Here is a 67,146-nt window from a genome sequence, read left to right on the forward strand (position 1 = left end):
TGTAGCATATAAATTCAGAAGAAATATCATTTAACTGTGCTTAAAGAGGATATTTAGAAATAACTGACGCAGCTAACATGAGAAGGCAAAAAAAAAAAAAAACCAAAAAAGAAAAAACTAACGGACTTTTTTTTTTTTTTTTTTTTTTTTAACAAAACAGTGAGACGTCACTTGGGGTAACCATAACGTTGTCAAGGCTGTGGCGTCACGCCTCTAAGCGGATACGGCAGAAGTTTTGGGGTCAGACACAACTTGCCCATTCCAAGTTTGAATGGGCAGCGCAAAACTCGGGCAAGTTTTCCAGTAGTGCCGCCGATCCCAGCCAGGCCCAGAAGACACAACGAGAACCGTGAGTCGTTACGAAAGCCTAAAACACTGAGCTCGCGTCCTGCCAGGCAGCAGACGCACAAACCTACGCCTCCGAGCGCTCCCTCGAGGTCCCGCCTACTCTTCTCTCCCGAGCCCGCTAGAGGTCTGGAGGAGGAGGGGCCAAGGGTAAGGAGGAGGGGCCAAGGGTAAGGAGGACAGTATGAGCATGCGCACTCGGTACCCAGTCAGTGAGCCAATAAGGAATCTCGCGAGGGTTGAAAGTCCGTGGCGTAGGTAGTCGTCCTGGATGCTGGCGAGATAGATGATATCTGCTAGAGGAAGAGGAGGAGGAGGCGGCGAAGCGTTTTCCCAGCCTCAGTCTCTCTTTCGTTTTCCTTTTCCCTTCCCCCAACCCTCCGCCCTTCTCTAAATCAGCCCGCCTTCCTTGACCTCAGTGACCCGTCTGGCCCCGCCCATCCTCGTCGACGTGATTCCCGCCGTGAGGTAAGCGCCGGTGGAACCTAGAGCCCCGCGGAAGAGTAGAACGTCTGGGAGTGTGCAGCTCCTGGGCCCGGCTCAGGCCCGTCGCGGAGGCGCGGCGCGGGGGACCGCTCGGGTGGGAGTCTCGCTCCTCCACCAGTTTATTGCGACTTAGCCACCCAGGCCTAGGCCTCCCCGTCCATCCCCGCCGGACTCGGCCTCTGGCAGCAGCCGGTGACGCAGACGGAACATCATGTCGTCCGCGGCCGAGCCTCCGCCACCCCCGCCTCCCGAGAGCGCGCCTTCCAAGCCCGCAGCCTCGACCGCCAGCGGCGGGAGCAACAGCAGCAACAAAGGCGGCCCCGAGGGCGTCGCTGCGCAGGCGGTTGCGTCTGCGGCCAGCGCGGGTCCCGCAGACGCCGAGATGGAGGTGAGGGCAGCTTGCGGCGTGGGGAGCGGGCGCAGCGGGGAGGAGGAGCTGGCTCCCTCGCCGGATCGTGGCGATCGGACGCAGAGCCAGGCTTCTCTCTCTGCACCAGACTCAGCTTCACACCCCGTGGATACGAAATGATGCTCTCACCCTTGCTCCCTTGTTCTTAACCTATTCGAGCCAAGCAAAATGGATTTCCGGCTCCTCACGTTGAAATTATTTGTCTCTTTCGTGAATCTTGACAAATCTTTGAACGCTCTCAATGAACAGATGTTCTTGGTTACCGTGGCCCAGGGGGACCCATCGTTTTTTTCCCACTAGACTCCCATAATTCCCTCTCCTACCTCTGAATGTGGTTTTTAGTTTCCACCAAACTTCGGGGAAGGGCAAGGAGATGACCCCTTAGGAGCGGGATGCACGGGCAGGGTGAAGGAGGCATTTAAAAGCAGCGCGTCCGAGGACTTGGGCCTTTTTTTCTTCTTCCCGGTCCTTGCGGGGGCGGTATCTGTTCTGGGCAGAAACAATGGCGAGAGCTGGATGGCCGAGTGCGCAGTGGGGATAAGCGGGGCGCAGCTGCTTCTGTGAAGGGAGAGGAAGCCCCTCCCAGGCACTGTTCCACTGGAAGGGAAGCAACCAAGGCAGCAGCAGCTGTCTCGGATCCCCCATCGAATTTAGGGGGGATGAGTAAGTGTAGGAATGAATTAGAGAACCAGGCGCAGTTGATTGGCTCTCAGTCCGGCACTTTTCCTCTTTTTGGCCTCTGGCCTTTAAAAAAAAAAAATTAGTACCACTCGGCTGCCGAGACTTCTGGGTTTGGGTTGGCCAGGGGATGCTGACGGTACTGAGGGGACTGGAAAGAGGGGGAAGCTGCCAGGCGGGTAAATTGGATATGCTTCCAGGCTTTGCAATATCTGGGGAAAAAGTAATTGCTCCTTCCAATTGTTATTCTTGGCCTTCGACCTGTATTAAAATATTTTGTAAGTCGGAGCCCAAAGATTTCTGGGATTTTCCTGTCCTTAGAATGAAAGTAATACTGCTCCGAAGATGAGTCTTGACGCACAATCGTTGTACAGTGAGGAAATGGGAGCGTAGTTTACCATTGAGGCATTTGGCACAATAGGTTTATTTGGGTAGCTGGGGTTAAGTAACATTAATGTTAGTAATCTTTTAAAGAACTTTTAGTGTGAGGGTAGGTTTAGTGACACAGCAACTCCTGATGGTTCCTGTAGTTTTGAGTGATTAAGATAAGATTTCTTTCAAATTAAAATATATTCAGTGTTGCCTTTTTTCCCGTTAAGGAAATAGTTCTTTTGGGTTACCAGGGCTCTTTAACTTGAATTCCCGTTCCAAGGCTTAAGGGGTTTGACACAAAGCAATTGTGTGTAAATGTGCAGTTCTCGACAAAAATCTGTTCATAGTTAGCCTCTTAAAGGGGGGTCTGCCATCTAAACTTTGGAAAAATAAATTTTCACCAGAGGTCTTGTTAATATCTGAACAGAGTAATTTTAAGCCGAAAGCAAGTCAACTTTTTTGACTTGAAGTTGTTATTTTAAATGAAAATTGATTTTAAGTTTAAATATGAGTATAGATATTATCACTGCCGTATTAAATTAGTGATATTTTCATTTGCCAGATGAGGAAATTGAGTTCTGCTAGGTAGAACCTGTGATAAAACTCAGGCCTGCCTTTAAAAGTGAGCCTTTTCCCACCCATCTTGCTCTGCTGTGTTCTTAACCAAAAACACGTATTTGGCAGTTCAATTTATTGAATAACATAGTTATTTTTACCTTCCTAGTATAGAAATATTAGGAATTTTATTTTTTATCCATCTTATCACTGACTCATTTTGTTGTTGTTGTTGTTGTTGACATAGTGTGATTTTTTTGTCTTAAAACGTACCGTCAGTTTCCTGTTTAACAAAATTCAGAATCACTGCAATTCATGATCAAAACTAAGTTTGAGCACACATGCCTAATATATGTCACAACTTAATCTGTTTTGCACTTGGAAAATGAATATTTTATAAATGACTTTTTCTTGTTTGGAAGTATGATCTAAGGTGTTTTTCTAAAATCACAGAATAAACTCAGCATTCTTGAATTTTGTGTGTGTGTGTGTGTGTGTGTGTGTGTGTGTGTGGCAAAGCTGATTTTCCCAGAAATAGCCTCCCTATGTATTCAGTTACTTTTTTTCTTTTTGCATGATACCAACAGGTCAATGGAGCAACTTGTTTTTTAGTTATCCTTTTGGCAATGTGTAACTCTTCTGTGTTCATCCTCATTTCTATTGACTAGATTGATATGCCAATAATAATGATGTCAAAATGCCTGGAAGTCAGTTTTTTTGGTTTTTTTTTTTTAAACTATGGAAGAAATAATGACTACCGTTGGAAAGCACATTTTATTTTTGTAGGTTGCATTTCATGACATTTTGGAATTTTGTAAATGACTGGGTAGGTGACTTTGTCACTTACGTGTGGAGACCAGAGATTTATGATGAGCATAGGGTCACACAAGTGCCAAGGGTCTTAACAATGAAGTTAGACTTGACTTAAGGTCATTTTACCTTTTATTCCAGTACCATACCGGTCTCCTCCCCACAACCTCTTGGTCACAGATAGTTTTATTATAATATGTATTGCTAAGCATAGTTTTGTGCATCATTAGTGAAGATTATACTTCTGCCAATTTTTTTTAATGGATGAATAGAACTTTGCAGTGTAGAAGTTGTTGATTTTGTTGTTTGTCACATATGAATGTCAGGATAAATACATTTGCAAGAGTAACATTTATTACTAGTTTAGGACTCAGACTGTAGTTAGAGTATTCAGTGTAGGCTGGGAGAAAAAGTTTTTGTAATATTCCAGATGGAAATCAGGGTAACTAATCCTGATTTCTTTGTATACATTTGTGTAGTAGCACAGTAGATACTGTAGTTTTGTGACAAAAAGGGAACTTTTCCCCATATTTTATACTGTTTAATTTGGTTTCATGGTTATTACAGAAAAGAGAAACAGATTGGCTTGTATTAAATGTAGTTTTCTTTTAGGGTGATGAAGATAATCTTGTGTTCTAATCTTGACAACAATCATACAGTTTATATGGGTTAAATAGGTTGTTATCCCCATAGTATCTAATATCATTTTATCAGTTTTTCTGTTAGTTTAGATGACAACCATTTAAGTTTCTAGGAAGTTTGAGGTGAGAATATATTATTAGAGATGTGGTTTGGGCAGAAATTGGTCTATAATGGTATGTTTACTATTTTTGAAGACCAATTCTATTTAATGTTTTCTTTCTACCAGGAAGTATTTGATGATGCGTCACCTGGAAAGCAAAAAGAAATCCAAGAACCAGATCCTACCTATGAAGAAAAAATGGTATGTTTCTAGGCTTATGAATAGAGTCTGTAAAGAAAACTTTTTATTAGGTGATTAAATGTACTAAACGTCTATCTTAGTCCATTTTGTGTTACAACAGTAACACAGACTGAGTAATTTATAAAGAAAGGAAATTTATTTCTTAGAGTTCTGGAAGTTGGGAAGTCCAAGGTCAAGGCCAGCATTTGCTGAGGGCCTTCTTGCAGTGTCATTGTATGGAGGAAGGCCAAGAGAAGAGAGCAAGACAGGACTGAACTTTCTTTTATAACAAGCCCACTGGTGATAACCTCCTCCTGAGATAATGACAGTAATCTTTTCCTAATCACCTCTTATTAGGCCTTACCTCCCAACACTGTTGCACTGGAGATTAAATTACAACATGGGAGATTTGGAGGGGGACACAGTCAAACCATAGCAACATCTGTTCAATTTTATAATTAGGGCACAGATATCCATTTGAAATATGTGTAATGTGGAATACTATAACTTCCATATCTTATGTGTCTATGTAAACCAAATGGAAGTATTGTATGAATTAACATAATATGATGTTATTATCTGGTTATGTTAGCAACACCTTTGAAAATTTAACCTTGAAAGTGAGGTGACCACAATAGTTACTCAATGTATGTTTATTCTGCACCTGGCTAGCATTATACTCTGCTAGTTACCAAAAAAAGAAATATGCTCCTTGCTCACAGCATTTTTATATTATAGATGCAATCTTTACAAAAAGAACATGACGTTGTACGACGTTGTACTGGAATCATTCAAGTCCCAGTTCACATTCCGTATCGTCTAAGAAACTTCTCAAAACTATGACTTGACTTAAACAGTACCTACACAGAGCTTTAAAAATTTAAATTCAGTTTTAATAATAGTAGTAGTGGCTAACAGTGAATGTATGCCGTATCTGGCCCTGTTCTGAATGCTTTATATGAATTAAACTCATTTAATTGTATTGAAATCTTAAAAAGTTAAAATAACAATGTATTAAATAAGAATACCACTACATAGTGTGCTCCTGTAGGGTAAGAACAGTGTCTTAATCTTTCTTTCTGTCTTCAGTACCCAGAACAATATCTGGCACATAGCAGATTTTACATATTTTTTAAAACATACTTTTTTCTTGTCCTTTGACTTTCTCTTCCGAATCAGTAAATATTTTTGAATCTCTTAAATAACTTCAAAATCTTAAAATTATGATGTATATTCTGTGGGCATATAATACTATGTAAATTATAAATGATTTATCTTTAGGTTTGATTTGTTACATAGTTTACATATGTATATATGTAACTGTCACCTTTTTTGCTATCAAACTTAGAGAAAAAATAGATTTGCCTCTGTTTTTTAAAGTGAATACGGTTTTGAATACAGTCTACATATTTTAATACTGCTTTAACTCTTTATAGTTTAGATTCTGACACTATGCCAGTGAATCTAATTGCCAATTCTGAGGCTTAGTTTTAGTTTCTTGATTTGTGCTTGATATTGTTGACCATTCCTCAAAAATCTTGACTTGCCTTGAAAGACGTTTTTTTCCCTTGATAATATCCTCTTTGCTTTTTTATTCCTTTGTCTTTCCTTATTAAAATTTGAACATTTCTTCCTAGACAGTTTGATTCTTACTGGTTTTTACCTGGTATCTTTAAACTGAATATTTTCAAATACTTAACCTCTAGCCCAGAAGCCTGTAATCAATATTTTCATTTACTTTAAAATCCTATTCGTACCTCTTACTTGAGAATATCCAAAACTGTATTCGTAATTTTTCCTTAACATACCTTAGCGTTACCTCAATGAATGAAAGCTCCTCTTCTGGTGTACTCAAGATGTCCATGACATTACTGCATACTTAAAAGTTTACTTACAAGTTTATTCTCTTTTCCATATCACCCTCGTTCATTGTTTTTCTATTATTGCATGGATTATTTTGTGCTGCTTTATTTGTCCCCTTTCTTATGATCTGGCCCCTTCCGAGTTTCTTAACATTTTTGCAAAGTATTATTTAGGACACAAATTTGACTGTGAAATGGAGGTTTTTCAGTGGTTTTCTACAATGCTTTTCATTTTCTTAGTGGCCTTTATTGGAACTTTTCTCATTTCTTTCAGGTTTTTCAGTCTCCCAGCATCATTTCGTTTTTTGACATCGTGATCTTCACCTGAACAGTTTTTTTCTAAGCAAACTCCCTTGTCATCTGCTAGTTCCTAACCATAGATAAGTTCACTATCCACTCTTCATTCTTGAACCCAGAATGCTGAGGAGTACTACAGAAAACTAAATACTAGTGCTGATCAGTGTCAGAATAAGTTTATGGTTTTTATTTTCTTTGACTTTGAGTATTTATTGCCTGTCAATCTCATTTAGCCATTCTAAAATGTGCCCACTCTGATCAATCTTCCTTCTCCATTTCTCCCATGCCCTCATTTTCAGTCTTCCTCCACAAAGAATTGCAGGCCTGTCTTTATTTTCTTTCTCTTTTCAAACGTATGTATAGCCTCTACTGTCCTACCTCATTTCTTCCTCTCTCAGAGAAAGAAGCTAATCCAAAGCTATTCACTTTAATTTCCATTTGATTTCGTAATTGATTTCTTCCAGGTTGCTAATCATACTCTCTTGTTTCTGCTTTTTAGGTTCTGTTAGTTTTTCTCCCTCAAGACATTTCAGTTTTAACCTTTTAATTCTCTCAAGCAGTTTGTCTTGATTCCAGACATAATCACAATAATTATTTTTTCAGTCCAAACATCTTCTAGATGCGTGCTCTTGGCTTATCTTTCATTATCTATAAATTAAGAAACGTAATTATGTAAAATTTGCATTCACATATGTATCTTGTTCAGTACTGTAAAAACAGTCCGTAATCTTGGGAAACATAAATAGTGGAGGCTTGTCATCTGTAGGACATTACTGGGGTTCTAGCATGTTCAGAGTCTTGTTATTGTGCAGATTCATTTGCTGCTATGACTGCCATTTGTGACCCAATGAAACACTAACCATGTGCCTTCCTAATAGCAAGTTGGGCTTCAGTTGTTACATTGGTGTGACCTTAAAAAATGATTGTGTTCCTTTTAAAAATACATAGTTGTTACAACATTATGGCATTTGGATACTTCTTGTGTTTTTAGGCAAATGTCTTTTTGTAATTTACTCCCAAACTGACATTTTAGACATTTATAGACGGAGATGTTGAGTAGTTAGTTTCCCTGTTTATTGAGCTTTTCTTGTCTTGCTTCTCCTTTGTTTCATCAAACTATTATTGTTTCTGTATAAAGGCTGCCTAATGACTCTCAATTTCATTATTTTTATGAAAATTTGTCTTCAAGACTCTTAAGGGTTTTTTTTTTTGCCCAAGTAAATGTCTTCCATTTTCTCGGTTTTATAATAGGGAACATTCAAAGGGGCAGATGGCAGATACGAAAGGAAGGAATCGTATCAAGCCCAATATCGTTTTAAAATTTGTCACATTTTTTCCAGCTTCTGAATAAATTCACTTGTGTTGCACAATGCCTCTTAACATTTAAAAAAGTGTTCCAATCAACTATATTGAAGTATAATTGACATAAAATAATTTTAAGTTTGCAATTCAATGAGTTTTAGCAAATATTTATTTAAATACCGTCACAATCATGATGCAGAGTAGTTCCATCATCCCCAAAAAGTTTGCTCCTGTTCCTTTGTAATCAGTTCTTGCTCCCACCTTCTTGCCACTTCTGATCTGCTTTCTATCACTAGTTAGCATTTCATTTAAGTGGAATCATACAGCATGTAGTCTTTTGTGTTTGGCTTCTTTCACTTTGCATAGTGCTTTTGAAACTTATCCATGTTGTTGCATGTATCTGTAGTTTCTTTTTTTTTTTTTTTTTTTTTTGCTGAGTTCATTGTATGGAGGCATGCTGAAACTTTTTGATTTCTGAAGTTTTAATTGATACTCTGATAAAATGTATCTTAAATTTTTTTTCAGCAAACTGACCGGGCAAATAGATTCGAGTATTTATTAAAGCAGACAGAACTGTTTGCACATTTCATTCAACCGGCTGCTCAGAAGACTCCAACTTCACCTTTGAAGATGAAACCAGGACGCCCACGAATAAAAAAAGATGAGAAGCAGAACTTACTATCAGTTGGCGAGTGAGTAATAGTTCAAACTTCATAGTTCAACCGAACTTATTTTTGATAGTCTTCAGTAGAAGCATAAAATCACTATGGTAAATAACTTAAAAATTATTTTAGTGCCATTATTTATTTGGCCCTGCTTGGCTTGGCATGATTTAGCCATAAGTGCATAAGTATATAAGAATATGCATATTGGTTAGAGCACAGTGGCTCTTGCCTGTAATCCCAGCATTTTGGGACGCCAAGGTGGGAGGATTGCTTGAGTTCGGGAGTGTGAGAGCAGCCTGGGCAACGTAGGGAGATCCCATCTCTACAAAAAAAAGAACAATAAAACTGAATAATGCCTTTTTTTTTTGTAGCATTACATAGTTTATGCATTGTAACAATCATATTGAGTATGGAATTTAGATGTCATGTCATACCTCAGAGAGGAACCAAATGCAGAGGTTTAAGTGGCTTGTTTAATATCACATTGAAAAATGATCCAGACTTGAATTTGAATCTGACTTGGGTGTGTTCTAGGCTCCTTCATCACATGCAGATGTTGACGGTCTTTTATCTAAAGTGTGGTGTATGGGATATTGTGATGACTTACATCACAGCAGCTTGTTTAAACTTTTTGTTACATACTTAGTTGTTTTTATATAAATTGAAGTGTCAGGTTGTATGCCATCCTTTGGTGGTGGTTGAAAATAATTCTTAGATGTTGAATTTGGAAATTCTCTAGAATTTTTGTCCTGATTGGATAAATAAGATGTTTAATTAGTAATAATAGATTTAGGGCAGTCTTGGCTCTTTGAAATGGCTTTGTGTAAAATTCCCAAAGTGAAAACTGTGATTAGTAATTAAAATACAAAAGATTGTCTAAAATATCAACAAGGTTAAATTCACTACACAGTTTGTTGAAAGGAAAGTATGATCTTCATCTTGAAGGGGTTATCGTTGTAAGCATAATACCTTTTATTTGGGGTATTCCACTCATTCAGTATATCTTATTTCTCATCCATTGTGACCAAAACACTATTTTAATACTTATTAAAATATTTCAGACTTCAGAAGTTTGCAGATACTTAAATATCATTAGTGTCATGGTGTGAAACTGGAAACTACTGTAATGAATATTGTTATGGGATAGTCAATATGATGTCTCGAAAAGAAACACTTCTGTTATTTTCTGTTTTATTATTATCCTAATTTATCTTTTTTTATAAGATAAAAAAGATTCTATTGGAAATACATAATACATTGTTCAACTTGATGTATTAAATAGTGTTATTGGGGAAAAAGAGTCCTTGTTAACAGATTTCTTTACTCTTCAAACCATTTTAAATGGGAAGCTAATTTACCTAAAGTAATGAGGGTGACAGTATTGTCTTTGAGTATCAGGAATACATTTTTAAAAATCTTTTTGTTGTTTGTTTATATTGAGACAGAGTCTTACTCTATGACCCAGGCTGGAGTGCAGTGGTGTGATCTCGGTTCACTACAACTTGTGCCTCTGGGGTTGAAGTGATTCTTGTACCTCAGCTGGGATAACAGGCTCACGCCACCAAGCCCAGCTCATTTTTGTATTTTTAGTAGAGATGGGGTTTCACCATGTTGGCCAGGCTAGTCTCGAACTTCTGACCTCAAGTGATCCACCCACCTCGGCCTCCTAAAGTGTTGGGATTACAGGCATGAGCCACTGTGCCTGGCCAGGAATACGTTGTTTTTTTTTTTTTTTTTAGGCATTCACAATTATATTCAGTTTTTAACAATAAATGACAACTCAGCTTTTAAGTTTTACAACTGTAATAAGCATTTTGAGAGTAACTATAAAGGATATTTTATAAAAATGTTAAAATTATCTCCCAGTTTATGGAGAATAAATTGGGGATGGAAGTAGATCTTTGTACTCAGTTTCATAGGCTCAGAATGCAGAGAAGTACAAGGAATAACAGACTAGGATGTACTGATTATGGTTAGAAGCATATATAACAAACAAGAAGGCCCTTGAATTCTGAGGAATGCTTCTATCTTAGAAGGCCAGTTATCCTTTTACCAAGCATGTAGTTTTGGTAGAAATGAAGTTACAAATTAGATTCAGGGGTCTCAGTAGGGGCATAACCTGCCTTTTTCTAAATAAGATGAAAATATTTGTTGAAAGTGTCAGAATTGGGGAGTAAGTATTAATAGTTTTATTGAACCCAGCCCTTTAGAGATTAATTGGCAGTATTAAAACTTGAGAAAATCAGTTTTTAAGGGGGTATATCTGATTCTCTTAGGATGTAGAATTTAGATGTGTATTTAAAAATATTTTTGATTAATCCCTGGTCACTGCTTAAATTTCTGAGTCCTCATGCTGCCCCTTTTGCTCAAAGTTGCAGTTTTAAACGTGGTTTCTGGAACTTTTTTTTCTTTGGCGGAAAGATTTTTAAAAAGGTACACTTTAAAATTCAAATATTGAGATTTTCTGACTACATAGTTCTTGAAATTTGATTATCACATTTGAGTTTATTGGGTTCTGGTTAATCTATAGTACTGCTGTATTTTAATAACATGTATATTTAAAATAATTATCTGAAATGTTGGAGATTTAAATTTACTCATATTTTCTTCTGTCCACTGGTTGATGCCTATTAGAAATTTAATTTTGTGGAATCTTGGTCAGCCACTTGATTATGATGTTGAAATACTAGCTGATAATTAAAGCCAAAACTCAAATCAGGTAATTTTGTTTTCATCTTAACAGTTACCGACACCGTAGAACAGAGCAAGAGGAGGATGAAGAACTACTAACAGAAAGCTCCAAAGCAACCAATGTTTGCACTCGATTTGAAGACTCTCCATCATGTATGTTAAACACAGTTGTTTTTTAAAAAATTGCCCTTCGAGACATCCTTTGGTTAATGTTTTGGATTTGGGTAGGCTACTATCTGTGAAGCAAATTTTTAGTAATCTTAGATGTTTATTGGTTGTGAAATAAACTTCAGATTTTGATGGAGATGAGAGCATATTATAGGACAGTAGTGCTATATTTCAAAGTTACATAAAATGTCATTGTGTTATTGCCCTGAAGTATATGTAAAACTAGGGATCATTTTGCTTTATATTTGTCCCAGATAAGAAAACTAATTTATTTTTAAAAAGGTACTTCATTAACACATCTGCTTAGTTATTTTCTGATGTTTTTATATTAATTTGTTTTAATATTTTGTGAAATGTATTTGTTTGTTGGTTAGCTTTTTATCCTCAAGTGTTTTTCAAAAGGAAATGGGGGGTACGCTGTGTACATATTAAAAAAGAAAAATCAGGTGACTGTTATGTATATTTGGTAATTATTCTGGGGAGCAAAATAAGTAGTATACCCTGAAAGAGAGCACATTGGAATGCATAAGATATATTGGAAAAGTAACTTAGGAATTTCCTATTTCCTTTTTTTATTAGAAAGAAAATAAAATCCACAGATAACCTGTATCTGGTCTTTATGAAAGCTGAAAATACTTGGTTAGGAACACTTGGGTTGTCATTAAAAGGACAAGAGACCAAAGAGTCTCTTGGACCAGTATATGCGTAACGTAAGAACTGAGTTGTTGGAGTGGGTACTCTGATTCCTGTAGTCATGTTTCCCATACTTGGTTATCTTCCATGTCCAGCGTATCCACTTCAGACCATGGCAGCTACCTCTAGTAGTTTGGAACTTGCAGAGTTCCTATTCTTCAAGAATCCCTTAGTAATGAAAATGAAGTCAGTAGATATGTGTAGGCCCAGATGAAGAGATTGCCTTGTATTTCTTGTCTTAAAATGCATATTGTGCTTTTCTTTTGTTCTTAGATGTAAAATGGGGTAAACTGAGAGATTATCAGGTCCGAGGATTAAACTGGCTCATTTCTTTGTATGAGAATGGCATCAATGGTATCCTTGCAGATGAAATGGTATGTGTTGATAGATTTTTTGAAGGGTATGTTTTGTATTTAAAATATCTTACACGTTAAATTGACAAAAGTTTCTTACAGTCTACAACTATTAGCAAATGGATCCTCTCTGAAACTAGTGTAAGCAGCTTGCCTTAATTGCGTGTAATCTATATTTTAATTGTGAGAAATTTCCATCTGTGAAAATTTAATAGATTTAAAAACAATACCTTTGAGAAACATGTTTTTGGATGACTTTTATAGTACACTGATTTATTTCCTTCCAGTTCTGTAAAACACAAGTGAGGTCATTAGTTGTTTATAAATGATAAGAATTTTTTCCAGGTGGTAGCTTGTACAATTCTTATAAAACATTTTATCTTTTGTTAACTACTAGTTATGTAATGAATGTTTTAAAAAGTTTCCTTATTGCTGTAGTGCTAAAACGTTTAATTGGTTGGAGAAAGTATGAAGTCAAAAGAAACGTGTTTCAATGCTAGCTGTGCTAGATCGCTTTGGGAATGTCACTTAAACTGGGCCTTATGCGGGTGATAATACCTCCTTTAGAGACTTGTGAAGATTATATGACATAACACAAACTTTGACATATGTTAAGTTTTTGCCATTTATTAACTATTATAAATACATGGCATTTCTCTTAAATATTTATCTCTGTATGTTGGGAGGTATAATTGTGAAATAATGTTTTTGTTTTTCATTGCTTCATGGTTATTTTGAAATCTTTTAGGGCCTAGGAAAGACTCTTCAAACAATTTCTCTTCTTGGGTACATGAAACATTATAGAAACATTCCTGGTCCTCATATGGTTTTGGTTCCTAAGTCTACACTACACAACTGGATGAGTGAATTCAAGAGATGGGTACCAACACTTAGATCTGTTTGTTTGATAGGAGATAAAGAACAAAGAGTAAGTTTCTAGTATTTCATTATATTTTTGATGCTAAAATAATTTGAATTCAGGCTTGAGTATGGGTATAATGGGAGGAAGGATAAAAGAGACGGGATCTTTGCAAATATTAGTATTTACAAATGTAGCATCGTCTTGGTAGATAAAAAACAGCACTTTGGGAGGTCGAGTCAGGTGGATCATGAGGTCAGGAGATCGAGACCATCCTGGCTAACACAGTGAAACCCTGTTTCTACTAAAAACACAAAAAATTAACGGCGTGGTGGCACACATGGCCTGTAGTCCCAGCTACTCGGGAGGCTGAGGCAGGAGAATCACTTGAACCTGGAAAGTAGAGGTTGCAGTGAGCCGAGATGGTGCCACTGCACTGCAGTCTGGGCGATAGAGCAAGGCTTCATCTCAAAAAAAAAAAAAAAATGAAAATCATACTGGAAAGAAGACACTAGAAACTGTAGAAAGCTGTAAGAATATATTGTGTTTCTCTCCCTTTTGGGAGTGGTTGTATAAAATCAGTGGTTTTGCTCTCATTAGAAGTATTTTCTTGTTTTTAAAAGATGTTTTGAAATGTGAGTTGGAAATTTAAGGAGCCACATTTTTAGATGAACGTGTATAGTGGTAATAGTCACAGAATTACGGTTTTTAAAGGAGGTTGAGTCATATATAGTTATTTGTTGATTTATTATGATATCTAACAAAATAAGTTAAAATTTCAATCAGTTAACATCCTTGTGGGAAGAAGAGATGAAAGTAATAACATTAGTATATAAAGCTCAGATTTGGAAATTTATTCAGACTCTGCTGAATAGCTGTGTACTTGTTTTTTATTTCCCCTTCATTTACCTGTGAGTGATAAGTCTAGATTTTTTTTCTTTCCTTTTCTAGTTACGTTAGGTATTTTAAGTTATCAATTTTTGTTTGTTTGTTTGGGAGCCCAGAGAGTGGTAATTACTTAATAACCACTCTTTGCTTCAGTTTTCTTACCTTTAAAATAATACTATTAGGAATGTGTTAATACATTTATAAACCTGAAAGGAATGCAGATGCCTACTACTGCTAACTATCTTTCTGCCCTCTTCCTTTCTTTATGTTAAAACCTCCCTCTTTTTTGTCTAAACCTGTCTCCTAAGGATTTCCGTATCTAGTGGAATTGCAGAAAGCCATTTTAAGTGTCTATTGAATTTTGCACGGGTTAACTTTGTCAGTTTTTAAAAATTTAATGGTTCTGACATTTAAATGATTAATGACGTTACTTTAGTGTTAAGAAAGCTGATTCTAAACGTTTGCATAATATAGCTACTCTACTCCTTTTTAATATTTCCACTTCCTTTTACATATTAGATTACTTATCATCAGTAAATTTAATGCGTGGTTTATTCCTGTGTGATGTAATTTTTTTCTCTTGTTACACAGGCTGCTTTTGTCAGAGATGTTTTATTACCAGGAGAATGGGACGTATGTGTAACATCTTATGAAATGCTTATTAAAGAGAAGTCTGTGTTCAAAAAATTTAATTGGAGATACTTAGTAATAGATGAAGCTCACAGGATCAAAAATGAAAAATCTAAGGTAATTTGATACTTAGATGTGAAAAGCCTTCATGTAAGAATTTGATTAAAGTACAGATTTTTTTTCGTCTAACTTTAAGTTATGAGATACACGTGCAGAACGTGCAGGTTTATTACATAGGTATGCATGTGCCATGGCGGTTTGCTGCACCTAGCAACCCATCATCTAGGTTTTAAGACCCGCGTGCATTAGATATTTGTCCTAATGCTCTCCCTCTGCTTTCTCCCCACCCCCGAGCAGGCCCTGGTGTGTGATGTTCCCCTCCCTGTGTGCATGTGTTCTCATTGTTCAGCGCCCACTTACGAGTGAGAACATGCAGTGTTTGGTTTTCTGTTCATGTGTTAGTTTGCTGAGAACGATGACTTCCAGCTTCATCCATGTCTTTGCAGAGGACATGAACTTATTCTCTTTTATGATTGCATACTGTTCCCTGATACATATGTGCCGTATTTTCTTTATCCAGTCTATCATTGATGGGCATTTGGATTGGTTCCAGGTCTTTGCTGTTGTAAATAATGTAATATGCAGAATATTCTAATGGTGTATTTGGTTCTTTTCTTTCAGTTGTCAGAAATAGTGAGGGAATTCAAGACTACAAATAGACTATTATTGACTGGAACACCTCTTCAGAACAACTTGCATGAGCTGTGGTCACTTCTTAACTTTCTGTTGCCAGATGTGTTTAATTCAGCGGATGTAAGTATTTCCTAATGCTTTCTGGTAATAATAATATTTTGCTTAATGCTATATATTTTTGTGATAAAAGTGGCCTTTTAGCATGGCTTGATTATTATTAATTTTTTATGCTTTTATTTACATAGTTAGCCTGGTGTTATCTCCTAGGTTGTCTCTGTATAATGGGAATTTACTTTTGTGCCTTTGGTTTCAATCTTACTTCATTATTATTATTATTTTATATTTTTTTTGAGACATAGTCTCACTCTGTCATACAGACTGAAGTGCAGTGGTGCGATCTTGGCTCACTGCAACCTCCATCTCCGGAATTCAGGTGATTCTTGTGCCTCAGCCTTCCCAATAGCTGAGATTACAGGTGTGTGTCACCGCGCCTGGCTAGTTTTTGTATTTTTTGTAGGGATGAGGTTTTGCCATGTTGTCCAGGTTGGTCTCAAGCTCCTGGCCTCAAGTGATCTGCCTGTCTCGGCCTCCCGAAATGCTGGGGTTATAGGCGTGAGCCACCACACCAGGCCTCAGTCTACTTTAAATCATTGTTTTCTCTATCTGAAATGGCATAAATTGTCACTTCTATTTGGTAAGTCATGTTAGCCTGATTTTGTTTCAGTGGCTCTAGGTTGACTGGTTATGGTTTTAAGGTGCTGCTCAAGGTATTCCTGAAGTGATTTGTATACTTCACATTGCTTATGTTTTAAGTGCCAAGGGTGACTGTCAAATTTAGTGAAATCTGTCTGGCTTTTCTTTTATTATAGTCTAACAAACAAATATAACCTAATCTTTATGGATTATTTGTAGTCATAGAAATGATAGCAATCGTTAATTAGCTATTTGAACTGTTAATAGTAATATAATAGCTATGTCAAGAGTTTGTGCTATTAGAAATTGCAGTTTTTTTGTTTTTTTTTTGCTGGACCAGCGTTTATTTTTGAAGCTTTGTTTGCATAGCTGGCATCTTGTGTGTGTTGGAGGGATTTGAAGAGCTCCACGTTAGTATATTTTTGTACAGTTAAGTTATAAAAAGGTATTAATTTTGTTTTTTTCTGTTGAAGGTTATTTTGAAAGAATAGTGATTTTGTGTTGTAAAAATATATTTAATCAAACTCGAAAAGCAGTTTTAGTTTCGATTTTACATATTTTGATGTTCTTGAGATAATTCCTTTTTTCTCACTACATTGATGCTTTCATTTACTTTAGTTAAAGCAGTGAATTCTAAGATTATGTTTACTCAAAAACAAAGCACATATATAATACGTATTTTCAAGAGATGAGGTTAGGGAAACTGTCCTTATATCCTAACCAAATATTAATGAAATGCTGGTAATTTCAATTTCGTTTAGTAAGTTTGATTAAAATTGACATTGTTCTGTAAACTTCTATTTGAGAAGTCTGAATGGTCTTAGAGAACAAACTATAAAATGTTTTAATTTTCAAGCTTTTATGAAAATTGAAAGATATTTTTCAAGATTATTAATTTTCTAATTCTATAGAACTTGCTTTCCAAGTTATCTTTTTACTGTGAAACTTGTTATTTTGATGATTTTGAGAAGAATATTTAGAAGGTAGTGTGATTTATGATCTTCTTGTTTTAAAATTTGTTGATAACAGTGACACATGAAAAATGGGGTTGGACCAAGATATCTGGTATTATAGGGTATTTATTATATTACCTCTGATCTGAGTATTTTTTTTTTTGTTAATCTAGGACTTTGATTCCTGGTTTGATACAAACAACTGCCTTGGGGATCAAAAACTAGTTGAGAGGCTTCATATGGTAAGTATTTTGGAGTAGTGTTAAAGCATATTTCTGATGGGAAAAAGGATAAAGTAGATTATTTTCCTGCTGATAAAAAGCCCAATGGCTTAAGAATCAGATCTGCTTGAATTCTGACACTTAACTGTTACATCTTACAATCAGTGTAGGGGATGATGTGTGGTTGTTCAGTGTTAGAACCTAGAGTGGAATCCTGACTTAAGGGAAAAAGTAATCTCTTACAGTTATACAAAGTACAGTGGGGGAAAGAAGAATTGCATAATAATTAATATAGACAAGTTTTTGTTGTTGTTTGATCTTGGCTCACTGAAATCTCTGCCTTCCAGGCTCAAGCAGTCTCACCCCACTCAGCGTCTAGAGTAGCTGGGATTACAGACACTCGCCACCATGCCCAGCTAATTTTTGTATTTTTTGCAGAGATGGTGTTTCACCATGTTGCCCAGGCTAGTCTCGAACTTCTGAACTCAAGTTATCAGCCTGTCTGCCTTGGCCTCCCAAAGTGTTGGGATTACAGGCATGAGCCACCACACCTGGCCTTATAGACAAGTTTTTAAAGCTTAGTTCAATTAACATTCCGTAGAAGAATCTAACAAGTTCACTTTTGAAAGGGCGAAAGATCCATCTGTTTTTTCTTAAATCTAGTGACATTGTGTGTAAGCAACTGCCTTGCATAATGAGCAGAGTTGGTATGTTTTTGCTTTGCTGTATAGTTTTGTTTTTACATACAGCTTCCTGGGACGGTTCACAGGTAAAAGTTGGTAGGTAGAGAAACTTCTCTAACAGACCCCAAATTAAAATACCCTGGTCTGCAGGTTAAAGCAGGAGCTTGTAAGAATGTTATATAAAGCCCTTAATGACCTAACTCAGGAATTTTCAGCCTCCTTTGACATTTTGGTCTGGGTATATCTTTGAGAGAGGTAAGGAGAGAGGGGAGAACGTGATTGTCCTGTGTGGTGTTGTATGTTTAATAGCATCTCTGACACTTCTACTCACTAGATGGCAGTAGTAACATTCCTCCAGTTGTGACAAGCAAAAATTTCTCGACATTGCAAATGTCCCCTGGGGAACAAAATTGTGCCCCTCCATGACCTAAGCTTTTTAACGTTCTTTGGCATCTGTTTTACTTAATATATTGAGCTTTAATTTGATAGATTGCTGACCCCACTGTCAGTTTTCTGTAAACATTGTGGTAATTTTAATCTATTTTTGCTTATCATTTTTGCTACATCTAGAATCCTTTTTCCTGGTCTCTTTACTAATACCTAGTCCAAGACTCAGTGACATCACCTCCACTGAACCAGCCAGACTGAGGCTGGCCTAGTCATCTGTGTATTCCATCTTTAACAATCTGAGCACCCTAACATTATAGGACTTTGCAGAGGATATTGAGATGATTCACAAGTGTTTTCCATACTGGATTGTAAGCACAAAGGCAGGAAGCACATATTTATTTGTCTTTGTTTACCTGGCACAATGCTTAGTTAGAGTGGATATTTGAGCAGGGAAAAAAATTTAAGTTCATAATTGTTCAAATATTTCATTATAAAGTACTTTAAAATTCTTAAGTACTGAGACTTTTGTTAAATATTTGAAGGTAGTAATTTCCTAGCTACCTTTATTTCAATTCAGATGGCATTCATGCGTCTGAGCACTCTCTTCGTGTTTACTTAGACCAAGGATTGTGGAGTGTATATGTAATCTTGGGGGTAGAAAAGGAGGCAGAAGAACATGATTTTTTTCATGCATTTTTTTTCCCTTATTCTTCTGCTCTTGTCTTTCCTGTAGTAAATACGCAGGTACATCTAGGTAAAGCAAACGAATAACCCACAGAGCAGAATCAACCAGATTTGGAAACTGTTTTGTTCACAGGGTATTTTGAAAATGCTTATGAAGTCAGGGAGAAGAGGTCTTGTAGCTACCTCTCTATTTTCTCCTGCTCTTTACTTTGAAGTTTCAACAGTAGCACCTGTGGTCTCATAATGAAAGGAAGGTTTAGAAGTCAGTATGGATATGCTTAGGAATGAGATAACTCTTATTTGATGCGTTAGTTATCTAATGCTGCAAAATAACCCCTTATTCCCTCCACCCCCCAAAAACACCTTAACCCCCCTTTAGGGGTAAATAAGACTCCCTTATTTCCGCCACCCCCAAAACACTTAATAGTTTATTAACAACCCTAGAATTTATGGGTTGACCGGGTGGTTTCTTTGTGGGTTACACCTGAATTTATCCAGTTAGATTTATTTAGCTGGACAATGCCAGAAGAGAACCAGTTGGAGCTGAAGGTCTTCACTTACACATCTGGCAGTTGTTGGCGCTTGTCAACTAGGGCTAAACTAGCTTTTCTACATGGTGATATTAGAGAGATGTTGATGATACTTTCCCCAGTGATATCTAATTTGTTTTGTGATATAGTCACTGTTTTTAAAAACCAGTGTAGATAGAACAGAGGTACAAAAAAGTGTATCTTTAGTTGTATAGTTAATTTTAAAACTTACTGTTTTATGAAAATGAGTGAACTACTACTACATATAACGTGGAAATGTCTCATTGTTTAATAAAAGAAACCAGATATAAATGGGTGCTTATTGAGTGAGTCCATGTATATAAAGTTAAAAATGATAGGCGAAATTAATTTATGGTGTCTAAAAGTAAGAATATTGCTTACCCTTGGGAAGGAGAAGAGGGGATAGTGACTGGAAGGGACACAAAAATGATTTCTAGAGTGTTCTATTTAGGTAATAACATGAGTACTTTTACAGTACTTGAATAAAATTTCTAGAACTGTACACTCATGATTTATTGAAGTGTATACTTGTATATTCCTTCCGTAAGTTAGGACAGTAAGTTTAAAGACCAACCATAAAAGAGATCTTAATGAGACCCTTGCCCATTCTTAAGCAATGTTAGACAGTCTGCATGCAAGTAACTAGTTTTAGACCTGAAAGGCAGCGAATTGTTGAAAACATCATTTTAAAAATTTACTAGTGTTTTTAGTATTTTATGGTAGTATAACAAGTACATACTCATTATGTATACAGGCACATCTCATTATGCTTTGCAGTGCCTCACAGATACTGTATTTTTAAGAAAAATTTACTTTTCAAAACAAATAGATGGTTTGTGGCAATCGTGTGTCAAGGAAGTCTGTCAACACCATTTTCCCAAGGCATGTGTTTACTCTGTTTTTAAAGCAATAATGTATTGCTTTAAATAATGTATCACATTTTTAAAGTCATAATGTATTTTTAAACTAAGGTATGTACTTTTTTAAGACATAATGCTATTGCACATTTAATAGTGTAAATGTAACTCTCAGGTGCACTGGGAAATGTGACTTGCTTTATTGAGGTAGTCTGGAACTGAGCCTACAATATCTCTGAGGTATGCCTGTATTGAATAAGTAATGATCTTGTATTATTACCCTTCAGGAACCCTGTAGTAATAAATTATATACAGTTAACCCTTCATATCTGTAGGTTCCACATCCATAGATTCAATCAACTATGGATTGGAAATATTTGCCCCCAAAAAAGATAAAAATAAAATGGATGGTTCCATCTGTGTTAAATATACTGACCTTTTCCTTGTCATTATTCCCTAAACAGTATAGTGTAACAAGTGTTTACATAGCATTTACATTCTATTAACTGTTATTACTAAGTAATCTAGAGATGATTTAAAGTATATGGAAGGATGTTTGTAGGTTATATGCAGATACTACATTTTATATAATGGACTCGAGCATTTGTGGCTTTTGATATTCAAAGGGAAGGGGACGGGAACTAGTCTCCCAGAGATACTGAGATATGACTGTATTTGCAGGGAGAAGTCCTAAGAAATCACTTGATACTCATGAAGAGAAATTTCTTTTTCATATATTTTATATACAATTCTAAGATGCTGAAATATGACCTTATGTGTGGTATTACCTATTTATTTTTGTCCTTTTTAAGGTTTTGCGTCCATTCCTGCTTCGTCGAATTAAGGCTGATGTTGAAAAGAGTTTGCCTCCAAAGAAGGAAGTAAAAATCTATGTGGGCCTCAGCAAAATGCAAAGGGAATGGTATGTGTTCTCAGATGTAGTTGATAGCACTATTGATTCTTCCCTAAATTTCATTTGTATTTTGTTTTCCTCATTTGTGTTTTCATGGAATTGCAGTTTGCTGGATTGAACTCAACCTGAAAAGAGGTTTCTCGTCATGTAGTAGAGGGCTTGCTCATTAAGTTCGTTATAGAAAATTTTGAACCTACTAGATGACAGAATCAGGATGGAAGGCTTATAAATCCAAAATTAAAATTGGGATTTAAATCAATGGGTTTCATATGAAGCCATCTATTTGGGTTTTTTAAGAAGGAAACTGATAGCACAGTGTGGGAGATACACAGTTCACTTAGTAGTTCATAAATACTAGGTCAGCAGTGTGAAGTGGCTGCAGAAGAAGATACTGTTATGTAAGTTTTGTGTTCAAAGGAGGGGAAATAAATTGACCCTTTTCTTTACTGGTCTCATTATATTTCATGTATATTTAAGTGCATACTTAAATTTTGATAAGTATTTGCAAGAGACCAGAGTTGTTTGGTTAAAGGACTTAATATCATATAGAGAACTGGGCATGTTATCTGGGTAAGAGGTTATCTGTAGAAGGTGGTTGGTCCTAAATGTCCTCAAAACTTTTGAAAGAGTAGCAGATACTAGGCTTAGCTTGGATGGCTCTAAAACAGAACTAAAATGAGTCAATGCTAAGAGAAGACAAATATTTTTTAGTTAAACATTTGAGTGAACTTTATATCAGAATTGAGATGGAAAGCTCTGCCTTGTTGTTTAAGCATAGATTGCTTAGGCTACTTATTTTGTTCAAAGGATCCAAGGCTCTAAAACTTTAGTGCTTAGACAAATTACTCATTCTTTCATAACAGTGTCTAAATTCTTAGTATACATTCAAGGCTTTTTATAATCTGGCCTTAGCTTATGGCTGTAGCTTCACAGACCTACCTCACAGACATAGCTCCCTCCCCCTATGTATTTATATATATATGTAAATCACGTTGTATTCATATTATTCTCATCATCATGCCTTACCATTTCATTAGTCTTCTTGTCTTCTCAGATGTTAGGGTTCTTACCTAAATGCTGCACTAGCTATGGGGTATATAAAAATCGAATAGTGGCACTTTCTGTTGCAAAAAACTACAAACTAAAATTATGTTTAAAACTTACATTTTTTAAAGTTTTGCTTTATTACTTAAAGATATAATATCTTACTGCTTTGTTTTAATTCTACCCAAGGGAACTGTTTTTGTACTTTTAAAATAATATCCTCAAGGCCCAAGGCATAAGTGTGAACATTATAACACTATGTACAATAAAGAAAAATGGAAGCAAAAAGAAAGAGGTTACAGATGTTAAATTCCTAACCATCCCTAGAAGTTGATGAGTAGTTTCTTACAGATATTTGGGGGTTCAGGTGGGGAAGGGGATTAAGTATGTAAAGTGGCAGGGGTTGATCAAGGAACATTTAAGCTCTAAAAATATTTTTCTTCTTTGAATAGGTATACTCGGATATTAATGAAGGATATAGATATACTCAACTCAGCAGGCAAGATGGACAAAATGAGGTTATTGAACATCCTGATGCAGTTGAGAAAGTGCTGTAATCATCCATATCTCTTTGATGGAGCAGAACCTGGTCCACCTTATACAACAGATATGCATCTAGTAACCAACAGTGGCAAAATGGTGGTTTTAGACAAGCTGCTCCCTAAGTTAAAAGAACAAGGTATCTGTTACCCGTATCAAATTATCAAAACTGTTTTAAAATGCTCATGTTAAAACAAAGGAGCACTATACTTTGAAATGACTGCTCTGATGCTTTCTAAAGTTGAAGTGTAGAACATTAAAAAAACCTATTCATTATCTGAGCTCTAACCCCCACTCCTGATTTTAGGCCTTAAGTCTCTTAGAAGGTAAGCAATAGTTAGAGCAACCATACTCCCTTGATTTTGGGAAGAGTTTACACTTTATATATACTTTCCTAGAAATTACAGCTTTCTGTCATAAAATGTGAAGATTGCATCTCCCTCCCACACATGGTTCCCAGATCCATTGTTAGACAGTGGTGGTGTGTTCATGATATTGTTTTTTAATTATTTATGTGGGGTTTTAATTAGGTACCATGTACATGGACCTGAAACATTTTTATTTATAGTATGTTGACTTTTTATATGAAAAGGGGTATGTCTGTGGTGTGTGTGTTTGGGTATATTTAAATTACACGAATGTAGAAAGAACTTAGAAGCCAGCTTCCAATTTTAACTAATAAAAAATGTTTTTAGTCTACTATACTTTTCCTCCTCCCAGATTATTTGAAGCAAACGTCAGACACTATAGCATTTCATAAATTATTATCTCTCTCTTAAAGATAAGAAATATCACTGATACAGTATTAAGTGTACAGATTCAAGTTTGTTTGTGCTTCTCTCTTCATTTTAATAAGAATGACAGTTGTACCAGTAGATGAATCTCCTCTATGATACTATCAAAAGCATATTGTAAGAGTTATCAGTGAATGGGTTTACTTTTTCCTTTTTATACCTTTTTGTAGAGATAGATTTTTTAAAAAAATGCTTTCCTTGAAAGCAAAGTAATTAAAGGAATTGAATTGGTGGAGAGGAGTGGCAGGAACTTGGTGGGAATATTCAGATATTAATGTAAAGTATATTAAACTCTGCAAGGAAAATGGAGACTATTAAATGTTCTCATGTTGCAGTACTTTTTGGAAGGCTGAGGTGGGCAGATCTCTTAAGGTCAGGAGTTCAAGACCAGCCTGGCCTACATGGTGAAACTCCATCTCTATTAAAATACAAGAATTAGCTGGGCATGGTGGCGGGTGCCTGTAATCCAAGCTACTCAGGAGGCTGAGGCAGAAGAATCACTTGAACCTGGGAGGCAGAACTGAGATGACGCCACTGCACTCCAGCCTGGGTGTCAGAGCGAGACTCCGTCTCAAAAAAAAAAAAAATTCTTATGCATTTGAGGTGCAGGAACGTGACAGCAGCAGATTGTCAGCCTCCACTTCTAAGACAGGATCATTTCATAATCGTTACTTTTCAAAATGATCCTTTGTCTTCATGCATTCTACTGAAAGTATTATGTAACTGCCTAAAGAAGTGGAAGGCAGTCAGATAGTTTGAATCACATCAGATAAGTGAAGGATAGTCATTGTAGATATATGAGGTACGTATTATGGTCCTTTGATCTGGAATGGGTCTTCAGAACCAGGTTGAAACCTGGAGTATTAGGTGTGTGTTGGGAGTTTGGGGAGTCATACGCATTGAAGAGGAGTTGTAGAGTAGTGGAAGGTTATTTTTAAACATACGTGAGGTAACAAGATAATGATTATCTTACCCTTTGAGATGGGAAAGCCTTCCACACCAGAGGCAAATATGCTTTTCTGTACAAATGTTATCCTTTTTTATTTGTGCCATGGTGAGAAAAAAGTGGGAAATGACTGACTTGGATGATAATGTGTAGATTTTTTTGCCCCCTTGTAACCAAGTAGGTAACTTTGGAATTAAAGATAATTGGTTAGTCTTACTTTTGGTTACCCTTAAATTTTTCTACTTTTGAATATATTAATATATTCACTAACAGGTTCACGAGTATTAATCTTCAGTCAAATGACAAGGGTATTGGACATTTTGGAAGATTATTGCATGTGGAGAAATTATGAGTACTGCAGGTTGGATGGTCAGACACCCCATGATGAGAGACAAGTGAGTAAAATTTGGGGAGGGAGATAAAAAAGAATCATAAATTTTTTGACAATCATTTTATTTTATCCGTAGGACTCCATCAATGCATACAATGAACCAAACAGCACAAAGTTTGTTTTCATGTTAAGCACACGTGCTGGTGGTCTTGGCATCAATCTTGCGACTGCTGATGTAGTAATTTTGTATGATTCTGATTGGAATCCCCAAGTAGATCTTCAGGCTATGGTAAGAGATAACAAATAAATGTATTCTGTGCTTAGTAGATGAATTAGTTAGGGTGAGGTAATTCTACAGATATCAGTGACTTAACCCAATAGAATTTTATTTTTCTCCAATCCAGTGGTTCAGTGAGAGTATATAGAGTTGATGTTCCATCTAAATAAGGGTATTTCCATCTCAGAGATCTGCCATATCTTAGGACCCTGGAGTCCTCTGCTATATCCTCTGCATCCTATTGGCAGAAGGGGGAAAGGATAGAGTTGGGGATTTCCCAGGAAATTTATGGGTCAGACCTTGAAAGAGCCTCCTTGTCTCTCCACCCTCTTGATCAGACAATTGGACAGAACTCAAATCATGTAGCATAACTGACTGCAAGGGAATTGGTAAATTATATTGTTGTTGTATCACAGGACTAAAGAGAATTGAGTTTGATGAGCAACTAGCCTGTCTGCCACTTTAGATATTTAAAAGATACACCTGTGTGAAAGTATCAGTCAGATCAGGAAGATTATTTTTAGATTGAGAGAATTGATACTGCAGATTGGCCTGACCCATGATACTGGTGACCATAAAATTAGTCACTTTCTTTTTTTTTTTTGAGACAGAGTCTCACTCTGTTGCCCAGGCTGGAGCACAAGGTCCGCCTTCCGGGTTCACACTGTTCTCCTGCCTCAGTCTTCCAAGTAGCTGGGATTACAGGTGTGCACCACCACGCCTGGCTAATTTTGTATTTTTATTAGAGATAGGGTTTCACCATGTTGGTCAGGCTGGTCTTGAACTCCTCACCTTCAGGTGATCCCCCCACCTCGGCCTTCGAAAGTGCTGGGATTACAGGAGTGAGCTACTGCGCCCAGCCCGTTAGTCACTTTCATCTTGTGCTCTTACTAAGGTCGACTGGGGAAAATTGACCAATTATTAGAAATAAAGGAGTTTTTTAGGAATGTAGTTAGCAAAAGTGAAACAGAAATTCCTATTCAAACTAGTTTGACTACTTGTATGTAGTTAATTGGGTAATATTTAAAGATTAGAATTTTTATGTTGTTTGCTAAATTCATTGTTTCATGTCACTTTTTTGCCTGATGGCAGTAACAATTTGGGTTTGATATAGATAGAAAAACATTTTGAATTTAAACCTAGGGAAAAAGACTTAAAATCTTTTCTCATCAGACTTAAAAATTATAATTTTGTATATTGTTTGGAGACATTGTGTGTGTTTTATCTCTGTAACCTAGCAGAATTCATCTGATTCCTTACAAATTCATTGTTACTACAAATTTTTTAAAGTTTTTTACTTCAGAATATTTTAATTTTGTTTCTCAGTGTACCCATTTCAGTGTTATTTATGTGACTTTTAAACTCAATTCAAAATAACATGGTAATTTATTTAGGACCGAGCACATAGAATTGGACAGACCAAGACAGTCAGGGTGTTCCGCTTTATAACTGATAACACTGTAGAAGAAAGAATAGTAGAACGTGCTGAGATGAAACTCAGACTGGATTCAATAGTCATTCAACAAGGTAAGCCATGGAACTTTAAAACTTTACCAAGCTGGATTGACACAACCTGTTTTTGTTTGAACATCGTCTTAGAAGATTCTTGTTACTAAGCATCCATTGAGTCAAGCTTGCAGCCAGTAGAGATTACTTGTATTGCAAATACAGTAAACTTTAGATTTGTCCTTAAGATTTATTTGGGCTCAGGACAATTGAGTTTTGAATAATGACTCTGCCAGTTAGCAGTTCTCTCTCGTTACATGAACCCATTTCCTCATCTGTTAAGTGGGGATAAAAATACACTTAAGGATTTTAAAGGATTAAAGGGGATAATGTATATAAGATATCTGATATTCAGTGTGGTGGTTAATGATTTATATGTACTAATTACTCTTGATTACTGTGGGGAATACTGAAGAAATAAAAATCAAAGAGCCTGATTTTATTCTTTTTTCTTGTCTGCAACTTATTGAGTACCCACCAGATGCTAGGCACTGTTCTTGGTGTTGAGAATTCAGTGGTAAATGGAACATTCAAGTATTCTTACTTTAAAAGAGTTTACAATTTAGTTGGGAGGGCAGATGAAGTAAACAAGGTATAAGTAGGAGTAGGGGGTGAGAGTGGGATTTTATTTTGAATCGATTGAAGGAAACTTAAGTTCTCATTCCAGATCAGCTTTTAAGGCTGACATAATTTATGTTTTCATGAAACTTGCTGTAAAGTTGATAATGGGAAATATAAAATTCAAGAAAAGGGGTGGGAAACTTAACTTCAAATGTTCATTAGTTTCCTTTGTAACTGCATTGTGAGCATATATTTACTATCTATCTATAAAGCTGAAAGGCATATTGTTACATTGTTTACTGATTATGTAGGTGTCTTGATTTTGTCAGTCTCTTATTTCCATGTAAGAGAGTATTTTACATGTCTTTGGTATCCCTAATGCTATTCATAGTGTTGGCCATTTGTCTGCATACCTAAAGACAATAAATTATTGCTTATTTTTACAAATTGTTTCCGTTAATAAAGTGTTTACTTTGTGCCAGGCAGTGTGAACATTTCATTTTCTCCTTTAGTCTTCATGCCAACTTGAGATGTTAGCATCAGAGGTAAAGGCTTTTGAGAGGTTAAATTACTTGTTCATTGTACATACAGCTGGGAAGTGACTCAAGGGGGATCAAGAACCTTGTTAACTATTAAGTATTTAATTAGGAAGGCCTTTGGGGGCTTCTCGAGGCTACCAACCCATGAGGTTATCTCATGGGTGATAAAATGGCTAATGTTTTATTTTTCTTCACACATCTATGTGTTTTGAAAAACACCTGCCATGTGCTGCTTGTTCTCAGTTATTTTCATCCATGAAACACTCTTTTTTTTGAGGTGGAGTTTTGCTCTTGTTACTCAGGCTGGAGTGCAATGGCACGATCTTGGCTCACTGCAACCTCCACTTCCTGGGTTCAAGCAATTCTCCTGCCTCAGCCTCCTGAGTAGCTGGATTTACAGATGCCCACCACCAGTGGTGCTTGGCTAATTTTTTTGTATTTTTAGTAGAGACAGGGTTTCACTTTGTTGGCCAGGCTGGTCTCAAACTCCTGACCTCAGGTGATCCACCTCAGCCTCCCAAAGTGCTGGATTACAGGTGTGAGCCACCACGCCTGTGTGAAACACTTTTTTTTTAAAGATTAAAAAACCTTAATTGATTCATAAATTTAGAAATCTTGAGGTTTTTTACTTCATATTTACTGTGGCAATTTTTGGAGCAAACCTTCAGGCTAATAGCTTTCTTGTCCATTTGTAGACATGTTCGTCAAACAGCAAGCCTGAAGTACATACCTCTGTGTTACTGTTTTTTATTTGAGGGACATAATTGAAAATGAGAGTACACAAGCACTTTACATCTGAAGGTTCCCTCTCTGCCCAACTTGGAAGTAGCTTGTATAAGCATGAGACCATTTTGGTAGCAATGGCAGCATCCAATCCAAAGAAACATACTTTCTGGATATTGCCTCACTTTCAAAGTCACAGATGTTTGGTTGTATATTCTGTTATGGGCCCCAAACCATGATACAAGTATTTAAAGAAGTTGTTGAAAACTTGGATCTTTTTCCACTTAATTACAAGTTGGTTGGCGTATAAAAATCAAAGCTTTGTTTAGATGTATGTGAGTGACCCTTGAGGTGGGTGAAAACAAGTCTTTCTGGGTTTTTGTTTTTATATCTGTATTTTTTAAAACACAAATTACAAGGTCGTCCAAATTCCTGCCAACTGAAAATCTTTAGTAATTTATTAATGATGAGTTTCTTCGATGATCCAGATACATTTTCTCACCAGGTGTGGTAGTGCGTGCCTTTAGTCCTAGCTACTTGGGAAGCTGAGATAGGAGGATGGCTTGAGCAGCGAGTTGAAGGCTGCAGTGACTATGGTCCTGTCATTGCACTCCAGCCTAAGCAACAGAGCAAGACTGCATCTCAAAGAAATAAACGAATAAAATAAGTTTTTAGGAGTTCCAGTTCTTCTGGAAGTTTTCTTTAAAAAGAAACTGATGTTACATATTTCAGTTCTGTGTAAAGTTTGGCCTGTGGGAAGGATTTTTCACTTTACTTTTCTAAGGAGAAAAAGCTGATTTGGGGAGTATTAGTAATAACACCTTTCTGCTCATCAGAAACTTGTGTATATAATGCTTCCATCTGTTGAAACTTGTAGGTTTTTGAAAACTTTGTCATATGCAGCTTTCACAAAAGATTGTATTTCATTGACACAGTATACAGTAGGGTTCATTATATAATACATCAGCTTCAGGAATGTTTGTAGCTTACCAGCTGAAAATTTGGCATTAAATTTAGTGCAAAAATGAAAATTATCAGATGTGAATAAACAGTAAACAGAAATGATTGACATTTGAGACAGAATTATAAGGCATTATACCTTACATTTAAAATTTCAAGTTTCCAGTAAAATAAAGTCTGTTCAGTTAACATTATACAACACAATCTTTTTTCAGGGAGGCTTGTGGATCAGAATCTGAACAAAATTGGGAAAGATGAAATGCTTCAAATGATTAGACATGGGGCAACACATGTGTTTGCTTCAAAGGAAAGTGAGATCACTGATGAAGATATTGATGGTATTTTGGAAAGAGGTGCAAAGAAGGTGAGATGTAGATTAAATAATGCTTTTAATATAGAATGTTTTAGACCAGAAACAGGAAATATTTGTTACATTGATGATAAATAATTTTATTTCCCTAACAAAAAAGCTTTTGTGTACCTGAAGTTAATTTATTTTGACAGCAGGTTTCATGCTTTCTTTGTTGTGAATCTAAGAAGTTGATTGTTTTGTTCTCTAGACTGCAGAGATGAATGAAAAGCTCTCCAAGATGGGCGAAAGCTCACTTAGAAACTTTACAATGGATACAGAGTCGAGTGTTTATAACTTCGAAGGAGAAGACTATAGGGAAAAACAAAAGGTAATTTAGAAATAGGTTTGGGTTACATGAAAGCTTTATTTTACTGGAAACCTGGAATTTTAAGTGTTACTGTAATGTCTTGTAATTTTGCTTAAAACAGCAGTCATTTTTGTTTATTCACATCTGAATATTTTCATCATTATGTAAAATTTAATGCCAGTTTTTCAGTTGGGAAGCTCTGAAATATTTTTAAAGTTTTTGTAATGAAGTTTGTGGTATATGTTTACAGTGAAATATATTCTTGTATGAGATGAATAGTAATGTGGGATGGTAACCTGATTCATTTTATTTTAAACAGCAGAAGTGGCTGGTAATAAACGGAAAATTTTCTTAACTTCATAAGTAATACTTGGTAATATAGAGATAAATTGAAAAATACCCATAGAGTACAAGAAAAAAATAATTCTACCCAATGTTTTTCGTGTTAACATTTAGGTCTATATCTTCAGAATTTTTTCTAGGCTAATTTGTGTCTACACTTTTCTCCTAGTTTAGATTTATACTAAACATTCAGTAGCATTTCTCCTTCATTTAACAGTTGTTCCTTTAAGCAGGAAATACTGAATGCTTACACTGTTAACTGGACACTGTCTCATGTGTTAATTATATACATAATATTGAGCAAAGTATCATATTCCCCACCCTCATAGCTTATAGTCTAGGATTTTGTGAATATCTTTCCATTTACAAACATCCTTCTTGATGATGATTTGTTACTGTGGAATAAAAGTCTGTGATCTGAGTTGTTTCCCATGTTCTAGATTGCATTCACAGAATGGATTGAACCACCTAAACGAGAAAGAAAAGCCAACTATGCCGTTGATGCATATTTCAGGGAAGCTCTTCGTGTTAGTGAACCTAAAGCACCCAAGGTGAGTTGACTGACACAGCATAAAAATATCTAAAATTTTTGAAAATGTAATTTTTTTCTTATATTCTTGCAGAAAGATTGATAATTACATTTTGTGTTTCTTTTTTTTTTTTTTTTTTGAGGCAGAGTCTTGCTCTGTTACCAGGAGTGCAGTGGCGCAATCTCAACTCACTGCAACCTCCACCTCCCGGGTTCAAGCAATTCTCCTGCCTCAGCCTCTCGAGTAGCTGGGACTACAGGCGCCCACCACCACCCCTGGCTAATTTTTGTAATTTTAGTAGCTATGGGGTTTCACCATGTTGGCCAGGATGGTCTTGATCTTTTGACCTCGTGATCCGCCTGCTTTGGCCTCCCAAAGTGTTGGGATTACAGGCGTGAGCCACCACCTCTGGCCTACATTCTGTATTTCTTTGGAGTGTACTCCCTTCTGTTTTTAGTTAACATTTTTAAAAAGTTAATTTTGAATCTGTGCATTTAAAATTAAGATATCAATTCAGTTTTATTGAAAGATGCATTCAGTTACTTGCCGAATTGGCTGTCATGGTTTCTGAAGTGAGGACTAAGAATACATTTAAAACAAAATTTCTTTTTTATGAATAACATTTATTTTTATTTTTCTTTAGGCTCCTCGACCTCCAAAACAACCCAACGTTCAGGATTTCCAGTTCTTTCCTCCACGTTTATTTGAGTTACTGGAAAAAGAAATTCTGTTTTACAGAAAAACTATTGGGTACAAGGTAATTGAAATTATCCACCTTTCTATTCATTCCTATCCAGAAACTACGGAAGGTATAAACATTAGTTATAAATATTTAATTTGGACCTAGTGGGAAAAATAATTGCCTTAGCCTAGCCTAGTTGTATATGTGAAATATGTAAACTTGGGTCTGTTATTCTTTAAAAAGAAAAAATAAGACTTCATGACTAATCTAGTTTGTTTTTAATGTCATAAATGCAATGTGTCAGTGTATTTTCTCTCCTGGTTGAATCGAAACTTGTGAAATGTCAGTTAGTTGGTTTATCACATGCTCTTTAAAATTTACTGATTTAATGGCATAGGAAAATATCTTTTAGGTACCTCGAAATCCTGAGCTGCCTAATGCAGCACAGGCGCAAAAAGAAGAACAGCTTAAAATTGATGAAGCTGAATCCCTTAATGATGAAGAGCTAGAGGAAAAAGAGAAGCTTCTAACACAGGTATAGCCTTTAATCAGTACAAACTTTAGTAACAGTTTGTTGTAAAGTACTGTGTTAGGTTATGTTGGGGCATACAAATAAATAAGTTTGTGCTTTTAAAGATGGAATAATTGGAGACAATTATGGGCATGTGGATAAATGCTCCATTTGATTGTCACTAGTTGAGGTAGTTGAGAAGACTATGGATTTTATTACTTTGGCCTCGGTAGAGTGGGTATCCTTTTTATCACCTTACTTTGAATGTTCCCATCTTTCCTATGAATTTTCCACATTGCTACGCAGTCACCATTTTCAATTATAAATCTTGGCTTGGTATTTTTTAAACATCCTTTGGTGTTCATCAAGGTCTTTCAGAATCTGGCCTTTGACTTACCTTTAAAGCTTTATTTTCCTTCCATTTTTCTACTTGCTCATATTTTTGCCCTTTATGTTTTTCACTCTTTCTGGCCAACTGCTAATAATCCTTCAAAGCTCAGTGAAACTGTCACCTTTTCATACAGTGTTCCTTACTCTCTCCCACTCATATTTAATTGCTTGGGTATTTGAGCAATGTATAATGTGTTGTCAAAAGTGTACATTTACGTACACGAAAAGTTACCACTCTAAAAGAACTTAATAAATAAACTAGCAGCAATTGAAAATTTGTTTTTGTAATATTTAGAAGGATTGCTAAAGTTTTCATAGCATGTTTTTCAGTTTAATGTGCTGTGATTAAATATTTTGTTTCTGTTCCTGTGAAGGGATTTACCAATTGGAATAAGAGAGATTTTAATCAGTTTATCAAGGCTAATGAGAAGTGGGGTCGTGATGATATTGAAAATATAGCAAGAGAAGTAGAAGGCAAAACTCCAGAAGAAGTCATTGAATATTCAGGTAATTCTTTTAACCAGGCTGTTGGAGTTTAGTAAGAGCTGTTGGAAGGTTCTTGTTTTCTTACTCTGAATTATGTTGTGATTAACTAATTTTGTCACAACATAATTAGTACCTTCTTCGTTATTTTTTACAAATTAGAAAATGTCCCCTTCCCAAAAATAGCGTAATGGTTTCCTTTTTAAAAAATTTTTAACCCTAGCTAACTCTGGCTACAGCAGAGAAAATCAGAATAAGTCACTGGATAATTGCCCTTGCATTTTTATCTTAATTTCTCTCCATAACTTCAAGTATTATGTGCTGTGTTTCCTGAAGTCAGTTGTATTATCAGGTTAATATGTGAGGGTATGCTGTGGTGAGTCTGCTTAGAATAGCAGAAATTTAAGAATTAGAAGATAAATAATCTAGTTGATCCCATTTTTGTTTACACTAAAGAAATAAAAATATAAATGATTTGTTTACTTTGTCCAATTTTTACAGCTGTGTTCTGGGAAAGGTGCAATGAGCTCCAGGACATAGAGAAGATTATGGCTCAGATTGAAAGGGGAGAGGCGAGAATTCAAAGAAGGATAAGCATCAAGAAAGCACTTGACACAAAGGTAATTTGTTTGTTAATAAGTTAGGGTAGTTAATAAAATAACTCCTAGCTGAGAGTTATTTTTATATAGTGTGTTGTAGTCAGTGATACAGTCACTTAGAGAGTGACTTTTTATAAAAGGAAAAGAAGTAAGGGTTCACAATTTAAAATTTCTTTGAGTAGCATTCAGATATGGTGTTGTCAACAGAATTTACCTATATGCTAGACTAATAGATCTGAGTCAGAGGCACTAAGATTAGCTTTTTACTAAGTAGAATCAGAAAGTCTTAGTCTGTATTTCTCTTTATAATAATAATAAAGACTATTATATAAAGCAATTGAGGTGCTCTGGATAAAAAATTCTGATTTGAAATGCAACATTTCAGCTAATTATACTAAAGCTGCGTTTGAAATACAGGTTATATAGCGTTTGTATTTTATATAATACAAAATCTGACTTTCATAGATTGGGCGGTACAAAGCACCTTTTCATCAGCTGAGAATATCATATGGTACTAACAAAGGAAAAAACTATACTGAAGAAGAAGATCGTTTTCTGATTTGTATGCTTCACAAACTTGGATTTGACAAAGAAAATGTTTATGATGAATTACGACAGTGTATTCGCAACTCTCCTCAGTTCAGATTTGACTGGTTTCTTAAGTCCAGAACTGCAATGGTGAGTGCTCAGGGCTTTTTTGTGTACTGTAGCCAAGTTCAGAGTAAGTGTCATCTTTGGTATTCTTTAAGGTGACCTTAAAAAAATCTATGAAGTAGACTTTTGGTACAATATTGTTAGTATCATAAAACCTAATAGCAGGGATAACTTACAAGTTTATTGATCCCATCCTTTAATGTCTTACATCTTTAAACATCACTATATGGTAAGACTAGCTTTTCAAGTTCTTTAAGTGGGAGGAAGTATCAGTTTCAACTTCTGAGTGTTATGACTTTTTGGTTTTTCAAATGAACATATTTCTATTAAGAAAAATGGTCCTTGCATTCAGGCATCTGCATACCAGAATGCTGAGTCTGGATTATTTTAAGATGGCTTATTGTAGTAAACACTATTTTTGTACTGATTTAATGCTAGGTTTTGTTTTTATTCCCAATGTCTGGCTAACCATTTCTGACCAAATAGCCCCATTTCTAATAACCTAAAATTTGAATGCAGAAAAGTTTAGCTTTGATGGATTGCTCCTTTTCTTCCTTATTTCACCACCATTGAACTTTAAGCTTCAACTTGTTTTCTGCCAGATGAGGATAATGCTAATAAGTTCTGTAGTCTTAAGTTTGGGATATTCTGGGATAAGCAAAGTTTAAACATCTTTTTGTTTATAGTAAGATTTCTCTGTATGTTTAAAGTAAAATGTCACTTTGTAAGACAGTGGATAGTAAGCAGTATTTTCATGTTTGACCACTGAAATTTTTATTTCACTAGACATCACTATTTTGTGATACCCAGGTTTGGGAAATGTACTAAACTTAAATACATGAAGCTACTTTGAAGATAAAACACTGTGTAAATATATAATTAGAGAAAAGATCCAGTTGCTGAAAGCTTATTTCTTAAGTGGGAACAGTTTATAGAGTTAATAAAGAATAATTTTATAGTGATTGTAACAAGACAGTGCCATGTTAATTTACCTAGTACAGTACCATAATTTAAAACTCTGTTACTTCCTAACATGTTACATGTTAAGATGCACAAAAAATGATAATGTACTTTTCTATCTCTATGTACTATTTCTAAGCCTTGTGTGGTGTATTCTATAGAGTAGTATTTTAAAATTATTTTACTGTAGTTGTGTGTGTAGTAGTATCACTTACTATAAGAAAAAAAAAATTTTGCCCTATAAGAAAGGGAGCTGCTAACCAGCAGCCATGCAAATGGACTTCTCTTTCTTTCAGGGTTATCTGCTACTTCTACGTTATACTTTAAATCTTTTCTGGAGACTGTATGTCCAGTTTGCCAGAGAGGGATGAGGTAGAACTCATCGTAGACTTCCATGGCTGGTTTTCCAAAATTGGGAAAGGTGCCATGTGATTGATTGACCACCATAATTCTAGTGATACTTTGAAGGGAAAGATTATACACACCTGTTAAAGTTCTTGTTTTTGACCCTCACATACGTACACTATTAATCTATTTAAGTTTTGGACATAAGTAGCACAGTACTTATCAGACATAAACACTAAGTAGCAGTATTGCATATGTTATGAGATGTTCATTTTTATTGCTTTAATTCCTAAGTGAAGGAAGAATTTTTGAAGAATACACAGTAGTTTGGCTTTAAAGAATGGAGTAAAAACATTATTTACAAATATCTTGCTTTTAATCTTCATAGCATGAATTGTGTATGAAAACCGTTTTTTTAAAAATTAGGGTGGTTTTATACTATCCTATTAAAACATACTTTGTTTTAAAATTGAAATCATGAAACTTGTAGATGGAAAGTACATGTACTGTGTTTGTTTATAATTTAGGAGCTCCAGAGGAGATGTAATACCTTAATTACTTTGATTGAAAGAGAAAACATGGAACTAGAAGAAAAGGAGAAGGCAGAGAAAAAGAAACGAGGACCAAAGCCTTCAGTAAGTATTCATGAATATGTAAATATGTGGATAATATAAATTTCTCCTTTCTAAGTATTTAACACTGCTTGGCTGTCATTGATGTGTTAGTCCCTGTTGTGCACCCCATCCATTGCCTTTAATTTTTTTTTTCCCCTTAAGGGGGAACCCAAAGTCATAATTTGAGATTCTTCCCCTTTCAAATTTAGGTAGTGGTATAAATTTTTTATTTTTAGTTGTTATAAGTAGGTATATGTATTTATAGGTTACGTGAGATATTTTGATACAGGCATGCAATAAGTAATAAGGACATCGGGGTAAATGAGGTATTATCATCTCCAGTATTTATCCTCTGTTACAACTTAACTCTTAGTTATTTTAAAATATATAATTAAATTATTTATTGCTGTAGTCACTCTGTTGTGCTATCAAATACTAGGTCTTAAGTCATTCTTTGTATTTGTTTATATCCATTAGCCAGCCCCACTTTCCCCCACCCCACTACCTTTCTCAGCCTCTGATATCCATCCTTGTACTCTCTATCTCCATGAGTTTAAATTATTATAATTTTTAGCTCCCACAGATAAGTGAGAATATGCCAAGTTTGTCTTTCTGTGCCTTGCTTATTTCACTTAACATAATAAACTCCGGTTCCATCCATGTTGTTGCAAATCATAGGGTCTCATTGCTTATGGTTGAATAGTATTCTGTTGTGTATACATACCATGTTTTCTTTATCCATTTGTCTGTTGATGGACACTTAGGTTGTTTCCAAATCATGGCTACTGTGAATAGTGCTGCAGTAAACACGAGAGTGCAGATATCTCTTTGATACACTGATTTTTTGGGGGGTGTATACCTAGGAGTGGGATTAGTGTATTGTAGGGTAACTATATTTGTAGTTTTTTGAGGAACCTCCAAATTGTTTTCACAGTGATTTGCATTCCCACCAACAGTATATGAGGGTTCCCTTTTCTTCACATTCTTGTCAGCATTTGTTTTTGCCTGACTTTTGGATAAAAGCCATTTTAACTGGGGTGAGATGTTACCTTATTGTAGTTTTGATTTGCATTTCTCTGATGATCAGTGATATTGAATAGCTTTTAATATGCTTGTTTGCTATTTGTATGTCTTCCTTTGATAAACATATGTTCAGATCTTTTGCCTATTTTTAAATTGGACTGTTAGGATTTTTTTCAGTAGAGTTGTTTGAGCTCTTAAATATTCTGGTTATTAATCCTTTGACAAATGGGTAGTTTGCAGATATTTTCTCCCATTCTGTGGGATGTCTCTTCACTTTGTTGATTGTTTCCTTTGCTGTGCAGAAGCTTTTTAACTTAATGTGATCCCATTTGTCCATTTTTGCTTTGGTTGCCTGTGGGGTATTATTCAAGAAATCTTTGCCCAGTCCAGTGTTCTGGAGAGTTTTCCCAGTGTTTTCTTGTAGTTTCATAGTTTGGGCCTTGGAGTTAACTCTTTAATACATTTTGTTTTGATTTTCGTATATGATTAGGGATGGGGTCAAGTTTCATTCTTCTGTTTGTGGGTATCCAGTTTTCCCATTACCATTTATTGAAGAGACTGTCCTTTCTCCAGTGTATATTCTTGGTACCTTTGTCAAAAATGAGTTCCCTGTAGATATATGGACTTATCTCTGGATTCTCTGTTCTTTTCCACTGTTGCACTGATCTGTGTATCTGTTTCTATACCAGCACCATGCTGTTTTGGTTACTATAGCTCTGTACTATAAGTTAAGTCAGGTAATGTGATTCTTCCAGTTGTATTCCTTTTGCTTGGGGTGGGTTTGGCTATTTCTGAGTGTTTTGTGGTTCCATATAAATTTTAGTGGTTTTTTTTTTTTTTTTTCTATTTCAGTGAAGAATGCCATTGGTATTTTGATAAGGATTGCATTGAATCTGTGGATTGCTTTGGGTGGTATGGACATTTTAACAGTACTGAATTTTCTAATCCATGAACATGGAATATCTATTTTTTTGTGTCTTCAATTTCTTGCATCAGTGTTTTGTAGTTTATCGTAGAGATCTTTCGCTTCTTTGATTAATTCCTGGGTATTTTATTTCATATGTAGTTACTACTTTTTATTTTTCACATTTTTCACTGTTGGCATAGAAATGCTACTGTTTGTTGTATGTTGATTTTGTATCCTGCAGTGTCACTGAATTTGTTTATGAGTTCTAATAGTTTTTTGATGGAGTGTTTAGGTTTTTCCAAATGTAAGATTATGTCATTTACAAATAGGGCAATTTGACTTCTTTGTTTCCAATTTAGATGTCCTTTATTTCTTTCTCTCGTCTGATTGCTGTAACCAGGACTTCCTTGAAATACTTAAAAAGTACAAATTTAACTTGACTGGGTTGTGTGGGAAAAAATCACATCTTGATGATATGGTAGTCCTTAATATGGGGCTTCATGAAAATCTGGGAATGTATGTCTCGTAAATGCCAAGTGTGTACACATCTCATTGGGAATACAAGTTATAATTTTACAATAGGAAACATTGGAAAAGCAGTGGTATTATGACTTTTACTGTTAGTCTCTAAGCTTTGATTGATTGTTTCAGTGATGTTTTAGCAACGTGAAGGCAAATACTTTAAGGGAAAAAATGTTATTTAATAATAGTTAATTTAATAAAAAATGGTTACTTTATAAAGTCATGAGTAAATGAATATCTGGATAATATTTCATATTTATGTAACTGCCTTTTAAAAACTGAGGTGTTTCTTATTACTCTTTTGGGAAGTGTGCATTTATTTGATGCTGATTTACTACTGTTAATTGTGCATTATTTTTATAATGTCATTATTAACATTAAACTTTTTTATTCTGTAAGTAAAATAAGTAGGTAAGATTATTTCGAGGCTTTATAGTTTGCTTTGAAAGATTTATATAGCCTGGGAGAAAAATCTCATATACCTATTACTTTGTAGTAGTTGTTATTACTAAAGTGTTATAATGTGTCTGCAACTATATTTCATGTTTATGTGAGTCTTGTGAAAAGTAATCCTTTTGTCTGTTTGTAGACACAGAAACGTAAAATGGATGGAGCACCTGACGGTCGAGGAAGAAAAAAGAAGCTGAAACTATGAATATGTTTTTGTTTCATAATCACTAACTTTAAACCAGTAGTTCTTTAATTTACGGGTCTTCATAAGATGTACTGTACAATGCTCAATTGTTATGTCATTTAAAGACATCAGGTTCATCTGTTTACTGAGCTAGAAACATAGTATGTAGTTTCACTTTTTTAAATGCAACAGCTGTGCTGAAATTTTTTTATCATTAACACTTGAAGTAATAAAATAGGCTTCATTTATTACTAAGTGTTTCATTTGATTTATTTTTCTGTTGTAGTTCTATTTGTGAAGATTGTGACTTTTTGTTTATTAGCTATAATTTCTACACTTGTAAGGTTTAAAAACAAGTTAAAAAGAAAATTGCAAATAACATTTGTCCCTTTCAGTCTTCATTTAGTTGTATAATTATTTTAATTCACTTTGCCTTTGCAGAAATTTGGGTATTTTCTTTGTAGTGCTGTTGAGTCTCATCTGGAAAGATTATATAAATTGCATTCTCCTTGCTTATGTGGGTAGAATGGGAAAAGAAGGCAAGACAAAGTATACTTAAATTCTATGCATATTTCTGTTATGCTTTCTGTTTTTTTAGTTGATTCTGAAATGAATATGCCCTATTCTTTTGAAAGAATGGCCTTTTAGTTGTATAGCCAAAGACATTTAGTATTTTCCGGTTCCTTAAGGTATTACTGTACCATTTTGTAAAAGGAATATTATTATTATTATTTTTAATTATTTGGTAAATATTTTGTCATATGACCTTCTGAAGCAGCCACAACTTAGATAATGTCAGAACTAAGGTGAATTTTTTTTTTTTTTAAATTTTGAAAGAACCAGCCAAAATGAGGTGTGAATTTGTCATACTGTTACACTGAAATTGGTAACAAAATGTATCCCCTCCCATTTTGAGTTTTAGGGTAAATGAAAATTTTATTGTATTTTAAAGTAATTTCTAAGTGTTAGCAAGACTGACTGTAATTCCAGTTTCTGTTTTCTATGGACAGACTTGATAAACTGGAGACCCTAAAGCAGGAATACCCAAATTATAGTGTCAGGATTTTAGCTGTACCAGAGGCCTTTATGTGCTACACATAATTTGTATAAAATTTTATATGTGCAGATTGGGTACATAAACAGTTCTCCATTTTTCTAAGGGAATGCAATAAATGTAGCATCGTGAATAAATATAACTTTTATAATCTGTAAAGTGGTCTTTCCATTTCTTTAATTTTTTTCTCAATTTTTATTCACTTTTTCCTTTAGGACACATTTCCCTTAATTGGATATCTTTCCCTTAAATTTCTATTAGTAGTTGTTTTCATCTGCCCACATGTAATTGAAGATTTAAAAAAAATTTTGATACCTGCAGTATTACTAATACTGCTTAATTTCTTGAAATGTGGAATTGCTGCTGTTAATGTCAAGCAAAACGTAGTGTTAAATTATAATTTGAATTTAGTGCTCCCTCAAAATTAACTTTTTAAATACTGTGTTAGATTCTTAAGTGTGAGGAATGGTTACCTTTTTCATGAAAGGAAGAATTTGTACGAGTTATGACCTCAGTTTGGAAGAAATTGAAAAAATGTAAGGCTGAAGAAGACTTAAACGGAGGTCACAAAAGTGATGTTTTCAAGAAGAAGAGAAACTGGGAGGGAGATACACAGGGGAAATGCAAAATGAATCAAGTGTAGTGCTAGCCCTGAATGCTTAGGGACTCAAATGGAAACTGTGTGAAGGGAAACTAACTCGAAAAAAGCGTGAACAAGCAAGGCCCTGCCGCTGTGTTTGACCGAGTTCACAAATCTGTTTTAACCTGTCGCTTCCCTGTCACCTCTGGCTTTCCTCTCCTGCTAAGCTTTGTTTCCTGGCAGTGATTAAAATCTTCTGTCAGTGCCACAGCTACTACTGCTGCTGGAACTGCCATAGCCACCTTGGTATCGTGGTTTGGCAAGGTATTGGCCTCTACCACCATAGGGGCCAGAGCTGCCTCCAAAGTTTCCTCCCTTCATGGGTCCAAAATTTGAAGACTGATTGTTGCCATTGCCAAAATCATTGTAGCTTCCACCACCTCAAAAATTGCTTCCATCATTACCATATGTATTATAGCAATCCCCACTGCCACCATATCCACCACGACCACCGTGGCTGCCACCAAAGCTACCACGATCACAGAACTTGATGGCTGTATTTGTGACTAATTATATAATAGATTAGTCTCTGTTCTGTGGAAAGTGTAAAGCATTCCAACACACAGCTTCAATGCAAAATTTTTTGTTTTGTTTTGTACCCATGCTGTTGATTGCTAAATGTTTTAATAGTCTAGTCATGATACTGAATAAATGTCTTTTTAAAAAAAATTTAACAAAGCATGAAAGATTGCTTAATTGTACATCTGACAAAGTGCTGGCGGCTATTATAAAGTATAATTATTATTACTACCTTTTAAGAGACAGGGTCTTGCTCTGTCACCCAGGCTGGAGTGCAGTGGTGTGATCACAGCTCACTGCAACCTCAAACTTCAGGGCCCAAGTGATCCTCCCACCTCAGCTTCCCAAGTAGCTAGGACTACAGATGTGCACTACCATGCCCAGCTAAGTTTTTTTAGTTTTTGTAGAGATGGGGCCTTGCTATGTTGCCCAGTCACGTCTCAAATGCCGACCTCAGGCACTCCTCCCTCTTGCCTCTCCCTCCCAAAGTGCTGGGATTACAGGTGTGAGCCTACATTCGCAAGTGCTGGGATCACAGGTGTGAGCCTACATTCGAAAGTGCTGGGATCACAGGTGTGAGCCTACATTCGAAAGTGCTGGGATCACAGGTGTGAGCCTACATTTGAAAGTGCTGGGATCACAGGTGTGAGCCTACATTCCAAAATGCTGGGATCACAGGTGTGAGCCTACACCACACCTGGCCTACATTTTAATTTTTTCATAAAGTTGAGAGAAGCAAATCCTAAGCATAGAGTACAGGTTGAGCATCCCTAATCAAAAAATCGAAAATCGGAAATGCTCCAAAATTGGAATGCTCAAAGGAAGTCCTTATTGGGGCATTTCCGATTTTTGGATTAGGGATGCTGAACTGATAAGTATAATGCAAGTATTCTAAAGTCTGGACAATGCTAAAAACACTGCTGGTTCCAAGCATTTCAGATAAGGATTGCTCAATTTGCCCTTTGAGTATTTAATATATGCTGATTGTTTAAACTGATCTGGATTTAATTACATAAATGATCTTTGGCTTAGTGCCTTTCTTAAAAATTTCAATTTTAAAAAGCATTATGAAACACCCCTGTGGTTTTTCAGAAAAATTTGAGTGAAAAAGAAATTTCATCTTGTTCTATCCCTTTTAATCTAAAAACCTTTTTGAAAGACTGTGCTACTATATTTCAAGTCAGTTGTTTTGGAGTAGAACATTGCTAAAAAAAAACAGGTACTAAGGAGGGTAATTTAAACAAAGTAGATTAATGACACAAGGATTGATGAACTCATAAATCCTAATCCCAATGCTAGAAGACATGTATTAACAGTAGAAACTTTGAGGTACTTAGCTGTTATCAAAATATGTCCTTGCTTGTTGGAATCTGACGTGAAGATCAAAGGTGATGGCATCCCACAGATGGTGTGGAGCAGTGCTGCCGAATTAACTTCCCTGTGTACATCCCAGAATTGTTTTGGATCTGCTAAGGTTTTTATTAGAATGATTTAATAGGCTTTTGCAGGATTAACTTCACAGTAGTTACCAGAAAAGGCTATGCTACAAGAATGAAAATTGAAGAACAAAGACCGAAATGGTATGATTCTAAATGAAAAAAATGAAGAAGTGGAATAGTTTCTCCAAAGGCATAGGAGGCAAAGCATTGTTTCAGAAGTGGACTGGCACCTCACCTGAGATACTCAAGACTGGCAACATGGGTCTTCATTCTTTGTTATCACTGAGGTTCCCTTGTGTCCTGAGAGATTCCCTAGCTCTAATGACAGATTTTTGGGGGGGGTAATGAGGCTATGAGAAGATTGAGGATCTAGGTGCTTGCCTCTAATTCTACAGCATAAAGGTGTGTCGCTCTTATCTCTAGGACACCAATATTTAATGTTGCATATCATGTATCTCCAGTACAAGAAGAAAGTTTATCAGAATTTAGTTAATGTTGGAAACTTTGTAATACAAACAATGTAAACACTACATTGACAAAAATATTAATAATTATGCATATAGTTTGCTTACTATAGAAATTCTTGTTTTTGATGTTGGATACAACCCAAAGGAGTTTTTATGTATAGAGATGGTGAATAAATTGGGAAAAGAAATAAGCAGAGATTATTTCATTTCATTAAACTTTTGAAGTCCTAATTTAGTTCATATGATTATTGGTAAATTTTTCTTTATTAGTCTTCCTCAATCATTGAAGAACCCAGGATTCAAATACAATACTTAATGGAAACACTTTTTCATCCCTAACTAAATCCTGCCCTGAAAGCAGAATTCACTGTGAAATCTGAGATGAAACCCCAGGGCTATTATGCTGGCCAGTGGAAGGTTGGTTCACCCCTCAAGAGGTGACATTAGGGTGATCTGCAGACATCACTGGAGTGGACAAAGAGATGCTGGGCGGTTGGGGAAAGGATAGATCATAGACAACAGCAGCCTCTTTCTAGAGCTCAGTTGCAATAAACACCACGGTTACTCATCAGACACACTGTAAGTTCTACTTCTTCCCGTATTTCAAAACTCTAGAGAATTCTAGCATGGACTAAGCACTGCTTCTGTAGACCATGGGTATTTCTCCATGGCTGTTTGAATTTTTGGGAAAGCTTCTGTGTCTCATGCAGACTAGTGACTTTTGAGACAATCTTACTCTTGTCACCCAGGTTGGAGTGCAGTGGTGCGATCTAGGCTCACCACAACTTCTGCAACCTCCGCCACCCGGGTTCAAGCAATTCTGGCTCAGCCTTCTGGATAGCTGGGACTACAGGCATGCACCACCACACCTGGCTACTTACTGCATTTTTAGTAGAGACAGGGTTTCACTATGTTGGCCAACCTGGTCTCGAACTCCTGGCCTCAAATGATCTGCCCGCCTCGACCTCCCAAATGTTGAGATTACAGGTGTGAGCCACTGCGTCTGGCCTGATGCAGAGGGATAATTTCTTGAGTGAGGCAGTGCTGTTGTCTAGAAGCAAGGCTTAGCTGGGTGAGACAGTACTAGCTGCCTTCAGAAGCGGATCGCTGCCCTGAAGTTTACCACCAGCCTGCTTTCCTTGATGCGCATGCTGGCTGGGTGTAGGGATGCTGAGTGGAGGGAAAAAGAATATAGATGATACAGACTTACTGGGCAAAGGCGGAGTTCTTACCGGCTCTTCCTCACAAACAGGCTGGTGATTAGCTGACGTTCAGACTCCTTTCTACAAGGTGGCAAGGGGCCATCTGGTCATCCTAGCTTTGCAAGGAATAACTTTTTTTTTTTCCTTTCATTTTGTATTCCCTTTAATCCCAGTAGATGGATAGGTTTGCTTTCTTAGTATGCTTTCCAGTTGTAGAAAGGTCTTTTCTCTGGTTACTGGCTTTCCCCCAGCCCCCTATTTTTTGTGCTCCCCCTCTTCCCCAGTCACCTCTTTCCCTGGGAGCAAACTTGAGAAAATTAATGGCACAGGTCTTGCAGAATACTCCTACCAATCTAAGTGCTGCAGATGCCACAGTGCTTTCTTACCCATAATAGTCATAAGTTAGAGGGAGCTCCTTCAAGAGCACGCTGAGTTTAGTTTCTTCATAGCAGGAATTAATCTTAAAAAAATTATCTTTGGGCTCCTTATTGTACCTGGACAGTACTGGGACTGGGTGCTTGATAAGAGAATGAATAGTTTAAGTAGTTACAGTGAAACCACAGGCACCTGTAGAGGTCTCCCCAGGCTCACCTTGAAGCTCTGATTGGAGGCTGCAGACGGATGGCGGTGTTATGAACAAAGGTGAGCTGCAGCTCCCACTGCAGGTCAAACGCTGCCAGCTACCAGCTGCAGCTGGGAGTGAAAGACTAGAATACAGAGAGGCACAGGCAGTCACTTAGGACGGGGCCGGGTTTAACACCTGAACAGTGGCGCTAGAAGGTCAGAGTCTTCTAGGTACATGTTGGAAACATCCTTGATTGTCTAGCACCAAGACTTTTAAACACAGGGGGACAAATCATCCCTTTGGGTATTTGTAATTGTTCCTCAGTTCAAATCTCTTGGTTTTTAAAAAAATACTTTTCCTCGGCGCGACCGGTGCATCACGTCGCGCGCGACCAGTCCGCAGGGCTCCTCCTGCGCTGCTCTTAGCCCGGCAGACGGCGGCCCAGCGGAGGAGCGGAAAGCATGGTCTGAGGGGCGGCGGACGCCTGGTAGGCGCTCTGGCCGCTGTTGTGGGGCTGCGTGCTGGCGCTGCAGGGCGGGATGCTGTGTCCCCGGGAGAGGCCGTCGCAGGAGCGCAAGAAGCTGGACGGCCTCTGGAGGAGCTTCTGCGCCGACTTCTTCGACAACCGGTGCCGTGGCTTCTAGGAGCAGTGGTATCCGCGTCTGCTGCGAGAGTCGGACCCCATCCTGGACATGACGGTTCCCTCCAGCTTCAACGACATTGGCCAGGACTGGCGGCTGCGGCATTTTGTAGGCCAGATGTGGTATGAACGGGAGGTGACCCTGCCGGAGCAATGGATCCAGGACCTGCACACAAGAGTGGTGCTGAGGATTGGCAGTGCCCACTCCTATGCCATTGCATGGGTGAATGGGGTCGACGCGCTAGAGCATGAGGGGTCTACCTCTCCTTCGACACCGACATCAGCAGCTTGTTCCAGGTGGGGCCCCTGCCCTCCCACCTCCGCATCACTATCACCATCAACAATATGCTCACCCCCTCCACCCTGCCACCAGGGACCATCCTCGACATGGCCAACACCTCCACGTGGGTACCATCCTGCCTCCACCGCCGGCGCCCACCTTCCTGCCCCATCCCGTGGGGCATTACATTAGGGTAATGTAAGAACATATCAGTGACTTATAAATTTTGTAAGTAATTAAGAAATTTTCAGTGAGAAGTATGGAGCTGAATATTTACATGAATCCTTCAAAAAGTGATAGTTAATAGAATAAATGAAAATAACAGGAGAGACTTTGTTGAAAGAAGACAAAATAGTCAAGGAAGTGATAGAGGATACAAAAGAAAGATGAAAACTTACATTCATTTAATGTCTACCATATGCCAAAGACAATATTATTATTTAGTTTTTATAACCACAACATTTGGTGGATATGATGACTTCCATTATATAGGTTAGGAAAGTAAAGCTTAGAGGTTTGTGAACCCACTAGTTTGAAGTTGTGTAGCGAATAGGTGGCTGAGTGAGAATTCAACACTGGAACAGATTTGCTTGATCCAGAATGGTATGACTTTATTTTCCATGCATTTTATTCTACATTGTACTGCCTGTAAAGTGGCAGTCAGTTATGGGAGGAGACCCAGAATGTCACAAGTTTTGAAAGCTGTTGTGGAAAATTTGGAAAGAGGCATTGGTTTTAATGACTGATACAGGTGAGTGAAGAATGACCTTGGAGAGAACAGTTTTCTTCAATGGCATGGTAATGTTCAAAACAGAATTTGATGGTAAAAAAATGTAGAACCAGTGTGTGTAGACTCATCGGTGGAAAAGTTTATTTGTAAAATATCAGAGGAAAATTGTAATATAGATTTGTCCATTCAAACCCCACCCCCCCACCACAAAGTCCAGATTCTTACTACATTCTTTGATGTAGCCAATATACAGCAGTTGAGTTCAATTTTGGCCCCTGTTTATGTGTATGCTAAAGAAAAATAACAATCCTAAGTATATGCCACTTAAACAAGAGGATGTGATTATACTATGAAACACTTTTGACCATAGGAATATAGCAGTGCTAAGGCAAGATAGGTCTTAACTCTTGCTGTGATTTGCTGCCATTGTTTGCCAAAGGTCTAGCACCCATCTTCAGAGGAAAGTCAAGAAATTAGTGCTCAGATGGTGGGATTAATTCCTGAATTACTGTTGGCTCTAGCAGTTTCTTCAGATCAATTTTATAGTTTCTTTAAAACTAGAAAATTAGTTCTCAGAATGGCACTTGGCCACCCAATGTGTATAATGCAATTACTCAACCAGCTGCTTGAAAGCAAGGGGCAACAGAGAAGTCAGCTACTGGCTGACCTCAGGCAACAGGAATTTTGATGATACTCCTTGGTCAAATCCTTCATTTAACATACATTTATATAGAACCTTTCTGTCAGGCACCATTCTAGGTACCATAGATACAGCAATAAAGAGAACTGACAAAACCTCAGGCTTCATGGAGTTTATATGCTAACACATATGCATAAACAAATACATATAAAAATCCAGAAAGTCATTACTGCTGTGAAGACAAACAACACAGAGTAAGCAGATACTGATATTGGGTTGTTGCCTTAGGGTGGTCAGCAAAATTGTTTCCAGGGAAGTGACATTTGGATGAAAAACCGAATAATGTAAGAGAGTTAATCATCAAGTATCTGTGTGAAGATCTTTAGGAGGAGTGGGGGAACAGCAAGTGCAAAAGCCCTGTGATGGGGAAGTGCTTGTTATGTTTGAAGAACAGCAGTAAGACACCATGGCTGGAGTGTAGTGGGGGAGGGAGAGAGAGGTGGGAAATAATAATGGAGACTTAGTGAGGGCCACATCATGTGAATAGAGCTTTTGCAATCCTGTAGACAGGAAATATGTTTTGATTTTTCCCTAAGTCCACAAAATAGTTTGTGATAGAAAGCCATCGAAAGATTGAAAACAGGGAAGTATTATTTGTAACCTCAGTTGCTGTTCCATGCAGGCATAGGAAAGAATAATGCTTCCTTGCTCCATATCTATTGCTGAAACAGTTCTCCATGATCTCTTTAGTCTGAGGACAAATGACATTTTTCTGGTTACAAGACAGAGGGCATATGTCATCCTAGGCATTGAGATTGGGAAATATCAAGCATGCATGTGACTGCCAAGTATTAAAACCCATTTTCTGATGACCACTAGGATTCCAGGTATCAGTCCATAAAGTGAGCTTTTTCTGAGAAGAATGAAAGATGGCAGGCAGAAACGATTGAGCTAGTAAAGAGGACTGAGGCTTATTGTTAAAGTCTGGGACTCAAAAATGTCAGGGTTCAAAGTGATCAATTTGGAAAATAAAGAGATTTGGACCCTCCTCTGAAACCAGGGAGTAGGGAATATGTGGAGTCAGAATGTACCTGCAAATTCTGGAGAAACTGTGGAAGCAGCATTTTGTAGGAGGGTGGGGCAAACAACACCCTCAACTTGTATTCCTACCTTCTGGTAAATCTATAACTTTACCTCTGCCAGTCAATAAAACGTTTCATGTTTTAGTACATTTAAATAAATACTTTTCCTCTTTCTATTACTTAAATTTCACATTAGAGCTTGATGTTGGCACCCAATGACAGCATGTACGGGCACATTTTTCTACTGTGTGGTTAACTCTGCTTGGTATCTGACTTGTTACAGATCTTCTTGTTAGATACATATCTTTAGGAAGAGAATTAATCTTTTTTCCATTTTAGAGGCCAGAAAACCCATGAAGAAAGGTAATAAGAAATTTGAATCCTGTTTATATTATACATTATTGAAGGTAATCTTCAAGACAGCCTCTCCCTTCACAAGTCCAGAGGTCTAGGAGGAAAGATGATTTTGGGAACCAAGGCTGGGGCCCCTTATTACCCTGTACAGAGTCAGGACACTGTTCCCCGAATCCTAGCTGCTTTGGCTCCAGCCTCAGCTCAAAGGGCCCCAGATACTGCTTGGGCAACTGCTCTGGAGGGCACAAGCCATAAGCCTTGTAGGCTTCCACATGGTGTTAGTTCTGCAGGCGGGCAGAAGGCAAGAGTGGTGGAGCCTTGGCAACTTTCCTGTAGATTGCAGAGGATATAGTGGAAAGACTGGGTGCCCAGGAAAAAGCCTGCTGGAGGAGTTGAGGCCCTGTAGAAAGACTCGATAGGGCAGTGCTGAGGTGAAATATGGGGTTGAAGCCCCCCATGGAGAGTCCTCACCGAGGCACTGACTAGTGGAGCTGTAGGAACAGGCCACTACCTTCCAGATCCCAGAATGGAAGAGCCAGCTATACCTTCAGACTTGAAAAGCCGCAGGCATTCGTCTCCAACCCATGAGGGCAGCCGTGTGAGCTGCACCCAGCAGGGTCATAGGGGTGGGGCTGCCCAAGACCTTGGGGGCACATCCCTTGCACCAGTGTGGCCTGGATGTGGGACATGGAGTCAAGGGAGATTATTTTGGAGTTTTAAGGTTTAATGTCTGCTCTACTGGATTGCAGATTTCTGTGGAGCCTGTTGCCCCTTATTTTTGGCCTATTTCTCCATTTTGGAATGGAAATATTTATCAATCCTTATTTCATCATCGTTATCTTGGAAGAACATAACTTGTTTTTTTTTTTTTTTAAAGGGAATATTCTCAATATTGTTTATTATTTATTGATAGCACATGACTTCAAGAGAGTTAACACATTTAAGTTTAAAAAATGATTTGCTTGTAAGTAAAAAATAGAATGTAACATACAGAATAGAAATCTATATAGAGAAAATCATATACAGTAAAGATAACTGAATTAATTTAAAAAGGCACATAATGAATAACAAGTACTACTTTTTAAAAGAATGTTTATGCTTTTGGTTAAATATTATAGTGAATGTATTTTTATTACTTTTCCAGAATTATGAATAAATAATACCCCATCATATTTATCATTTTCTAAAATTATGTTTTATATTCTAGAATAATTTTTATGTCAGGCAATTCTGTCTTTCTATACCTGTCTTTGTATACCTTGCTATACAATTCTATCTTTCTACAAATTTAATCTTTCATATCAAATGAAAGATTAAATTTATCTAAAGCCATGTCTGCACAGGTTCAAGTAAGATAGATATTTGATATTTATGTAGTTAATTACTGAAGATAACCCATATTCTTCCAGGCTGTATTTCACTTTGTCCCTTCTGTTTTCACCTAAATATTGAGGGAAGAAAATTACTTTTTGGCAGATAACCATTTTCCTCCAGGTTTTTAATCTAAAGGTGGTTATATGCTAAAGACAATATGATATTAAGAAAGCACAATGTGTCATGTTCTTACTCAAATGCTAAACCTTTTCTTAATGGAATGAAAATATGTAAACTAAATATATAGTTTCTGAGACCTGAAGATTATAACTTTTTAAATGTATTTCAGTCTAAAAGGTTAGGATCCCATGTATAAACATGGCAGTGCATAAGACACAACTGAGAGGCGAACTGCTATACAATACAGAATTATTAGCAGTTCTTGTGGCTGGTGTATGCTTCAGAAAAAGATCAGTAAGTTACCACACTTTTCTTGCAAAATCGTATATAAATTAACCTGATAATCCTTTTATACCAAATCGTGGTTACTAAATATTGCTATTCTGTAAAAGTACCTAAGAATCATTATTTTCAACACTATCACCCCAGAAACAGTAAGAGAAACAGGAAAGTGGTAAGAGAGAATGAAAGGCCTTATTAGTCATTGAAATTATAAGTGTTCTTGTATGTTGTTAATATGGACATTGTAATTATAACTCAGTATTTTCTTTAGGTCCCTGACTCATTGTTCTTCACTCACTCTTACTAGGACCTCTGGAAGATATAATTTATCCTATTTAAGTGAGCAGGATTTCCCCCTCTAGACATACTTTATAAGCATTTTCTCATTAGAAAACCAGATGTGCTATAACAGTAGTTTGATTTGCTCTTTACAATATCAACAGATACTACTTGTTTTTGTTTGTTTGTTTGTTTGTTTTTGTAGAGACAGGGTTTCATCATGTTGATCAGGCTGGTTTCGAACTCCTGACCTCGTGATCCGCCCACCTTGGCCTCCCACAGCGCTGGGATTACAGGTGTGAGTCATCATGCTCAGCTCATTTTTGTTTTCTTATTTCAATAGTTTTGGAGGAACAGGTGCTGGTTGGTTGGATGAAAAAGTCCTTTAGTGATGATTTCTGAGATTTTTGTGCACCTGTCACCCAAGCAGTGTACACTGTACCCAAGGTGTACTCTTTTATCCCTCACCCCCTTTCCCACCCTTCCCCTAAGTCCCCAGAGTCCATTATGTCACTCTTATATATGCCTTTGCATCCTCATAGCTTAGCTCTCATTTACAAGTGAGAACATATGATGTTTGGTTTTCCATTCCTGAGTTACTTCACTTAGAATTATGGTCTCCAATTCTATCCAGGTTGCTGTGAATGCCATAATTTCATTCTTTTTTAGGGCTGAGTAGTATTCCATAGTATCTATATACCACATTTTCTTTATCTACTCATTGGTTGATGGGCATTTAGGCAAGTTCCATATTTTTGCAATTGTGAATTGTGCTGCTATAAACATGCATGTTCAAGTGTCTTTTTCATATAATGATTTCTTTTCCTCTAAGTAGATACCCAAGACTGGGATTGCTGAATCAAACAGTAGTTCTACTTTTCACCACATCCACACCAACATCTGTTATTTTTTGATTTTTTAATTATGGGGCCATTCTTGCGGGAGTAAGGTGGTATTGCATTGTGGTTTTGATTGCATTTGCCTGATCATTAGTGATGTTGAGCATTTTTTCCCATGTTGGCCATTTGTATATCTTCTTTTGAGAATTGTCTATTCATGTCCTTAGTCCACTTTTTGACAGGAGTATTTTTTTTTCCCTTGGGGCTGTTTACTCTGCTATTTCTTTGCTCTGCAGAAGTTTTTTAGTTTAATCAGGTCCTACCTATTTATCTTTCTATTTGTTGCATTTGCTTTTGGGTTTTTGGCTTAAGCCAATGTCTAGAAGAGTTTTTTTGATGTTATTTTCTAGAATTTTTATGATTTCAGGTCTTAGATTTAAGTTCTTTTCCTGTTTTTTTTTTTTTTTTTTTTTTTTTTTTCTTGAGACAGAGTCTCGCTTTGTCACCCAGGTTGGAGTGCAGTGGCACGATCTCAGCTCACTGCAAGCTCCACCTCCCAGGTTCATGCCATTCTCCTGCCTCAGCCTCCCTAGTAGCTGGGACTATAGGTGCCTGCCACCACGCCCAGCTAATTTTTTGTATTTTTTTAGTAGAGATGGGGTTTCACCGTGTTGGCCAGGATGGTCTCAATCTCCTGACCTCATGATCCGCCTGCCTCGGCCTCCCAAAGTGCTGAGATTACAGACATGAGCCACCACGCCCAGCCAGATTTAAGTTCTTGATCAATCTTGAGTTAATTTTTGCATAAGGTGAGAGATAAGAATCCAGTTTCATTCTCCTACTTGTGGCTTGTCAATTATCCTAGCACCATTTGTTGAATAGAGTGTTCTTTCCCCACTTTGTTTTTGTTTGCTTTGTTGAAAATCAGTTGGCTGTAAGTATTTGGCTTTATTTCTGGGTTCTCTATTCTGTTCCATTGGTCTACAAGCCTATTTTTATACCACTACCATGCTGTTTTGGTAACTATAGCCTTGTACTATAGTTTAAAATCAGGTAATGTGATACATCCAGATCTGTTCTTTTTGCTTAGTCTTGCTTTGACTATGTAGGCTCTTTTTTGGTTCCATATGAATTTTAGGATTGTTTTTTCTAGTTCTGTGAAGAATGATGATGGTATTTCTATGGGAATTGCATTGAATTTGTAAGTTGCTTTTGGCAGTATGGTCATTTTCACAATATTGATTCTTCAAATCCATGAGCATGGAATGTGTTTCTATTTGTTTGTATCATCTGCAATTTCTTTTAGCAGTGTTTTGTAGTTTTCCTTGTAGAGATCTTTCATCTCCTTGGTAGGTATATTCCTAAGTATTTTATGATTTCTTTGTGTGTGTGTGGCTATTGTAAAGGGGGTTGAGTTCTTGATTTGATTCTCAGCTTGGTCATTGTTGGTGTATAATAGCAGTGGTACTGATTTGTGTATATTGATTTTCTATCCTGAAACTTTACTGAATTCATTGATCAGATCTAGGAGGTTTTTGCATGAGTCTCTAGGGTTTTTTAGGTATATGATCATATCATTGGTGAACAGTGACAGCTTGACTTCCTTTTTACCGATTTGGATGCCCTTTATTTATTTCTCTTGTCTGATTCCTCTGGCTAGACTTACAGTACTATGTTGAATAGAAATGGAACAGAAATGGTGAAAGTAGTCATCTTTGTCTTGTTCCAGTTCTCAGGTGGAATGATTTCAACTTTTCCCCATTCAGTATAATGTTGGCTGTGGGTTTATAATAGATGGCTTTTATTACCTTGAGGTATGTCCCTTTCATACCGATTTTGCGGAGGGTTTTGATCATAAAGGGATGCTGGGTTTTGTGAAATGCTTTTTCTGCACCTGTTGAGATGATCACATGATTTTTGTTTTTATTTCTCATAACTTGTTTTTGATCATACAGGCTTATAGATGGAAGGAACTTTCCTTGAGTCTCAGATTGGACTTTTAAAATTTATTATTATTATTATTATTATTATTTTTTGAGAAAGGGTCTCACTTGGTCTCCCAGGCTGGAATGCAGTGGCACGATCTCAGCTCATTGAAGCTTCTTCCTCCTAGTTGCAAGTGATACTCTTGCCTCAGCCTCCCAAGTAGCTGGAATTACAGGTGTATGCCACCATACCTCACTAATTTTTATATTTTTAGTAGAGACAGATTTCACCATGTTGCCCAGGCTGGTCTCGAACTCCTGACCTCAAGTGATCTGCCCACCTTGACCTCTCAAAGTGCTGGAAATACAGTTGTGAGCCACCATGCTCAGCCTCAGATTGGACTTTCAAGCTGATGCTTGGAGTGAGTTAAAATTTTGGGGGACTATTGGGAAGGGATGATTCTTTTTTGCAGTGTGAGAAGGTCATTAGATTTGGGAGGGAAGGGGTAGAATGATATAGTTTGGATATTGGTTCCCTCCAAATCTCATGTTTAAATTTGGTCCCCAGTGCTGAAAGCAGGGTTTGGTTGAAGGTGTCTGGGTTATGGGGCGGATACTTCAAGAATGGCTTGGTGCATTTCTTACAGAATGAATGAGTTCTTGTTCTGTTTTTCCACAGGAGAGCTGGTTGTTTAAAAGAGTGTGGCACCTCCATCCCCTTTGTTCCTTTCTTGCCATGTGACACACCAGCTCCCCTTCACCTTCTGCCATGGTTGAAAGCTTCCTGAGGCCTCACCAGAAACAGATGCTGGTACCATGCTTCCTGTATAGCCTGCAGAATTGTGAGCCAAATAAACTTTTCTTTATAAATTACCCAGCTTCGGGTATTCCTTTAGAGCAACACAAATGGAATAAGACAGCAATTTTCAAAGCTTTATACATTTGGCTGTATGTCTGTTTTCTCTTCTATAGCTGTCTAACCTGCTTCTTATTTGCCCCAAAGGAGGATATAGAGAAACTTTGGGCTCATGTTAATGCTCATAGGTACATGTCAGTAGTGATACTTCTGGATCAGGTGAGGCTATCCATTTGACTTTTACACTTGAACCCATCAGAAAGCTTTACTACTGTGTTAGTCCATTCTCATGCTGCTAATGAAGACATACCTGAGACTGGGTAATTTATGAAGGAAGGAGTTTAAGGGACTCATGGTTCCACATGTCTGGGAAGGCCTAACAATCATGGTGTAAGGCGAATGAGGAGCAAATTCATGTCTTACATGGCAACAGGCAAGAGAACTTGTACAACGGAACTCCCATTTATAAACCCACCAGATCTTGTAAGACTTATTCACTACCATGAGAACAGTTGGGGGAAACTGCCCCCATGATTTAATTATCTCCACCTGGCCCCGTCCTTGACACATGAGGATTATTACAATTCATGATGAGATGTGGGTGGGGACACAGCCAAACCGTATCATTCTACCCATGGCTCCTCCCAAATCTCATGTCCTCACATTTGAAAAACAATCACGCCTTACCAACAATCCCCCAAAATCTTAGCTCACTTCAGCATTAACTCAAAAGTCCACAGTCCAAAGTAATCGCCCTTGGCACATGGGGATTACTACAATTCAAAGTGAGATTTGAGTGGGAACACAGCCAATCCATAGCAACTATCAACATTAAATCACTTTTAAAAAGGTGTCAAGAAATCTGATACTTTGCTTTACATTTAAAGAAGAGGATAAGAAGTCTAAAAAGGCTTTAGGAAAAATCTTTCAAATCACCCTCCATTAGGTGGAGTAAACACTGGGCTAGCTAGCAGCCAGGAGAATAGAGTTATAGTCTCAGCCCTATCACAGCCAATGTGATGCTGGGAAAAATAATTTGCTGACATGGAACAGGAGCTCATCTTTTTTTTTTTTTTTTGAGACAGGGTCTCATCTAGGCTGGCTGGAGTGTAATGACACAATCATAACTCACTGCAGTCTTGAACTCCTAGGCTCAAGAGATGCTCTTGCCTCAGTCTCCCAAGTAGCTGGGACTACAGGTGTACAACACCACATTCAGCTAATTTTTACATTTTTTTTGTAGAGATAGGGTCTTGGTTTGTAGCCCTGGCTGTTATTGAACTCCTGGCTTCAAGCCATCCTTCTCCCTTGGCCTCCCAAGGTGCTGGGATTACAAGTGTGAGTCACAACACTCAGCTAGGGGCTCATCATTTTAAAGCACTTTTGCTTGTACATTTCAGTTGAATCAACTCAAGCCTCTGTTTCCTCAGGTTCCATGATTCTTTGTATAATTCTATACTTACCAGCTATGAGTATAAGCACATCAACAAATCATAGGTACTTCAATTCACGCTTTTATGGCAAGATGTGGAAGAAATGTAAAATTAGGAGTCAGGTGATGTGGGCTCAAATCTTAGCTCCACCCCTTGATACCTGAATGACTCAGGAGTATTTTTTTTCTATTATGGGATATTAATAAACACCTCATATTAGACAAAGGATGATTAAATGAGAAAAGGATATGAAGGCGTCTTGTAAATTCCAAGTAAGAAAACTGTTGAAAGTCAATATGATGGTATCTAAAGCTCCATTTGAAATTTCAGATGTGGAGCTGCCTCTTCAATTACTTGATTTATCTGGAGTTCATTCACATTTACACTCACATTTAGGATTGCTCTAAGCCTTTAATGGATTATTCTGTCCCCAGTTAATGAGTATGGATTGCTGCTCTGCTCCAGCTGTCCCCCACCATCCATCCCCATCAGTCCTCCTGTCAGAAGCATACCTGGCCATCAGTGCCAAAGGAGCCACTGGAGCACACTCAGTCAGCAGTTTGGGCATGTCATAATATCTGCTGAATTCACAGGGGCAGGCCTCCAGGTTGAGGTTCTAGTGAAAGCAAAGGGTGCCATCAGGTCTTAGGGAGGTACTGCACTGTTGTGGGGGGCTCTGCCTGGGCACTTCCAGGTGCTTGGCGTGCTTTGCAGTGAAGCCATCCTTGGTGTGGAGCTTGCTGTCACCAGAAGATTGGAGCACTGGGTTTGCCCACATGGGAGGAATCTCAAATATACTTAGTGTCTGCCAAAGAGAAGGAAGCTCAGGTATATTTAGTGTCTACCATGGCCTGCCATCAGGGCTGAGAGGGAGCTCAAAATTGGCAAGAGGCCATGTGGACATGACAGGCAGCATTCCAGGAACCCAGGGAGACAGGCTGCCTAGGGCAGAGCTTGGGGATGGGGTGACTGGGTCCTACTTGTATCTTCAGTTGTTACAGTGGCCTGAGGCATGGCCCTGAGGTCCCCCTTCTCCTCACAGAGAATGCATGCTTGTGCCTTTTGTCTTGTGGTAACACCTATCATTCATGTGTGGTATCATCACAGTGATTTTGATAAAATTGAGGTAAACAGTACCATCGGCACCATATATTGAATCTTGGCTGAGAAAGGCTTAGCTCCCACTGTGTCAGACAGATGAGACTGACAGAGACCTGGGAGAACAGACGCTAATGAAAACATAAGGGACTGGCCATTCCAGGATAATAAGAATAAAACAAGGAACAGTAATTACAGTTTGCTGAGTGCCTAGTGAACACTAGTGTACATATATCATCATACTGATTTTTAATACTATGAAGGAGATATTGTCATTTTGCAGGCGAAAAACTGAGTCCTTGACACAATTATCTCTGTAAATTATTGACGTCTATATTATAAGGGAAAAAGACTTGGAATAAATTGATTAATAATAATCAATTACTGATTTTTGAGATATCAGTGTATTTCTCTCAAAAAGCTCCTTGTTCAAATGTGGCCTAATTTCTTGTTGCTTCAACAAGGTGAAAACATATGGAACTCTTCCTTCAATGGTTGTGCTTAGAAGACCCTCTGATGAGATTTCTTTTAGTCCTTGGAAGATGTAATTGTGGACATAAAAAAATCATAAACACACACATGCACACAACACATATTTAGTGAAATTACTTCATATTTGTTAACTATTATGTTAAAAAATACAATACATTTTTACTTATTCAGAATGGCCTAAGAAAATAAAGAAGTGGAAGCTCAAGTATACTTAGTGTCTACCATGGCCAGCCAGCCGGGGAGAGCTGAGGTGGGGTCTGTACCCAGTGAAAAACATTCATTAGGGCTAATGAATGTTAGCACAGGCTTCCTCCTCACTGGGAGCCCCACCCCATTCTGCTCTGACTTGGGCCCTGTGTCACCAGTGGGGTGTTCTGTCTTAGAAAAGGTTGCTGTCGACCTCACTCAGCGACACTAGGAGTGCATTCTATGAGGGGATGTGCCTATACCTTTGCTTTAACATTCTTTGAATGAGTATAAGAGTTGCTTAATTTCAAAGTTCTTCCTTAGTTAGTATATTTCTTGTAGCATTATGTCTATTTAAGTTAAGCACTTCTGTTCAAAACAGATACTTTTACAATTCAAGATGCCTCTTAATATGCATATTATATATTATGTAATATATTAAAATATACATGAGATATATATTGATTCAGATATTGTAAGAGCAATAAAAATTACCCATAAGAAGGCACTTATGGATCTTACAGTACTTGGGGGACATCATTACATTTGGTTTTTATTATGGCACAATATAATATTGAGGACCAGAGTGATCCGGAAAGAACTGGAGCTTTAGAATGAGACAAATCCAATGTGATAAAATGGTCACGGTGCTTAATCCAGGGAAGTATATATATATGATTTTTATTACATTTTGCTATATTTAAAATATTTAAAATGTATGAAATTAATGGGGGTATGGTGGAGAAGGTAAGCTCTTGTGATGATTCATAACTTCCTATCATACTTTTTTTGTCGATGCTCTATTGTAGAATCAAAGGACATAGCTTTGTAAAAAGTCCAACATATTTGTGCTTGCTCTGAATTAAAATTCATTTGATCTACTGTAGTGTCAATATATGCCATAATACCGAGAATGGAGGAGTCTGAGGCCCTGGTCCGTCAACTGACAGCGTGAACTTCACGTCAAGAAGTGAGATTGGTGAATAAGTGAAGACAAAAGGAAAATTGGAGATACAGCTGCATATATGGACCCTGCTCTGAAAATACTCTTTAAAGGTATAAGGATTCTTATTAACAAATTTTATTTGTTCTTTATCTGATCATTATTTTATTTTAATTTATAGAGGAATATATAGAGGGGGATATCTATAAAGACACACACGCTTATGTGTGTATATATAAATATATGTGTGTGTGTGCATGTGTGTGTATATATATATATAGAGAGAGAGAATATATATATATTCTCTAGTCATGCTCCAAATTTGGGGTATTTTTCTATAGTCTTGAAATTATTAGTGCGATATTGTGATATAATAAGAAATATCATTTAAGGTCTTTGTTCCTGATTCCTGTCATAGAGCTAGTAAAACCTTTGGAATTTCTGAGTGATAGAAGTAAGTGGAGAGTCTTTTGCTATTCCTAATACACCCCTGTTAACCATATATGAGTTTATGCTAATGAGGTGACTCTTATTTTTTCTTTTTTTTATACTTTTAAGTTCTAGGGTACATGTGCACAACATGCAGGTTTGTTACATATGTATACATGTGCCATGTTGGTGTGCTGAACCCATTAACTCATCATTTACATTAGGTATATCTCTTAATGCTATCCCTCCCCCCAACTCCCTCCCCACAATAGGACCCAGTGTGTGATGCTCCCCTTCCTGTGTGCAAGTGATCTCATTGTTCAATTCCCATCTATGAGTGAGAACATGCAGTATTTGGTTTTCTGTTCTTGCGATAGTTTGCTGAGAATGATGGTTTCCAGCTGCATCCATGTCCCTACAAAGGACACAAACTCATCCTTTTTTATGGATGCATAGTATTCCATGGTGTATATGTGCCACATTTTCTTAATCCAGTCTGTCACTGATGGACATTTGGGTTGATTCCAAGTCTTTTCTATTGTGAATAGTGCCACAATAAACATACATGTGCATGTGTCTTCATAGCAGCATGACTTATAATCCTTTGGGTATATCCCCAGTAATGGGATGGCTGGGTCAAATGATATTTCTAGTTCTAGATCCTTGAGGAATCGCCACACTGTTTTCCACAATGGATGAACTAGTTTACAGTCCCACCAACAGTGTGAAAGTGTTCCTATTTCTCCACATCCTCTCCAGCACCTGTTGTTTCCTGATTTTTTAATGATTGCCATTCTAACTGGTGTGAGATGGTATCTCATTGTGGTTTTGATTTGCATTTCTCTGATGGCCAGTGATGATGAGCATTTTTTCATGTGTCTGTTGGCTGTATGAATGTCTTCTTTTGAGAAATGTCTGTTCATATCCTTTGCCCACTTTTTGATGGGGTTGTTTGTTTTTTTCTTGTAAATTTGATTGAGTTCTTTATAGGTTCTGGATATTAGCCCTTTGTCAGATGTGTAGATCGCAAAAATTTTCTCCCATTCTGTATGTTGCCTGTTCACTCTGATGGTAGTTTCTTTTGCTGTGCAGAAGCTCTTTAGTTTAATGAGATCCCATTTGTCAATTTTGGCTTTTGTTGCCGTTGCTTTTGGTGTTTTAGACATGAAGTCCTTGCCCATGCCTATGTCCTGAATGGTATTACCTAGGTTTCCTTATAGGAGTTTTATGGTTTTAGGTCTAACATTTAAGTCTCTAATCCATCTTGAATTAATTTTCGTATAAGGAGTAAGGAAAGGATCCAGTTTCAGCTTTCTACTTATGGCTAGCCAATTTTCCCAGCACCATTTATTAAATAGGGGATCCTTTCCCCATTTCTTGTTTCTCTCAGGTTTGTCAAAGATCAGATGGCTGTAGATGTGTGGTATTATTTCTGAGGACTCTGTTCTGTTCCATTGGTCTATATCTCTGTTTTGGTACCAGTACCATGCTGTTTTGGTTACTGTAGCCTTGTAGTATAGTTTGAAGTCAGGTAGAATGATGCCTCCAGCTTCGTTCTTTTGACTTAAGATTGTCTTGGCAATGCGGGCTCTTTTTTGGTTCCATGTGAACTTTAAAGCAGTTTTTTTCCAATTCTGTGAAGAAAGTCATTGGTAGTTTAATGGGGATGGCATTGAGTCTATAAATTACCTTGGGCAGTATGGCCATTTTCACGATGTTGATTCTTCCTATCCATGAGCATGGTATGTTCTTCCATTTGTTTGTGTCCTCTTTTATTTCACTGAGCAGTGGTTTGTAGTTCTCCTTGAAGAGTTCCTTTACATCCCTTGTAAGTTGTATTCCTAGGTATTTTATTCTCTTTGAAGCTATTGTGAATGGAAGTTCATTCATGATTTGGCTCTCTGTTTGTCTGTTATTGGTGTATAAGAGTACTTGTGATTTTTGCACATTGATTTTGTATCCTGAGATTTGCTGAAGTTTCTTATCAGCTTAAGGAGATTTTGGGCTGAGACAATGGGGTTTTCTAAATATACAATCATGTCATCTGCAAACAGGGACAATTTGACTTCTTCTTTTCCTAACTGAATACCCTTTATTTCTTTCTCTTGCCTGATTGCCCTGGCCAGAACTTCCAACACTATGTTGAATTGGAGTGGTAAGAGAGGGTATCCCTGTCTTGTTCCAGTTTTCAAAGGGAATGCTTCCAGTTTTTGCCCATTCAGTATGATATTGGCTGTGGGTTTGTCATAAATAGCTCTTATTATTTTGAGATACGTTCCATCAATACCGAATTTATTGAGCGTTTTTAGCATGAAGGGCTGTTGAATTTTATCAAAGGCCTTTTCTGCATCTATTGAGATAATCATGTGGTTTTTGTCTTTGGTTCTGTTTATATGCTGGATTACGTTTATTGATTTGTGTGTGTTGAACCAGCCTTGCATCCCAGGGATGAAGCCCACTTGATCATGGTGGATAAGCTTTTTGATGTGCTGCTGGATTCGGTGTGTCAGTAGTTTATTGAGGATTTTTGCATCGATGTTCATCAGGGATATTGGTCTAAAATTCTCTTTTTTTGTTGTATCTCTGTCAGGCTTTGATATCAGGATGATGTTGACCTCATAAAATGAGTTAGGGAGGATTCCCTCTTTTTCTATTGATTGGAATAGTTTCAGAAGGAATGGTACCAACTCCTCTTTGTACCTCTGGTAAAATTCTGCTGTGAATCAGTCTGGTCCTGGACTTTTTTTGGTTGGTAGGCTACTAATTATTGCCTCAATTTCAGACCCTGCTATTGGTCTATTCAGGGATTCAACTTTTTCCTGGTTTAGTCTTGGGAGAGTATAAGTGTCCAGGAAATTATCCATTTCTTCTAGGTTTTGTAGTTTATTTGCATAGAGGTGTTTATAGTATTGTCTGATGGTAGTTTGTATTTCTGTGGGTCGATGGTGATATCCCCTTTATCCTTTTTTATTGCATCTATTTGATTCTTCTCTCTTTTCTTCTTTATTAGTCTTGCTAGCAGTCTGTCAATTTTGTTGATCTTTTCAAAAAACCAGCTCCTGGATTCACTGATTTTTTGGAGGGTTTTTTTGTGTCTCTATCTCCTTCAGTTCTGCTCTGATCTTAGTTACTTCTTGCCTTCTTCTAGCTTTTGAATGTGTTTGCTCTTGCTTCTCTCGTTCTTTTAATTGTGATGTTGGGGTGTCAGTTTTAGATCTTTCCTGCTTTCTCTTGTGTGCATTTAGTGCTATAAATTTCCCTCTACACACTGCTTTAAATGTGTTCCAGAGATTCTGGTATGTTGTATCTTTGTTCTCATTGTTTTCAAAGAACATCTTCATTTCTGCCTTCATTTCGTTATGTACCCAGTAGTCATTCAGGAGCAGGTTGTTCAGTTTCCATGTAGTTGAGCGGTTTTGATTGAATTTCTTAATCCTGAGTTCTAGTTTAATTGCACTGTGGTTTGAGAGACAGTTTGTTATAATTTCTGTTCTTTTACATTTGCTGAGGAGTGCTTTACTTCCAACTATGTGGTCAATTTTGGAAATAGTGCGATGTAGTGCTGAGAAGAATGTATATTCTGTTGATTTTGGGTGGAGAGTTCTGTAGATGTCTATTAGGTCTGCCTGGTGCAGAGTTGAGTTCAAATCCTGGATATCCTTATTAACTTTCTGTCTTGTTGATTTGTCTAACGTTGACAGAGGGGTGTTAAAGTCTCCTATTATTATTGTATGGGAATCTAAGTCTCTTTATAAGTCTCTAAGGACTTGCTTTATGAATCTGGGTGCTCCTGTATTGGGTACATATATATTTAGGATAGTTAGCTCTTCCTGATGAATTGATACCTTTACCATTATGTAGTGGCCTTCTTTGTCTCTTTTGATCTTTGATGGTCTAAAGTCTGTTTTATCAGAGACTAGGATTGCAACCCCTGCTTTTTTTTTGTTTTTCATTTGCTTGGTAGATCTTCCTCCATCCCTTTATTTTAAGCCTATGTGTGTCTCTGCATGTGAGATGGGTATTCTGAATACAGCAAACTGATGGGTCTTGACTCTTTATCCAATTTGCCAGTCTGTGTCTTTTAATCGGACCATTTAGTCCATTTATTTTTAAGGTTAATATTGTTATGTGTGAACTTGATCCTGTCATTATGATATTAGCTGGTTATTTTGCTCATTAGTTGATACAGTTTCTTCCTAGCATCGATGGACTTTACATTTTGGCATGTTTTTGCAATGGCTGGTACCTGTTGTTCCTTTCCATGTTCAGTGCTTCCTTCAGGATCTCTTGTAGGGCAGGCCTGGTGGTGACAAAATCTCTCAGCATTTGCTTGTCTGTAAAGGATTTTATTTCTCCTTCACTTCTGAAGCTTAGTTTGACTGGATATGAAATTCTGGGTTGAAAATTCTTTTCTTTAAGAATGTTGAATATTGGCCCCTACTCTCTTCTGGCTAGTAGAATTTCTGCTGAGAGATGTGCTGTTAGTCTGATGGGCTTCCCTTTGTGGATAACCTGACCTTTCTCTCTGGCTGCCCTTAACATTTTTTCCTTCATTTCATCTTTGGTGAATCTGACAATTATGTGTCTTGGAGTTGCTCTTCTCAAGGACTATCTTTGTGGCATTCTTGGCATTTCCTGAATTTGAATGTTGGCCTGCCTTGCTGGGTTGGGGAAGTTCTCTAGTAATATCCTGAAGAGTGTTTTCCAAGTTGGTTCCATTCTCCCCGTCTCTTTCAGGTACACCAATCAGACATAGATTTGGTCTTTTCACATAGTCCCATACTTCTTGGAGGCTTTGTTCATTTCTTTTTACTCTTTTTTCTCCACACTTTCCTTCACGCTTCATTTCATTCATTTGATCTTCAATTGCTGATACTCTTTCTTCCAGTTGATCGAGTCGGTTACTGAAGCTTGTGCGTTTGTCACGTATTTCTCGTGTTATGGTTTTCATCTCTATCAGTTCTTTTAATGTCATCTCTGCATTGATTATTCTAGTTATCCATTCATCCATTCTTTTTTCAAGGTTTTTAGTTTCTTTGCGCTGGTTACGTAGTTCCTCCTTTAGCTCTGAGAAGTTTGATCGACTGAAGCCTTCTTCTCTCAACTCATCAAAGTCATTCTCCATCCAGCTTTGTTCCCTTGCTGGCGATGAGCTGCGTTCCTTTGGAGGGGGAGATGTGCTTTGATTTTTTGAATTTCCAGCTTTTCTGCACTGCTTTTTCCCCATCTTTGTGGTTTTATCTGCCTTTGGTCTTTGATGATGGTGACGTACTGATGGGGTTTTGGTGTGGGTGTCCTTTCTGTGTGTTAGTTTTCCTTCTAACAGTCAGGACTCTCAACTGTACATCTGTTGGAGTTTGCTTGAGGTCCACTCCAGACCCTGTTTGCCTGGGTGTCAGCAGAGGAGGCTGCAGAAGATAGAATATTGCTGCACGAATAAGTGTTGCTGTCTGATTCTTGCTCTGGAAGCTTCGTCTCAGGGGTGTACCCCGCTGTGTGAGGTGTGAGGTGTCGGTCTGTACCTAGTGGGGGATGTCTCCCAGTTAGGCTACTCAGGGGTCAGGGACTCACTTGAGCAGGCAGTCTGTCCGTTCTCAGATCCCAGCCTCTGTGCTGGGAGATCTACTGCTCTCTTCAAAGCTATCACACAGGGGCATTTACCTCTGCCGAGATTTCTGCTGCTTTTTGTTTAGCTATGCCCCGTCCCCAGAGGAGGAGTCTACAGAGGCAGGCCGGCCTCCTTGAGCTGTGGTGGGCTCCACCCAATTCGAGCTTCCCAGTGGCTTTGTTTACCCACTTAAGCCTCAGCAATGGCGGGCGCCCCTCCCCCAGCCTCACTGCCGCCTTGTGGTTAGATCTCAGACTGCTGTGCTAGCAATGAGGGAGGCTCTGTGGGTGTGGGACCCTCTGGGCCAGGTGTGGGATGTAATCTCCTGATGTGCCATTTGCTAAGACTCTTGGTAAAGCACAGTATTAGGGTGGGAGTTACCCGATTTTCCAGGTGTTGTGTGTCTCAATTTCCCTTGGCTAGGAAAAGGGATTCCCTTCCCCCTTGTGCTTCCCAGGTGAGGCGACGCCTTGCCCTGCTTCAGCTCTCGCTAGTCGAGCTGTACCAGCTGACCAGCACCGATTGTCCAGCACTCCCCAGTGAGATGAACCCGGTACCTCAGTTGAAAATGCAGAAATCACCGTCTTCTGTGTCACTCACGCTGGGAGCTAGAGGCTGGAGCTGTTCTTATTTGGCCATCTTGGGCATGCCCTATGAGGTGAAGGATGGGCTGCTTGCCAGAGGAGCCAGCCATGTGATTACAGGGCTGGAAATTTCAGTTCCACTTCCCAACTTCGAGGGAGGCAAGAAGAGCTGGAGATTAAGTCAATCACCAATGACCAATGATTTAATAAATCATGCCTATAAAATAGAGTCTCCATAAAAACCCTAAATGACAGGGTTTTGAGAGATTCCAAGTCAGTGAATGCATTCACATGGTAGGAGGGTGGTGCATCCCAAACTCCAGGGGACAGAAGCTCCTGTGCTCAGGACCCTTTGGGACCTTGCCCTATGTACCTCTTCATCTGGCTGTTCATTTCTTTTCTTTTTTTTTCCTTTTTCTTTTTCTTTTTTTGAGATGGACTCTTGCTCTCTCACACAAGCTAGAGTGCAGTGGCGCAATGTTGGCTCACTGCAACCTCTGTCTCCTGGGTTCAAACGATTCTCCTGCCTCAGCTTCCCACATAGCTGGGATTACAGGCACATGCCACCACACCCGGCTAATTTTTGTATTTTTACTAGAGACAGGGTTTCACTGTGTTGGCCAGGCTGGTCTCAAACTTCTAACCTCAAGTGGTCTACCCACCTTGGCCTCCCAAAGTTCTGGGATTACAGGTGTAAGACATTGAGCCTGGCCCATCTGGTTGTTCATTTCTATCTATTGTAATATCCTTTATAATAAACCAGTAATAGTAAAGTGTTTCCCTGAGTTCTGTGCTGTTATTGCAAATTATCAAACCTGAGAGGTGATTATGGGCATCTCCAATTTGTAGCCAAGTTGTTCAGAAGTATGGTGTCTGAAGTGGGGCAGTCTTGAGGGACAGAGCCCTTCGCCTGTGGGGTCTGATGCTAACTCCAGGTAGGAATCGTAGGGTACCCAGTTGGTATCCCAAGAGTGGGAGAATTGGTTATTGGTGTGGGAAGAACCCACACATTTCATGTAAGAAATGTTGTGAGTAGAGGAATAAAATCAGAGTTTTATCTTTGTTTTGTTGTTTTGTTTTGTTTGAGACAGGGTCTTGCTCTGTTGCCCAGGCTGGAGTGCAGTGGCTCACTGCAGCCTCAAACTTCTGGGTTCAAGTAATCCTCTCACCTCAGCCTCACAAGAAGCAGGGACTACAGGCTCAGGCCATCACACCTGGCTAATTTTTTGTTTTCTGTAGGGACAGGGTCTCACCGTGTTGCAGTGGCTTGTCTCAAACTCCTGGGCTCACGCAGTCTTCTTGCATTGGCCTCCCAGCGTGCTGAGATTATACCAGCAATGTGTGAGCCACCATGCCCAGGCAAGGAATACTTTTTATTTCATTAGAT

The 67,146-nt window shown here is 37.5% G+C and overlaps 1 protein-coding gene and 1 pseudogene across 2 annotated transcripts; both read left to right on the forward strand.

Moving 5' to 3' along the window:
* Positions 1 to 594: 594 nt before the first annotated feature.
* Positions 595 to 39,950, forward strand: SMARCA5 (SNF2 related chromatin remodeling ATPase 5). Of its 2 annotated transcripts, none has more exons than XM_007999884.3 (24): positions 595 to 1,219; positions 4,524 to 4,598; positions 8,564 to 8,730; positions 11,447 to 11,547; positions 12,529 to 12,629; positions 13,357 to 13,536; positions 14,947 to 15,102; positions 15,667 to 15,798; positions 17,498 to 17,566; positions 21,523 to 21,632; positions 23,120 to 23,346; positions 25,221 to 25,342; positions 25,415 to 25,567; positions 26,950 to 27,082; positions 30,060 to 30,208; positions 30,405 to 30,524; positions 31,286 to 31,396; positions 32,019 to 32,132; positions 32,470 to 32,592; positions 33,333 to 33,465; positions 33,943 to 34,061; positions 34,506 to 34,718; positions 36,527 to 36,634; positions 39,655 to 39,950. In XM_007999884.3, exons 1-24 carry the CDS (start codon positions 1,043 to 1,045, stop codon positions 39,718 to 39,720), a joined length of 3,159 nt encoding a protein of 1,052 aa, XP_007998075.1. In that variant the 5' UTR covers positions 595 to 1,042; the 3' UTR covers positions 39,721 to 39,950. The 2 variants fall into 2 exon arrangements, with proteins under 2 accessions (XP_007998075.1, XP_007998076.1); XM_007999885.3 differs by having other exon boundaries at positions 598 to 813.
* A 4,249-nt stretch (positions 39,951 to 44,199) lies between these two features.
* LOC103236724 (beta-glucuronidase-like) lies at positions 44,200 to 56,994 on the forward strand (annotated as a pseudogene).
* The last annotated feature ends 10,152 nt before the right edge of the window (positions 56,995 to 67,146 follow it).

The sequence above is a fragment of the Chlorocebus sabaeus genome, chromosome 7 (assembly GCF_047675955.1).
Source record: "Chlorocebus sabaeus isolate Y175 chromosome 7, mChlSab1.0.hap1, whole genome shotgun sequence".
Classification (NCBI taxonomy): domain Eukaryota; kingdom Metazoa; phylum Chordata; class Mammalia; order Primates; family Cercopithecidae; genus Chlorocebus; species Chlorocebus sabaeus.

Excerpts from the sequence above, each read along its gene's own strand:
- SMARCA5 (XM_007999884.3), top strand. The coding sequence starts at position 1,043 with ATGTCGTCCGCGGCCGAGCCTCCGCCACCCCCGCCTCCCGAGAGCGCG. Across the intron at positions 15,799-17,497 it reads ATGTGTTTAATTCAGCGGAT|GACTTTGATTCCTGGTTTGA; the intron begins GTAAGTATTTCC and ends TTGTTAATCTAG. Across the intron at positions 30,209-30,404 it reads TGGAAAGAGGTGCAAAGAAG|ACTGCAGAGATGAATGAAAA; the intron begins GTGAGATGTAGA and ends TTTGTTCTCTAG.